Source organism: Ischnura elegans, assembly GCF_921293095.1.
Source record: "Ischnura elegans chromosome 13 unlocalized genomic scaffold, ioIscEleg1.1 SUPER_13_unloc_1, whole genome shotgun sequence".
Taxonomy (NCBI): Eukaryota; Metazoa; Arthropoda; class Insecta; order Odonata; family Coenagrionidae; genus Ischnura; species Ischnura elegans.
The window spans coordinates 6,531,254-6,603,342 of NW_025791657.1; the positions used below are offsets into that span (position 1 = coordinate 6,531,254).

Here is a 72,089-nt window from a genome sequence, read left to right on the forward strand (position 1 = left end):
GTGGATGATGTTTCTGGGAAAATATATTCATACAGAAGTAACGTACACTGAAAACAGAAACTGGTTGGAGAAAAAGACAAGAATAATGAGACCATTTTATGTGTAAAAATAATGTGTCATCGAGTTTGATATGAATAATTAAATAAAGCAAAGGATACAAAAAGACAAAATGCATTGCCTAGTTCACATTGCCTAGTTCACAATTATCCGCACTATACTTGACTCGATACTAGTTCTTTTCGAGAGACTCGTCTCGTCGGTGGAGACGGGAATTTCATTTCTCTGCATTGTCGGGACGAGACTCCCTCGGCGCGGCGAAAGTCTCGCCTGGCAGTCGAAAGTCTTGACGAGACTCGTCCCGACAATGCCGAGACATGAAATTCGCGTCTCGAGACTCGTCTTGGTGGTCTCGAGAGTCTCGCACAGCCCCACTCGATTCCCGACCCGAGATCAACGAGTGCTCCTCGCTCATCCCCGACACCTACGTCTGATTAAAGCTAAATTTCAATAGCCAAAATGGTATGAGATATATTTCCTGACATTTAAAATTGTCCCGAACTCCCTGTTTACAAGCGGGGTCACTTCCAATTCCCTCCTGAGCATATCCCTTGCTATAATACTGCACTACTGCAAAGGCCGCTCAAAGAATGTGATGGAAAAATATCCTTTGCTTGTGGTAGCAATAAAGAGGATAGGATCGGAAGAGAAAATCATTTGAAATACATTTTAAATTGAGATTAATTTCTTTGATGTTACTCAATTATTTCCACTGCTATCGGGGATGGCTATTATACTGTTATTTTTTAAAAATAAACAAAAAAGTTTATGAAAATACTAATTGTGGGATGGGAAAAAAAGGATCCCATTGTTCTGCCACTATCGCTCAAGGGAAATATGTATTTATATAGCTATTTGTCGTTAAACATTGTTCGACGGGAAAAATTTGAGCAAGACAAACTATCTCTATTTTATCTCCGTCCGAATAAGTGACTGATATACTGGTGTCTATTCTCACGAGCTGGTATCATGACGGCCGTTACTTTTTTGTGAACTATGGTGAACTATATAGGGCGATGTATGTTGGAATCGTTCCTATTCAAACTTCATCACGCCATGAAAACAGCAAACGGAATGTTTTTCAAAATACCCTACGCAATGCAAAAAAAATTGTATTCAGAGAGAAAAAGACAGCCAATTTGCAGATTGGATGGATAACTCAGAAGAATACAGTTGAGTTGGAGGACATAATATCGATATAAATCGGAGTGAAGTGCTCATCTTCAGTACATATTATTTGCATTAAAAAGGTTTTATATCCTTTCTTTGAAATGCTATTGACTGCAGAAATTTAATTACATTCATATTCAGATTGAATGAAGGAAAGTAGTTCAAATTGCCGCCAAATTGCTGTGGCTGAAATTTCTGGGAAAATAAATTCATACGGAGGTAACGTACACTGAAAACAGAAGCTGGTTAGAAAAGAGGAGAAGAGTAATGAAATAATTGTATGAGTAAAGATAATGTGTCATCGAGTTTGATATGAATAATTAAATAAAGCAAAGATTACAAAAGACAAAATGTATCAATATTTCTCTCCCAATTATAATTGAATTTGTAACTATCCATTTATTAATTTAGTATAATATTTGTGTAACTCTTCAAATAAACGCGCTAAATGTTTACTTGATAACCGTATTTGAAGATTGTGTCTCACGGCTGTGACGTTTAAAATAACTCCTTATCAGGAAATTCGAGGGAAGTTCCATTTTTTTACGCATAACTCCGACAAAATATCATTTGATTGTCATCATTGACAGTGGCAATAGCTAATCGCACAATTTTCAATAAATGACATGCATTCTGCTGAAATATTGGCATTTTTAATACGTATTTTTCGGTATTTTTCTTTCGAATGATACTTATAAAAACGTTAGGACTCATTTGGTTCCTTGAAATACACGATTTTTTACACTTTCCTGCTGTGGGATAATGTAGCGATTGGTCAATACCTAGCGTCTCAATATCTAGAGGTAGCTTTCAGAATCCTTCAGGTTCAGACATGAAGAAAAGCTATAAATTAATCTTAAAAAAAAGCTTACCGCCGGATTAACCATATATCAACGTTCATAGGAAAAAATAATATTTAGTAACGGAAAAATAACCGCTCGCGTTTGCCAAGTTAGAAATGCACCGAAAAAAATATCGAGCCCGTAGGGTCGTAATTGTATACTCATTGAGACTAAAATCCGTAATTTTTTATCCAAGCAGTGACTGTTGGAAGTATTCTTGTTCTGTGTCGTTGTAAAAAAGAGTATAAAAGAGGCTTATCCGTTATCAAATCTTGATTATGTTTGAGACGCTAATGGGACGTATCTCCTCTGAAGCAAACAGGAAGCATTACTTAAAGTTTCGATTACGTCTTTGGATCGTAAGAAGTCGTTGAGGATGATATTCTAGCCTATCTTCAAAATTCTCATCGCTCTGCAAGTATTTCAACTCTCGTGGCTAAACCCAGCGTCCAAAGATAAATGGAGAAGCATTGAGGTTGAGAATCTCTCCATTTTCGATATCTTATCTCCACCTCACATTGTCTCTGCCTTCACCTGTTTTTGTCACTTCGGAGGAAAGGACTCCCAACACCTATCCATCGCAAACGCCGCTTTGGAGAAATGATTGCAAAAAAATATCCTTCGCAAGTTGAAGCACTGAGCTATGTGTGTTCACTTTTAAACAATATGGGAAATAGATTTACAAATCGCGTACAATTTAATGAACATTATCTCCGAGAACGTCAGAGATAATTGTTGTACTAATAACTGAAGAAATCAAACCAAATTCAGATTTCAGAGGGGGATTTTAGCATTAAAATTGAATGGTTTTCATGAAATTTGTCTTTCAATATTTCATTGGATGCGGCGATGCAATCTTGGTTGGAGCTCACTTTGACTGCGCAAATATTTAAATTCCATTTTATCAATTTACTCGTATTTTATAGCATTGCAATGAGAATGAAAGTGAATCGGAGGAGTTTTCCCAACAAAATTAATTTAACGCCTTACTGTACATACTTCTTTCAACCATAGTAGTTCATTTGACATATATTCAGTACCATTTTTTTTATTTTAACGTGTCTGAGCACAGATATTCATGTATATCATTGCGAGTTTCGCATTTAAATATCATGGATGTACAGTAGGGCGGATCGCAAAAATCGATTTTTTCAAATCCATCTGGCCCAATGAAAAAAAGTTGTGGGACCGATCAAAAATAAGGCCTGAAAAATTTGAGACCTCTACGTGAACCCCTGACCCTCGCTCAAATGCAATTTAGGGGGGAAGGTCAAAATTCGAAAAATATAAAATTTTATGGTCATTCCCTATAGATTTTGCCAAGTTACTGGTCTTTTAGGACAAAAATTCCGTTCATTTTCACGTATCTGCCACCGTTTAGCCGCAAAATGCCTAATTTGAGTCCGCGCCCGCGAAGAAAATATTACAACGCCCGCGCAGCGTCGCGGATACAAGAGCAGCAAGGCGATTCCGTACCCTCCCCGCTCGCTTTCCCCCCTCCCATGCCTCGAATGCAGCAAATTTCATCTCGCGTGTGCTGCTAGGAGGGCGTTTATCTTTGATAATATAAATCGGAAGATGGTAGAAGGTAAAAAAAGGTGCGTAGTGAGACGACTTGTCCCTTATTTGGCGCCTCGTCGGCGTTAAACAAATCGATGTTACCAACTTTTAGAGAAGTGATGAAATATTTTTAGATCTGCGAACGCAGGAAAGGAGCCTGCGGTCTATGAAGAGGCCTCTCGAGTGGCTATAAGGTGTGGGAACTTAGGATATACACTTCTATTCCGGTATTGTCCGACAGCTGTGTCTAAATGGATTTTGGGTGAAGGCCGCTCGCGTCCCCTCCCCGCTCGCCTCTTCCACGCCCCAAATGCACCAAAATTCACACCAAGTGCGTCGTTCTTTGTTAGTCTTACTAATATTTGAAGTTTCAACATTGTCCGGCGAGGAACAATCACGAAAGAATTACTCAATTATCTGCTTTCCAGTCTGTATTTCTTATATCAGTGTCATTCCTCGTCTTTCGCTGCTTTCAACAAACTTTTGGTGAATTCTTTCGTGAATATCTCGTCCGCATGTATAATAAAAAGAATATTTAACTTCAAATTTGAACGTTCACTAATAGATTTTTAATTTCCACAGCGCTAATCTCAGATATAGCCGAAGGAACAGGAGTTTCTCTCCAAAATATCATCAGCGTGTAGTCCTTTACGTCGATATTAAAATCCAGCAATTAAAAAATCACGGATTTGTCGCCAAACGCATCCTTGCAGCAACGCAAATTGGCTCCCTAGATTACCCTTCCGATGTTTATGTCGCAAATCCAAATCTGCGAAGTGCAATTAGCAAATAGACCACTGTAAGGGATGAAATACGGATTTAATACTTTCCCGACGAATGATGTGGGTAAACTCTTTTCGGGATTCAACAAAATTTATCTCTTAGGATGAACCCCGAATCAGAGATTAAAATATTGGCCATTATAGAAAAATTAACCCGGTGGGAATCCGGAGATGAGTTTGCCCACACTGCAAGGGATGTTGGAATTATGCTTATAGCAAAGGGATGATGTCTCCTTTTTCAATGTTGTATCTACTTTTCACTCCGAAATGAATCGATAATCGCAGATTTTATAACTTTTGCTAATCCTCCGACGGGGGAGGCAAACCTCCAAAAGTGGGACCCTGTTTCTTCAATTAACACCATACATTCCCCTCTAAACTTGTATTGATAAGTCCTTTTGCCATTTTTTTATCAGACAAGAGTATAGTCTTTCGTTCGAATAAAATGGAGCCCTTTGATGAAACCTCTCTTTTTTTATCCACAGTAGGCAGGGCTGGGCAAAATACAGGCCGAGGAGTATTTGAAATGCAAAATACCAAATACCTTGGACTTCTGTATTTGAAATACAAAATAGTATTTTAAATACTTTTTAAAATACAAAATACACTTGTAAGGAAACTAAGACATCTTTTAAAACGTTCTAACACATAAATATACATAAAAATTCTAACATACACATATACATTTGAGATTTTTCAATATAAAAATTGTCAAATGTTGCTCTCTATGAATGAATCATTCCCCTTGAGGAATACAAGTTTTTCAAAAAGTTTGTCCGACAGAGCTCCCCTCACAGGGGAATGGATAAACCCAGCAAATGAAAATAGTCTTTCTACTGGTGAAGATGAGCATAGGCTTGCATTAAACCTGATGAACATTTTCTTAATATTCGAATAATTTTGTAAACTCGACAGCGATTTGTCAGTAGGCAGCATCTTTTCCTGTGTGCGTAAGTGATTCTGGTACACTAGCTTTGATGTATCTTACGAAGTTATGACTTTTGCGTTGGCTAAAGTTGCGGGAACGATCATTGCTGTTGCTTGGTTCTTGCATATACCTCTATCACAGTTGGCAGACACATTTTCCCCGAAGAAGTTCCAATTTGAGTTTATAGTCCTTAATGTTTATTTTATGAGGAAAGTAGAGATACAACTCGGCTAATTTCATTTTCTTCGAATGAATTGATGAAGAAAATTTTTGATACTATTTTCCCGAACAAGAATTGGCGATGTTGACAAGGCAAGAAAATAAAACCACGGTTTATGATGTTATGACCTGATAACACATATGCCTGCGATGTTGTGCGTTGGCTGTAGCTGGGCTGAACATTTATAGTGAAAAATAATATTCCACATTTGTACTGAAATATACTTAAGTATTTACCCGAATATTCCTTCTTTGAAATTCATTTCCGTCTATGGCTGGACATGTCACTTACAGGGAAAAAAATTTAATTAAATAACCTAATATTCTTCGAAAGACAACAGTACCAATCAATTTTCAATTGACTCACTGGTTTCGAAGTTAGCAGAGGTTTGCGTTGTTTACAACAACTCCGCTAATGTTTGTGGTATAAACAATTTGTTTTCGGCAAACTGCTAGTAATAGATGTAGCTTCTTTATATCAAAATTGCAAGTTATAAGAACGAAAACTACGGGAATGCCAAGCGCTCAAAGTTCGGCATCTTGATTTTACGCGCAAAAAAGGGGTACTTTTTCGAGAAAAAATTAAGTACAGAAAATATTATTGAGCCGAAGAATTTTTAAAGTACATGATATAACGTAGAACTAAATTTTCTTTCGTATGCTTTTTATTGCATTGAATTGAATTGCTTCATTTAGACTCTAGAGCTCCTCAAACTCGAGTATCTTGCTTTTTTTTACAGACAGTAGGGATGTAGCGAGTGGTTTAAAGGATAGGAGATGATGAAAACAGTGCTATAGATTGCAATATGTTACGAGGAAATATAAAGTGCTGGACATGGTGGGTTAGGAGTGGAAGCTCCAATATGAGATAAGAAGTAGTCTGAAGGTTTGGATGGAGCGAGTTTTTTTTAAAGGAGTAGGGAAGATGAAAACAGTGCTATTCATAGCATTATGTTTCGAGGAAGTATGACGTGCTGGACATGGTAGGTTAAGAGTGGCATTCACATTAACTCTGAACGAAGAAAAGTAGGTTAAATTGTCGCCGAATTGCTGTAGCTATAATTTCTGGGAAAACGAATTCATACTGAGGTAACTTACACTGCAAATAGAAACTGGTTAGAAAATGGGAGAATAGTAATGAGACCATTGTACTAGTAAAAATAATATGTCATCAAGTTTGACATGAATAATCTATTAAAGCAAAGGATACAAGAAGGCAAAATGCATCAATATTACTCTCTCATTTATTATTGTATTTGAAGCTCTCCAGTTAATAATTTATTGTATAATTTTTTGTATCTGCTCAAATAATCCCGCTAAATGTTTACTTGATAACCGTATTTGAAGACTCTGCCTCACGGTTTTGAGGTTAAAGACAACTGTAATTAATATCTGATTATAAATTATCACTAACCAAATCACGGACCTTTGGACACCACGGGGTATCGGAAGGAACGTTAGTTGAACTTAATTAAAACGACTGACGCCTCTAAACTAAATTTTAATCGTTTAATCATGCCTTATTTAAATCACTGGAATTGAATTTTGTTTGTGGATATCGTTTTACTCCCAATATTCCGCTTTAAATATGCGAGGTGGTAACGGCAGACATCTTGAAATTTGCTCACTCCATTTGAGTGGCCCCTCGGAGTGTCCAATGCAGGTCACTCGTATCCGAGGGCAGTCCGAGGGAGCAACGTCACTCGAGTGACGTCTTGGAATGCCAAAGTGGCGACCGAGAGTGCACTTGGAGTGACGAGTGGAGGGAGATCAACACTCGAGTGACGCGCTGCAATATGGCACTTAACCTCTCCCTCGTCTGCTCCAAACATTAAAAATCTCCGCTGTGCAAAAATTTACTTTGAAAAGGTGCACACCTCCCTTCACAAGATACATTCTTTCACGAATGCCCCGTCGCTTTTTATCATCTCCTTCTTCTTTATGTCTTATCTCCTTCGTATGCTCCTCCTGTACACTTCTCATATCCTTATCTTTCTTGGAAATTCGCCATCGCCTTCCATAGATGGAATTCTGCATACATTACAACTTACTCCTGTGTCCCACAGCACGTGCAAAGACATTAAAATCGGATCAAACAGATAGCATTTATGGCAAATCGAGGCATCTGGTGGTAAATGCAAGAAACGGAGATTTTATGTCATTATCATCGTGTATTAAGTCACGTACACATTCATGAAATATCTAGTCTTGAATTATTCAGAAAAAGCATTTTCTTACAGATATAGTAGTGGGACTTCCCTCTAATTTCAGCTATCACAGATTGCATGGCACGATTATTTTTGGTACGAATTTCTAGTATTTCTTAGACATATCTGATTATTAGGTAACAATTTAATTATTTCCTGTAAGTGACATGTCCAGTCACAGAAGGAAATGGATTCGGAAGAAGAAATATTCGTGTATATGCTTAAGTCTTATCTCAGCACAGATTTAAAATATTATTATTTACTGTAAATTTTAGTCCCGCAACAGCCAATGCACAACATCGCTGGCATTTGAGTTACCTGGTAAAAACATCATAAACCGTGGTTTTATTCTTTTGCCTTGAATCATATGCTCATCCACGAAATATCCTGTTTCTCCCTTTAAATGTAGACTTTAGAGATTTAAGAGAAGGTCTTACCTAATATAATCTTTCAAGTTTTGGACGAGTCCTAGCGTGGTGAAGTCATCGGGGGTACTTATTTGCTTCAGGAAAAATAAGTGCTTAATTGATACTCAACTCAGATAATAATGTGTAATATTCGGGTGACTTCATTTTTTTGTTAATGCGTTGCATATTGTCGTATTTGCCTGTAGTAACTGAGGTTCCATAATTAATAAAATTATTTCATTTCTGTTGTTTTATCTTTAACCGACAGAAGTAATTCGTGGATGCATTCATTATAAAAGTTTCTTTACACCTCAGTGTTAGGCTGATTAACCGTAAAATCGGTATGAATTTCTATTTAATTTTTTTATTTTTGTCTTTCAAATTGTTGATTATTCTGTTGAGGTTGCTGAATTTTTTGCGTTATTTTTTCCCTGAGTGTTAATGCCCTAAGGCAAGTAATAAAATATTCATTCATTCATATACTCTTTGTTAACGAAATTATATGAATAAGTCGCGTAATAAATGTATTAGTTTAAAGGTCCATGGGAACCAAAAAATAAGGGACAACAAATGGTAACTACTAAGTCTCCCGTATAGAAATAAACTAAAAATTAAATAAGATTGTCCAAATTTTCTCCATATCCTTGACAACCCGTGTCATAAATTAAATCCACCATCAATAGTAAATATAAATCGAGAGCTACATGTATGCAATCGGTTTGCCTGTATATTAGGCCGGCCCTTATTTTTCAGAATTGAGAAAAGTTATGTTTTCCTAGTCTCAAAATGGTCCAAATGAGGTTCATATTCGCGTGTTAAAATTTGGTTACTTTAAAATAACGGCAACCCGTGCCCCATAATAAATAGCATTTTTTCCAATGAACGTTGATATATGGTTAATCCGGCGTTAAGCTTACTTTAAGATTAATTAATAGCTTTTCTTCATGCCTGAACCTAAAGGATATTGAAAGCTACCGCTAGATATTGAGACGCTATGTATTGACCAATCGCTAGGAGCCACCTAGCGAAGTCTCGGAAACTAATCAACTTTTTCAACTTTTCAGATTTTTCCTCCCGATGAATATTTTTTTACTTTTACGTCCAATATTCCATATACCCACACATATCACAGTTTGGGCTACAAATTTGTATCAATCACCCAATCAATGAATTACTTTCCAACCGCAGCTAGGCGGAGTTTTTGAAACTCGACTCGATCAATCTCTCAGTTTACATTGATGTTTCGCTTCATTTGTTTACCCATTACAATATCGCAAGAGAGGATGACATAGGGTGTGCATACCTCTCTTGGTTCGACCTTTGGGTATATATTCCTCTCCGATTCAGTCTGAAAAGAACTCGTGAGGGAAGCCTACGCTAGTTCCATTTAGTGATCGCTACCTTGTGTCCAACGCCCTGTACCAGTGAACCTCGCCTAAGTAATTAAAACTGTAAGTAATTGTGAATTAACATTCGCAGAGCTGGTGAATGTCACAATTGTAGTGTCATGTCTATTGCTATGCATTCATAAATATGCCATAAATACCTCTCTTTTTCAATAAGGAATCAAAACGCAGGGCATAACACTCCCGACCATGAGTGAGCCTGATAGGCATTATATACTGGAAATGCTTGAGAGTGCGAGTGAAGAGGAATTTGCAGATTTGAGTGAGAGTGACGAAGAGGAATGCGACAGCCCCATTTACCAGTCGGACCACGAGTCATTTTCTGAGGAAAGTGAGGATGAGCAACCGCCCGCGACAAAAGATTCTTCCTTCATGGGAAAAAAACGGTGTGACGGAGTGGTCTGCTGTGAAGCCATCAAAAAAGTTCTCGGCAAATTTTTTTTCCAGATAAAATAATATCCGATATTGTATCCTTCACAAACATAAAAATTCTAAGTGTGCAGGGTAGATTTCTGCGTCAAAGGGATGCCAAGGAAACGGACCTAATGGAACTGAAGGCACTTTTTGGATTGTTGTATTTAGCTGGGGTGCAAAAGTCCAACCGTAAAAATATTTTTGATCTGTGTGTGGCTGATGGAACAGGAACAGAATATTTTAGACTTGTAATGAATGTAAATAGATTAAAATTTTTGCTGAGGATATTAAGATCTGGTAACATTGACGAAAGAAATGAATTGAAGAAAAAAGACAAGTTTTTCCCAATAAGGGACATATTCGAAACTTTTATCAGTAATTGCCGGAATAATTACAGTATGAGTGAAGCAGTTACAGTACATGAGATGCTTCCACAATTCCGGGGTAGATGCAGTTTCCGTTTTTACATGGCGAACAAACCGTCTAAGTATGGGATAAAAATATTTGCCTGCTGTGATGCGAAAACATTTTACACGGGTAATATGGAAGTGTACGTTGGAAAACAAAACCAGGGGCCAAATAAAATTGATTACAAGCCAGAGTCAGTTGTAAAAAGACTGATTCAGTGTATTTATAACAATAGAAGAAATGTCACCCTTGATAACTGGCTCATGTCCTACCCGTTGGCACATCATCTTCTAAAAAATAGTCTATCAACAGTAGGAATGATAAGAAAAAATAAGGCAGAGATTCCACCCATGTTAATCGCTAAGTCGAAAGATAGAATAGTTGGAAATGGTATTTTTTGTTTTCAAAAATAAATGACGCTAGTGTCACACAAACCTAAACCTAACAAAGTTGTATTGCTCTTGTCAACAATGCATCGAGATGGCATTGTGGATCCTCAAACAAATACACCTGAAATTGTAATGTATTACAACTCCACAAAAGGTGGTGTAGACGTATCAGACCGTTTACAGTCCAATTACAGTGTCTCTCGCATATCATGCCGATGGCCGCTAACAACATTTTTTTCCTTATTGAACATTTTTTCGCGATCAATGGCATTGTTATTTACAAAGCAAACTCTGGGAAATCGGTCAGTCGGAGGTAGCATTTGAATACTCTTGTTAAACATTTGACTAGAGATTTCATGCTGAAAAGGGAGAAACCGCAAAATATCACATTATCTGAGCGACTCCGGTTACGGGAAATATTGGGTTTACCTGAGAGAGGCGATAACGTGAGATGCCATGCTGATGGCCGATGTGCTTACTGCCCATCTAAATAAAAAATAGAAAAACAAAGACAGCATGCAATACGTGTAAAAATCTCATTTGCCGGGAGCACTGTGTTTTCAACTGCATATCATGTTCCCAAAATGCTGACGGAGTTGATGACTGATTGCGAGTTGTAACTAGCAATATTTTTCTTGTAATCAGAAAATTTTCTTTCATATTCTCTATGCTGATAACTTAAAATTCATATGATTCTTATGTTTAACAGTTTTTCAACAAAACCTGTCAAATAAATGGTTTATATAGTGCTTATTAGTGTTTATTTAGCCGCATACAACCAGTCGGTCTTTTCCCCGCCCTGCGTGCTACCGCGTCACAATTAAAGCGCGTGCTGCCGCGGGTTAATAATTAGAGGGATAATGCAAAGAAATTGAGAAGTAAGAGGATAAAGAATATGTGACAAACTGCAAAAGATACCAGCGTGTTAAGGCATCAATTTGAGGACATCCGGACAAGGTAGGTTGGCAAGATGAATACTATGAATAGAATATATTTTTAGAATATGAATAGAATATAACATTTTAAAATATAGCGGGACTAGCCGCGGTGATAACTTTTACGGGAGTCACCCGCAATGCACAATCGTGCGAAAGATCCACAGAGAAAAAAATCATCTGTCTTGACCGGGATACGAACCCGAATCTCCCGATCATCATATGCTCAGCAGTCCAGCAACACCTTGTCCGGTAGTGTCCGAAAATATCCACAGGGAAGATTGACGCCTCGGAAGCTTAACTGGCTAAAGCACTCGACCGGAAATCGGGGGATCCGGGTTCGAATTCCGGTCAAGGCGAATGATTTTTTCTCTGTGGATCTTTTGCACGATAGTAACATATTATTAATCGGGATCAATTAGTTTCAATTACTTTGAACATAAGAAATAATGTGCATGATGGAATTTTTAATAAAATATTTTATGTAACTCTCGACGGCTTTCAATGTGACTGTTGCATTTCTCATGTTGCTTTAAAGAAATAAAAAACTTTGAAAATCGCGATCAGATAATTTGAGAATCAAAGTGAATGGAAATCGTTTCATTTTCATGTAAATGATGACTGATGACGTTTCACTTAATAAACAAATAAATTGCGTGAAAAAAGTAGACAATAATAACTATTCTACTTCATTCGAAGGGATCATAATATTAAAAGACGATTCTTTTGCCAACCAAGTAGCCTCTGGCATTTCGTTTAAAATAGATAACAAAATTTTTATCATCCCTTGAGTTAGCAATAAAAGTTATCGCTGAAAGTCAAAGATCGGGCATTCATGATAGAATAGTTGAGATATCCACTTGGTGCAGACTGCTCTTAAAATTAAAATCGATTGCAAAATTCCACTGTATCAAAACAAAGAAAGTGAGAAATAATATTGAAAAATAATGCGATTTTTATAATATAATAATATTAATGCTTGCAGATCCACATGTATCAGACTTGTCTTTTAGAAAAAGCAGTATAATCTTGCATTTAAAAAAATTTCGTTTTTCATACTTTAAATGTTCTTGTAACACTTATTTCAACTTGAAAGGTTTCTTTTCTACTTGAATTTATATAAATAAAGTAAGCAGCCGTTGGATGTAATTTTCTACTTTCTTAAATGTGGCTGGAAATAGAAATAATTTTTTTACTCCTATATATCATTTTATTTCCGTTTTTTAACTCACTTTTTCATATAATTGATCATGAAATGGGAGTTAATTGTCAATTCGTTATCATAAATGTTCAGTTAATTGGTTTCAGTCAATTTTAGAAATGGAACAGCGTTCGATTCCTACAAAAATTACCACCGTATCCTATTCTATTCATTCATCTCCCTTATTCCCCAAACACAATTCCCTCCAACACTTTTTTCAACATCTCCTCCCCAAATCAGTAATCCATCCTCCCATGCCTTCCGTCTTTATCAAATCCCATCAAGAATCTGCTTCTCCTCACCCACCATACCCTGCACTTTGTCGTTCCTCCTCCTCTCCTTCTTATCTTCACCATACTTATCTGTTACACATCGACACTCACACTACTCCTTCCAGTTCATGAACGCCTCATTTTGTAACGCAATTCTTTTATTGATTTCCTAGCTGCCGTGTCCGTGCTACTCTAACTTGTTGCCCGAATAGTTGACTTGCAATAACTGTTGGTATTTTTCCCACATACTATTACCTTAAGCGTAAATATTCATCTACACCTATATCTACTTAATACCCCGCGAGCCACCTCTAGGGTGTTTGGCAGGGGGTGATCAATCACCAGCATGCAGCATGCATTTGGACTCCCACATGCACACCACATCGTCCAAAAAACGTCCCGTATAATAACAAACTATACTACTATATGCTGTTGGAAGTAGAATGTAGATTTGAAATTAAGAAACATGCATTAAGTTTTACATAGGTTAGTAGGCCACACTACAAGTCATGCAATCTATTTACGACTTCTATTGCTGCCGTTATAATCCCTTATTGATCGTGGTAAAAATGACATTCGGAATCTGTCTGTTCTGCAATCTATCTCTCTTATTTTATTTATATTATCTGATCTTCCGTAGTACGTTGGCGTCCGCAAGATATGGTTAACTTCGTCAGAAAAGACACTGCTCTTGAATTTATCTAAAAGGTTTAGTCTATTTTTCAATCTACGGTCCAACAGAGATTCCCATCCGAGTTTATGTAAGAGGTCAGTTACACTAACAAGACTATCGTAACGACCTTTCACATACCTGGCAGCTCTTCTTTGCACGCGTTCTAACTCTGTTATTAAGCCTTTTTCATGAGGGTCCCAAACACTGGCAGCGTATTCCAAATATGGTCTAACGAGGGAAAAGTAGCTAATTTCTCTCACCTTGTCGTCGCACTTTACTAAAATCCTTTTCACAAAACCCATTTTACGATTAGCTTGATTCATAGCTCTTGATGCTATACAAAACCGCAAAACCATGTTCGTCCTCTGGTTGATCCTCATTCCATACTCGTCGCATCGATTGCCCAACGCATCCCCTTTAGCATCTCGTCGCTGTCTCGCTAATCAACGTCTGATCATCCGCGAGCATCACTGATTTAAACATCATCCCTCCCAGTTTTGATTCAGTTTGCAACTAATCCCGCGCCTATCTTAAGCGTATTGGCGCAAAACTGTCAAAACCTTTCCCAGTTTTTAACGTAAGCTCTGACGCAAGTAAATCTCTTCATAAACCGCGGATTTAGCAAGGGAAAAACTGCACAAAGACAAGAACAATTCAAACGATAGAACAATCATATCAAATGTACTCTCGTTTTCAAAAGTATGCAGACACCCCACAGTCCCACTTAACTGATGGGGCCGGGTCGGTGATAGCGTGTGAGGCTGGCACATAGACCTGAATCCCTCACTCGTACGCCAAAAAGAGCCGACGAGGACGGAGGTGGACGCGACTTAGCTACCGGGGCTGAGGTCAAACTGCAGGAGCATGAGCCCTATCGGAATTAAGATTAGCGGTTGGAATGTAATTGGGTAACTCACGTCCACACCCACGTTGGGCCGTCGGAATATTTTCTTTCGGGCTCGATGGCAGGGATATCCTACCTTAAGATTCATATCTATACTCACCGTTTTTCTCTTACCAACACGTCGCTCCGTGAAGGAGTATGTCTATACTGTGCGCGGCAGTCGTGGTTAAGTTCTGGGAGGGTTCGAATCCGAAATTAAAATACTTTGTTCACTTTTTGCCTACTTCTCCTACTTTGCCTACTGTTCTATTTAATTCTTTTTTTTTACACTTAGATTCCATAAACATTATTTTTTTATATGTTTAGGAGAACACACTGTCAATGTATAATACCTGCATGACACCTGATTATCCTCCTCGACAAAATATATTAGTATTGTAAATTGTGACATCGATATGTTGAGCGAAGATAAAACATGATATATAAATAAATAAGTCCTTCGTTAAGAAAGCACGAGCGATGTTAGTAGTGGTATTTAGATTTCGGGTGCGTGGACGGATAGGTCATTTCGCACCACTTCCTTATAATTTAATTCCAATACTTCGATGTAAACAGAAAAAAACGATAGCCACTGTACATGTACAAGTCGTAAAGTGGGGGAGATTACTTGAATTTTATTAAAAAAACGTATTTCCTGCTTACTCCGACGATGGCGATATTACTCCGACGATAGGAAATACAAGAGAAGCGGGCGCCTTGCACATAGGCTAACCTGCAGTGTCCGATGGAGGGGGAACCACACCAGCAAGGAAGGGGAAGGTAGTTTAGGGGAAGAGTTGGCCAGAGTCCTCTGGATTGTCGAAAGTACACTACATAGTTGACCGCCTGAGGGAGTAGTGTAGACAACTGCCACCCAGAGGACTCTGGAGTTTGCTAACTTCAAACTCCAGACGAAGTGATGAGTTAATTGGTGGCCCCAGACACCGGTCAGCCAAGTCATTACAAAATTTCCCAGTAGCCCCCGTTTTGACGGTAACCTCCATAACCAGTGGCAGATACATTTCGGGGGGGGGGGGGCACGGGAGGCACCCCTCCCCCTTGCGTGGCTGTCCGCATTGCCGAACTCTGCGGAACCACAACTGTGAATTCCCAATGTCATTGTCAATGATAGCATTGTCTTCTACATAATCAGTTTATTCCTTATATGGATTCCCTGCGCCTGCACCTCGTGGTTTTAAAAGTGGTGTTAAAAATTTCCATTCCAATGGATCATTTTGAAATTTTCATTTGTCTATTTTTTCGGCTATTTTCGTCTACACATAAAATTTTGTTTGCATAGTGCAGATATTTTAAATTTTATTGGCGTCTAATGAAAAAAGTTACGTCGTTGGATTTTCTGCGCCGCTGCGGCGCTCAGTATTTCCTTGTCGCTATGTCGGGGACTGCACTCTCAATGTTAATGTCAAAGCAACTTGGTTTCGTATAAAATGCTATAATCTATTTATAATCATATTATTTAATTTTCTTAACTTAAAACCCAACAAAAATCCAACGACGTAACTAAATTTGTAAATCCATATGAGGGTTAAGTAAAAGTCTCTTAAAATATCCATGCCACTTCAATATTTTCCTTTACGAAAAAAGTGAAAATGGATCACATTATCTTTTGCACCCACCATTGAGTTTTTTCTTTATCCACTAATGTCCAGAACAGTACTCACAATCCAAGCATGGTTGGGGCCCATAAAACTCGGAGGTGGACACTTCCTTCCCCACAATGTTTTCAGTGATTTAAGGTAGATGTAGCGACGTGTGTCGGAGCAAAGTGTTGTACTCGAGCTCACTATTATTTACGCAAAAGAGTCAAAAAATAATAAAACAAAAGAAAACGTAATCAGGAATGAAATTTTAGTTCAATTTTGCAATTTAGTAGAAGTCCGCCTTAAAGAATGATTTTTCAAGGTATTAGCAGAAGTCGACTAGTTTCATCACTGCATCCAACATATGCAAGTGAGGAAGTAATGTCAGTCGATTGAACTCTCTTTTATCGAAGTGTCACTGTTGGTTGATAGAATATAGACACTTTTTGGTGTTTTGACACTGTTCTCACGGGTACCAGGCGATTGCATAAGGGGTCCAAAATCTTAATTTTTATCTCATCTCGTCTCCTTCATTTCAAACATTAGATATGTGTGAGTGATGCTTGATAGAGGGTTTCAAAATGTATAGACTTATTTGGTTAATCAAGTGTTCACGTTGGGTTTATCTGTTTGCTTCTTATGCCTGTTGAGACGGGGCAATTTTTTAATTACCGTAATAAGCGATAAAATTTAGGATGTGTATTACAATGATGTATAGGTGTGAAGGAGCTAGAGAGAGTGTCGTGAAAAATAAATGTAGTGAGGGATGAGTAGAGGGTGCTGAACAGTCACGGAGTGAAGGACGTTAGCCGCATTCACGGAAAGTAAGTTCTAAATGTTTTATTTTCAATGTTTAAATAAAGAACGCCAACGATGAAATCAAAGAGAAAGCTTAGGGTATCAATATCCATGGAGAAAAAAATAGTATTTTGACAACATAGCAGTGTCATAGCCGAGTCAGAGAGGGTTTGAAGAAGATTTTGGCAAATATGGAACGAACAACGACTAGACATGATCTTAAAATCAACAAAAAGAGGACTAAGATATTAAGTTGCAGGAAAAGAGGGGGGGATTGAGACAAAGTTTAACCTAGGAAAGTAGAAACTTGAAAATGTGAGAGAGTTTTCTTATCTGGGAAGCCAAATTACCAACGATGGACGAAGCAGGAAAGAAATAGTCAGGAGAATAGAAGCGCAGGCTAAGAGGGAATTCTACAAAAAGAAATATATATTCCTACAGCTGAGAATACAAGTATAGAAAGTTTAGTACTTTAAAGCTTTACAAGTATAGCAAGTAAGGAAAATTTCATCAGATGCTTCATATGGAGTATGTTTCTCTATGGAAATGAGGCTTGGACGTTGATAGCAGCAGATAAGTCTAAAGAGTGGAAGAATTCGAAATTTGGTGCTACCGAAGGATGATGAAGATAAAATGGATGGACCGTGTCAGCAACGAGGAAGTGCTAAGGAGAGTGGGAGACAGGTGAAACCTCCTAAAAGCCTTAAGCAGAAGAGAGGACAACTTAGTTGGCCACATTTTGATGCAAGAAGGCCTGATGAAGACTATCGTAGATGTACAGGTGGAAGGGAAGAAGGGCAAGGGACGGCCCCGAATAGTATAAGTTATGAAGGTGGTAAAAGAGAAGAAATACGTCACTTCGAAAAAGTTAGCGGATGGTAGAGATATGGAGAGCTGCGTCAAACCAATCTTAGGATTGTTGACTAATGATTGTGATGATGATTAGAAGCACTCCAAGCGCTACATCCCAAAAGCTGCTTAGTGATATACCGCTTGAAATCGACCGCTACTTAGCAGCTAAGTGCCAGCGCTTTTCTTCTCGAGCCTTCTCGAAGCGGTATTCTGGGCCACTATTTCACCAAACACTCTTCGCTGATTGCTGGGAATTCAAATACGGCTTGTACAGAAAAGAGAAGCGAGGTACGCGAAAACCAGTTTTAATACTTCTGTTAGAGTTACTGATGTCTTAGGAAAACCAGGATGTGAATCACTCGTAGATGGTTAATGGCAAACTAGAAGAAAAACATTTAGTAAATTAATGATCAGTTTATTTTCGACGAAATGTACCATATCTTAGGGATGCCTTAAGTGTTGCTGTGGATAAGATTTTAATAATTGAGTAAGAGAGGAAGATTTCAGAATATATTGATTGAAAACGTCTTTTTTTCGCGAACGATAAGCGACTCCTAGTGATAAAAGAGTACCTACACTAGGAATACCCGGGAAGGGTTAAAAAACGGAGATAAAGCGGATTGTGGACAGACAGGTAGAAGCACAAAGGAGGCAAACAGTGGATAAAGTTAAAAGCAAACAATGATCGTACGTTTATCGCACGTAGCGCAGCACAAGGGAAGTGATCAAGGAGCAACTTCCATGTCTTCGTCATGAAATTTTGCCGAATCCTCTTTGTTCGCTAAGCACCTCCAGCTAATCCCACTGTGGTCGTAGGGAGAATAGTATTGGAAAATCAGCAGCCGATTCAGCGTGAGCATTTTAATATGTGTCACAGTGTATTTGAAGAATCCCAGGGCTATTGTTGCGTAGTGATTGCAATTTTACTTAGAATTCCGTAAACATTAAAAAACGAACGCGAAGAACCTAATTTTTTACTCAAACTTACGCCATCAGTAAAACAATTGCCATGTTAGAATTAACAGCTTTATTTTGCAGCTTAACGTATATTTAAATTCATTTAGTAAGTATATTTCAATCAATAAAAGATTGAAGCACTTTTCTACATAATTTCATGGAAAAGTGCTACATTTTTTTATTTATATGTGTCTAACTTCCACCAATTGATACCTGGATCTGTTGAAGTCATTTATTATGTCCCCTTTTTATTCATTTGAAAACATTCTCGACATGAAAACTCCCACTCCGGGAATAAAAGACACAATATCTTTTTTCTTATAAGGTATGATGTGTCTAAAAGAGCAATGGAATAAACAGAGGAAACGTTCAACGCCATTCAACCAGCATGGAGCACACAAAATACTGCCATCGCTCGCCATTTCTTTACAAACCTCCGCGCACATACGCGCCCTCCGCGGCCGTATGAAGATCCAAATCTGATGAGAGGAGCAGTGATCTTTGCCGCATGAGTAAAGACATCCAAGTTCCTTGCGCTTTCGTTGTTTTTAGCTTCACTTCCTTGATGCCAGGTGTCACTAAGAAGCTTTCTGAGGCTACTGCGTTGCATGGCGGTTTAGAGGTATTAATAAATTGTTCCCTATTGAAAAATATAATCTTTTTTGAGAATTAACGAGAAATACACTTTCTTACAAGAAAGAAAGGGAATAGTATTCCATGGAAATATATGACGCTGAGCTAGCGATAGTTTCAAACTATGAATACTTAGACTTCTACTAATAGAAACATATTGTAATGCCAGAGCAGGTTCAAAAGAGATTTTTTACATTTCGATATTTTGTATTAACTCGTGTGTATCCGCTTTTCGAAAATTATGCTTGTTATAGCGCTTTGTTAAAAGTGTTTGCTCTCCAAACCCTGCAAAATGGAAGAATCATAAAGGATCTGCTGTTTCAATGATGTCATCAATAAGAGCCTATGTTACTAGTTACTGGAGGAAATAAGAATTGTGGTTCCAAATGTTAATAGCTGGTTGAAAAGAACATTTTACATATGAAGAGTTAAAACTAATTATTGCTCCAATACGTCAACAGGTAGGATTTATGCATCACATGACAAAAATTTCAACAATCCAGACTTTTATCAAAAGAAAGACTGCTTTGTTAAAGATGTTAAAAATATGTTTTACGAGTGCGATAGTATTTAGTTAATATTTTTCAGCATTTTTTTAATCATGATTGTTACTATTTTTGCGGCTGTGACCAATGTATTTTCAATTTGGTTTACTGTAGTTACATTCTCGGTTTGTTCACCCTACAATTATGTATTAGTTGGGCGAACATGATAGATAAATAAATAAATAAAAACTTCAAATGACCATCTGCATCTATGGTTAAGCAAGATGGGAGAACGTCATTGAATTGGAAAAAAGATACAATCAGATCTTCCTTTATTCACATCCGTCAAATAACAGCTATCGTGCCTTACCTAAGACCCTTAGATTCACCTCGTGACAAAAATTGATCTTTATTAAAAGATATACGCAAGAATATAATTGTTCTGGACTATCATTCATAGCAGTCATTTGTTAGGGCTCAAACCGGCAATTTTTATTATTAGAAATCTCGTAGTCACCTCAAACTTGAATTTCATCGAATCCATTTTCACCACTGCACCCATTTTTAGCTCCTATAAATCCTTCGGAGATAAGACGTCAATTATCTGTGTTTGCTTCGTCGGAACCTCTTCCAAGGAAAATTCCTACGGTTTGGAAATTGTGGACCTTAGACCCACTGCCACTAAAATCACCGAAAACGAATTTATCGTCTGACGCCATGCTGATAACGTGTGAATATCATGCTATCTTCGATTGCCATTATTTCGAGTACCTTTAGATAAACAGCAGATAAAACACAGTTTTGGGAACGAGTGTGAGATAATCCTGTGCTTACTTTCTAACCGAAGACGACGCCATTAAGACGTACCTTGAAGACGCATCTTGGAGACAGTCAGCTAGAAGACAACTTCTGAATAAGCCTGGATTTTCATTTGCTAGATCCAATTTTAACTGTGAGTATAATACCGATACTATGTGAACTCTGTGATACTTTAATATCCCTGCCTCTGTGATGACTATATGCCATTAATTAGGAGAATAGAAAAGTTCTCTTGGTAATATTAAAAGAAGGCGGTTCTCTGCGTTTCACAAAGTTATTGTACGAATACATAATGATATTTCAGATGATAAATTGGGCTGTAGTAAGTCATAATCTGTTTCTCCTCAATCCCAATATATTTCTATTTTTAACAGAAGATACCGATATATCCCTCTCATTTGTCCCCTTGAATATTTTCTTCCTTCGTTGCATTTGCCTTCCTGGTAAATTAAATCTTGCCCACGAATGTAGTGCTTCCAACCATGGAAGGACGACCTATCTTCCAGTAACACAGTGAATGTCCAAGCAGGATCCAGGAATCATCTTCGAAGCTTAGTAAGGAATTTGAAGGAATGCCTTTGCATCATATTTTAGACATAATGGATGAAATGTTGATTCAAATGCAATTTTATCACTATATCGATTAAATATGAATTTTTAAATGGGGACAACCATAAATATTCCCACAAAGCAGTTCACAAGAACGTTAGCAAGATCCAAACGTATTATGCATTCAATGTCTTCGTAGGAATATAATTTTCTTTTGTCTTTTATGCATACGTTATGTATATCCCGATTTCCGCTCATGAAAATCGGGGATCATCTCAACCAAGCAACTATCTTTCTCCTTTCTTTGAGATGTAGCTTATCCAACATTTCCCATAACTTTCCCGGCATTATCTGCAAGTGGAAGAATTCAGCATTTATTATTCGCATTATTCATCCACCATAACAACTTACTCACAGTACTAATAACTATGCTCTTGCATATTTTTCCTCGATTTTTAGCGGAGCGATATTGTTTAATCCGAGTTAAAAATATATAAAAATTCTCTATTTATTAACCCGAAGACTTAGGGAATCAACCGTAACAAAATAATTGCATGGTTCCGCCATTTTGAGAAACATTTGCCAACTTATTCCACGAGATGAACACGTGCCCTGAATCTCTAAGCTTTAGTCACGAGGCAATCAAGATTTTCACACGTCACGCGGCGTCAGCCAATAGAGATACGGCTCGTCGTCTGCGTGTGGCCGAAGCTCATATCGCACATTTCAGGCTGCTTATCTCGAGTAAAAATCGGATATGAGCTCTTAAAATTTTCCTCTAACTGGTTTCATTCATACCTTTTATGTTTGAAATATTTAAAACGAATTTAGAATTTTTAGTACTTTCTCCTATCGAGCATTACAGTTTAATCTGCAGATAATTTCAAGTTAAGGATAGCCTATATATACATTAAACTTCCTCGTAGTCCCTTTTTTCTTGCTGAAATCGTCGCTAGCACTATCTCTCTTCCAATGATAACCCACGACCTCTAGGGGAGATCGTAATGCCACGACATGCTTTTAATTGAAAGACAGTGCTTAATACGATTCCATTCGTCAATGAAACAGGCCAACAGCGGAAAAAACTTTTTTACTTAAAATATTTTATTCGTGTGTTTTTTAAGTTGCTGAATCCAAATAAGATGATTTTAAAGTTGTATCACCAAACATTTATTCACATGTTTCATTCAGTGAGAACTATGAAATAAAGCAATATTTTTAGAATTGAACAACTTTTTAAAGTTATGATAAAATGGATAAAGTAGGTCTAATGAACGAAGATAATGGAATGTTACTGTTTATACTTCACCGAGAAGTTCAGCAAGCAATTCACTGCAGAAAATGCTTCACAGGAAGCTTCAGGGAAAAGAAGGAAAGAAATGTAGACCAATTCCAGTTGACAAGTCAACTCTGTATTACTACGCTGTAGTAAATACAAACAATTTTATCACAATGTGGTGAACAGAAAATACAAATAATTTCACAATGTAACGCAGCGTTTCATTGATTTCCCTATATTTCTTATAGGGGTATTATACTAAATATTAAAATACATATTGCTTGGAAACTATGGGTGACACAAAAAAACTAAGGCCAGGTGTGGATTCGGCACATCAAAATCTATAAAGATCAGTTATTAAAATAAAAAGCTTTTTAAGCAAATTTTTTTGTTGGCCAGTGTTATCTGTGTTTTCTGAGGCAACGCCTCTTCCAAGAGAAATGCCTTCGTTTCGGCAATGGTGAACATTATTGCAACCGCCCCAAAAGACGCCAACAGCGAATTTATCGTCTCGTGCCACTCTGATAACGTGTCAATCTCATGCTATCTGCGATTGCCTCCACTTTGAGTACCTATTATTAAATAGCAGATGATACGAAGTATTAGGAATGAGTTTGAGATAATCCTGCTCTTTCTTTCAAACCGAAGAAGACGCTTTTAAGGCGCTCCTCTCAGACAGCAAGCAAGAAGACAACTTCTGAATAAGCCCGCCTTTTTCATTTGCGAGGTCCAATTTCACTGTGAGTATAATTTCGATACTAAGCGATTTTTGCGATACATTAATGCCCCTGACATTGAGCTCCTTTATATGCTATTAATTATGAGAATAGAAAAGTTCCCTTATTAATATTTAAAGAAGGATTTTTTCTGTGTTTTACCAAGTTTTTGGTATGGATTAAATTTCAAGATTTTTGCGAGGAGGAATTGCGCTGAAGTAAGTAAAAATCCCTCATGTTAGTCACCTGGTACCTTTTCTTGCTTTGTTGCATTTGCATTCTTGAGGTGCGGACTGTTGAGCGCAACCAATGCTTCGTAGTGCCACAGACGGTTCGTTATTCCTACGGAGCGCTACAGGTTAAGGTGTGATGTCACGGAAAACTTCACTCACCCGTTTCCCGCCTCGCTCCAGACGCTCCCCTGAAAACTTGGGTCGCGGAGGAGCGAGTCATTTTTTGACGGAAATTTATTATTCATCAATCTATTTTCCAATTAAAATATTCAATCTATGAAAATTTATTATTCATCCACAGTAACAACCTTTTCACAGTACTAATACCCGTACACTTCCTTGCAAACATTTCCCTCGACTTTCAGCAAAGCGATATAATTTGCTCCGAGGTAAAAAATGTATAGAGCATCTAAATTGATTAGGTTAACATTTAGGTTATAAACCCTCTAATAGTTAATGCCTATTTCCGCCGTTATGAGAAACGTTTGGCTACTTATTCCACGGGATGAATGCGTTTTCTGATTCTGTTAGTATTAGTCACGAGGTTCACACGTCCGCGGCATCGGCCGATGGCAATACGTTTCGTGGGCTTGGCGTGGTCGAAGCTAAAAGCGGATATTTAAGGCTGCTTATCTCGTGTGTGAATCAGACATGCGCTTTGAAAATTAATTGAGATTTTTCTCCGATTGAACATTTTAATTTAATCTGCAGATGATTTTCAAAAAAATAGCATAAATTTAGTTTCCACTTCCTCCCCGACCATTTTTCTTTCGCTGCAAGCATCTCTTACAGAGGCGCAGCGAGGGGTGGTTTTTGGGGGATAAACCCCACCCCCAAGATCAGAGAAATTTTTTACTTTAATCCATTTTACTTAATGATATTGATATTGCTAATAGAATAGTGAAAGGTTTAATATTTACTCCTCATACATCTGTAAAGCTCACCATTTTGAACTATTTATCTTAAAATTCCGACAATAATTAATCTCGCACCTACCGCTTATCCTAGTGGGTATTCCATATCCCCCAAACACCCCGGTATTAGTTGCATCTAAAACCCCTCAGCTTTAATTCCTAGCTGCGCCTGTGACCTCTTGTACCCTCTGTCATCCAGGGAGAACCCAAGGCCTCTTTGAGCCATTGTATTGTCACTCCAGGCATTTAATTGAATGAAAGTGGTGAATACGTAAAGTGACGGAGTAATCGGTTGATTAAGGAACAGTGGGAATGGACGTGTGATTTATAAAATGATGGGTCAATGAGCGATCATTCTTTTTGTCCTTGAAAACCTATCGCTTAAGCTAACCATCATTTGGGACTTATGAATTGATCGTGTGATTCTAGATTTACCAATTGATTTTCCACACACATCCCTTATTCAATCTGACCTATATTTGAATGAGGCGCATCTTGACAGTGTGACCCAATGTGGGGTTATGCTATCCTGGAGGAAATTTGCGCAATACGGTGGTGGAATGATATCCAACAGACTTGATAGCACTGCACAAAATGGCCGACCTTCCATAACTATTGCCACTGTTTGCGATGAGCAAGGATGTTTGAAATATCTGGAGACGCTGTTTCTTAGTTTTTAGGATGGTCAGAGTTCCGCCACATAAGTTTTATAATTTTTGGACTTGGCCTCCATTTGATATTTTGAAGTGGCTAAGTTTTGTGTAGTAAATTCGCTAGACTATGTGAAAAATGCTTCTATAATAACTAGTATTTCTTCGGCGATTGTCATCGCAGTTTTCCCATCCTTGGCGATACTTGTATTTATGTATAAGCTCCTTATATCCATTAGATAAAATAAAATTAAGTCTCAGTATAATGACAAGTTAACACTCGTGAAATTTTATTTTCTGTCAAGTTGGTTGTAAAATTAACCGTTTACTAATATTATGTCCTCATCGTAAATCTGGCTTTACCTAATAATTTCACCCTCACTAAAACAAGGCCAATATTACGATCTAGGTACTACTTTATTCCTCACCAATGGATTATTATCTTACCCACGTCTTGTTACTCATTAATAGCAAAGTCACATTTTCAACAATTATTTTTAGAACATTTAGATATATTCTTATTACAGACATATTTCCAGTTGTAACACAATGCTGGTACCTGCTTAGAATGCCTTTTTTAGTTACATATAAACACTAAAAGGCGCTTTGACTGTATTGATGGATTTTATACTAAAAAGTGTTCACAAATTTTGTGGAAACATTGACATAATATGGTATCTAGAGTAACTGGATTTTAAAGCCTGTTTCACATCTTCTATTTAGATATTGTAAAAAGGGTATCACTTGATTTTTTATAACATATTTGGCATTAATATTCCCATATTCATTTCCATGCAATTATCGATGTTCCCGCATGCTCTGTCGGCTGAAACAAGTATTGTAACTGCATTATACTTTGTGCACAAATTTCATATTGCAAATGCCAATCATAAAAGGTGGTCCTTTGCTTCTTCCACTCATCTTCATTGGTTGCATTCGGCTCAATTTATCCAATAAGTATATCTATCATTGAAATTAATTTATTTTTAATCAACCCATTCATTAATTAAGACTGAAGAGTCAGTAATCAGCAATTGGACAATACTTTTTCATACTAATTTGGCAAAAATTGATAATAGTGTCTCCGAGATAAAACACACGAACGAAATTGATTGCTTTGACATGCACCTTTCAGCGAGAATTCAGAACTGGCATGTCTATTGGTGATGGTTCACAAACGGATGTTGCCCTTCTCAACTACTGCTATACATCAAAGCCTCATTAAAAATGTTGTAATCCTAAATGATATTTTAGTATCAACTGTTTGAAAATATTTTAGACCCCTATTTAATGTCGGTGGAATGGAAGTTTGATTTATCAAGAAGTGTTGTTTATGAGTAAATTTGGTTTATGTTTGAACTAGATTTTTGGGTTGTGCTTTTAATTACAAGTAATCAGATAAGCGACTCTATGAAGCCTTTTTCTTTGTTAATGAGTTTGGTGTTATACAATTCTTACAAATGGTTGATTTTATTGAGAGAAATTGTTCCTAGTCTATGATAAAAAGTATGAAAGTCGTTCAGTTTGTTACCGTTCAGGACAAACAAATCACATTGCATGTGTAGTTATTCGTATGCGTTGATAAAGGATAGACATTATCGAAGATTTTTATTATTACCCTGTGATATTTTACTCGCTTTCTCTTTTGAATTTCCATCAAATTAATACCTCTCCCTGATTGGCTGGGGCACTGAAATTTTGAGAGGAGTTCAATATTGGATGACAGTACAATACTACAACCCTTTTACCATGATTGGAACAGTATATTGAATAATATAGAAAAAAATACAAATTTAATATTTGATTCTAAAAGTAGCCATTTAAATCTCACGGAGGCGCTGCAATAATTATAGGTTCAATTAAGATCATGTCTGCAATGTGTATAGTATGTTTGTATAACTTTGTTAGTTACACTTAATAGAATCCTTCGATTTACCGTTGCTTTTATCATTAACTCTAAAAATTGTATTTCTCTATGTGGAATATTTGTTTTTAAAAATAACTTCTGCCGTCCCCATGTTCAAATCAGCATTTAAAGTAAACAAATGTTTGCTGCAAAACAATTTAAATTGAAGTAAGGATTACGGAAATTGATGTTAGGAATGAGTAAAGCTTGCTTGAGTAAAGAAAAAATGAAGAAATATATATATGTTGATACTGTGTGCTTAAACATCAATATCGGGATATCAGGACAAGTTAGGTTGACAGGACAAAAAGTATGTGATACAAAATATTAGAAATGAGTGTAAGATAATTCTTCGTTTACTTTCAGGCCAGGGAAGACGCTGTTTAGACGCTCCTTGCAGACAGCAAGCCAGAAGACAACTTCCGAATAAGCCTGCCTTTTCATTTTCGAGGTCCAATTTCGCTGTGAGTATAATTCCAATACTAAATAATTTCTGTGATATTTTAATGTTCCTGCACTGGAGCTAATTTATATGCCATTTATTGAGAGAATAGAAAAGTTTCCTTAGTAATATTCAAAGAAGACTTTTCTCTGCGTTTTAGCAAGTTTTTGGAATGGACTAATACTGAATGATTTTTACGAGGAGAATATGGGCTGAAGCATATAAAAATCTCTCGTATTAGTCACCTGGATTCTTTTCTCGCTTTGTTGCATTTGCCTTCCTGGTGCAATATGTCTTGCCCACGAATTTAATGCTTCCAATCATGGAAATACGACTTTTCTCCCAGTAACACATCGAATGTGCGTATTTGTAGGAGGCTCCTGGGTTCATCTACTATGGGAATGAAAAATGGATGGTAAAATTCCAAACTATTTTATTTGAATGAATGCAATCCAGGTTTCGACACGTAGTGTCAGTACAAAGGCACAATTTGGCCTTACTTAGTTCTACGTACGTTACATATATATTACGGTCGGTTTTCCTTTAAATAAAATAAAATAGAGTGGAAGTATACCATTCGTTCTTTGTTCTCAAGAACATCAAAATTTTCAACCAAGTATCGCCGTACACTAATACTTACGTTATGTTCATCTACGAAGCTTAGTAAGGGACTCTAAGAAATGCGTTGCATCATTTTGCAGAAATAATGGATAAAATGTTGATTCAAGTGCAATTTTATAGCTATATCGATTAAAAATTAATTTACAAATGGGAAAAACTATGAATATGCCCTCAAAGAGGTGCACTCGAAAATTTGCGAGATAGCGACGTCTTCATAAACCTGCACTAGCTATGCATTCAATGCAAAAGCTGGTATATAATTTGTTTATTGGTTTATGCAGACAATATACAGTTCCTGATTTCTGCCCCTGAACATCTGGGTACACCTGCGTCTCACAACAAACTTTCTCTTTTCTTTGAGATGTAAGTAGCTTATCCCACGACTTTGTCCCATATCTTTCCCGGCATTAGCTTCAAGTAGATGAGTTGAGTATTTATCATTCGTATTATTCATCCACCGTAGCAATCTTTTTACAGGACTTATAACTGTACACTTCCATGCAAACATTTCCATTAACTTTCAGCGGAGCGATATAATTTAAAAAAGGTAAAAAATTATTGTAGCATCGTTATTGATAAGGTCGAAGATTTAGGGCATAAACCCTTAAATAATTAATGCCCATTTCCGCCATTATGAGAAAATTTTGGCTATTTATTCCCCTGGATGAATGTGTGTTCTGATTCTGTTAGCATTAGTCACGAGGTTCACACGTCCGTGACGTCGGTCAATGGCAATAAGGTTCGTGGGTTGGGCGTGGCCGAAGGTGAAAGTGAACATAAAAGGCTGCTTCTCTCTTAGTTGCTTATGTATTCCATAACCCCCAAACACCCCGGTACTAGTTGCACCAAAACCACCCCCCCCGGCCTTAATTTCTAGCTGCACCCCTAATCTTTTGTACCCTCTTCCATCCAGAAACAACCCAAGGCCTCTATGAGCCATTGTATTGTCACTCCACGCTTTTAATTGAATGAAAGTGGTGAATGCGGAAAGTGACGGAGTAATCGGTTGATAAAAGAACGGTGGGAATGATTGTGTGATTTATGTATCCCTGTTGACCTAATGCTTAAGCAATCAATCATTTGGGACTTATGAATTGATCGTATGATTCTGGATTTACTAATTGATTTTCCACGCACGTCCCTTATTCAACCTGACCTATATTGCATGAGACGCATCTTGACAGTGTGACCCAATATGGGGTTATGCTATCCTGGAGGATATTCGCGCAATACTTGGGCGGAATGAGATCCAACAGACTTGAAAGCACTACACAAAATGGCCGACCTTCCATAACTATTGCCACTGTTTGCGATGGGCAAGGAGATTCTATATATCTGGAGACGCTGTATCTTAGTTTTTAGCGTGGTCACAGTCCCGCCGAATTAGTTTGACAATTTTTGAACTTAGTCTCCGACTTTTATTTTTAAGTGGCTAATTTTTGCTCTGAGAAATTAACTACATTAACCCATTATGACCTAATGTTCAAATCAACATCAAAATCTTATGAAGTTTGAGCTCTTTTGAGAAAATATCTAAACTGCATATTATTTTGTGGTGCATATTTTGTTGACGAAATAATTATCTACCTCGATAATTATGATAGACTGCCAAATTTTCATCTTTTCACAATGAAAAATCTTGAAAATTGATTTCTCTCTTAAGCAGCTCTGGGTTATAAAGGGTTAAGTGAAAAATGCTCCCATAATCACAAGTATTTAGCCGGTAATTGCCGTTGGAGTTTTCCCATCGTCCGTGATACTTCAATTTATGTATAAGCTCTGTGTTCTGTTAGCCAATTCAATGGTAGGGATATCCTTGAAAGTATACTTTTGTACGGTAGTTGTTAATTGTCCATCGGCTGTAGTAAAATTAAATACTATTATAAGTGCAGAGAAATAACCAGTTTATTCTCGTAAAATTTTATTTTCAGCTGAGCTGTTTGTAAAATATAACCGCTGATATTTTGAATAATTTTTCCATGGAATATGCGTTTGAGGTTTCACTCCGAGAAGCTTACCGATGACGTTAGAAATAAATGTTTACGTTGTGCATTCCATAGTTTATTTTAATGCATTAACAACTTAATTATTAAATTAATTTGGAAAAATTTTTCTTCGCATAAATATCTTCCTTCTAACTTAAAAGGGCATTCTTTTATCCCGATTGCATCAACCCAACTCTACTAGACAACTAATAAATAGTATCAACCGTATAAGTCATAAATATTACAAATGTTAGGTTCGCCAACATCAACAAAGAAGCCTACATATCAGTGTTTCAGTCGATGTTACAAAAATCTCGAAAACTATAAAAATTGCGTAATGAAATTATGGACCATAACATCGTAAAAAATTGCAATCACTGGGTAAAGTATTTTTCAATATGTTTTATACATCGATTTTCTTTATTCAATTATTTGCGTTCGTACAAAGTGAACCAATGCTGGAACAAGGGATTTTCCGCTTGTTCTCTGGATTTGCTACCTTGGGTTCATTTAAATGGGTTTACAAAAGTGTCCACTCGCGTAATTGAATAGCAGTGATACAAATGAGAACGAAGAAATAAGGTAAAATTAGGGGCGCCTTATGAAAATTATTCTCACGGTGATGTGATGTATCAAACACATAAATTTTAATGCTATTTCTCATGATTGTAAATAAATAGATCTCTGCATAGTATTTCAATCCTAAGTTTAGTATGCCCACTACAGCTCATCATCATTCCCATATCTCTCAAGATTTTCAACCTCCTTGGGGCTCTTCTTGCCCGAATCCTTCTTCATCTGACTCAAATATTTGTCCTCATGTCTTAGTAATAATAATAATAACAATAATAATTTATTACTCCTACATTTGTTTTTTTACATCTTAATACAATGAAAAAGAGAAAGAGCTTTAGGTCTTCTCGAAGGCCATAGGACCAGAATTGAGCCACCATCAATTAACAAAAATGTATGCCAATAACATAATAATGCAGTACATGATACATTAGTCTGGACAATTTTCCATCAGTTTCTCTTTCCAATATGTATCCCACATATTATCCACTGTTTCTAACTACGTGGCCAATTCATCTTGTTCTTCTTCGGCATACAGCGATCTCTAGTGGTCTTTCTACTACATAATCTCCTTTCTCCTTATTCCTCGCCCCATCCGTCCAATTCGTCTTCAGCATTCATCTCCAGCACCAAGTCTCCAAGGCCACTATTCTTTTCTGGTCACTTTCTCCGATAGTCCAGTTTTCTAAACCATATAGGACCACATAAAAACATTTTTCCACTCACTCCTTCCTGATCTCAAGCACATTGGCCACGAATGCAACCTTAGCTTGAATATTTTGACGCATGACGTCATTCGAGCCTCTGCTATCCCTGGTAATGGTACTGTAACCTGTTAGTTGTGAATTAAGATTTGTCACACATGCATTTATGGCATCAATATCGTTGAATACTTGATACATGTTTTGATTTAGTGAGCAATAGACGGAACGAAGTGGTAAATGCACACTGATTACTACTTTTAATGATTCTATAGTGTCCTTCAGCTCCTGTTTGCTGACTTTTATTACTTAATTATTTATTTGTTTATTCACTTTTAATACTTTTCACTCGATCCAGGAGTTTTATCAATATGCTAAAATCCGCCGTTGCTTCCGTCGATCGAAGACATGGAGGAAGGTGGTCTCCCGTGTCCAGGAGAGACTACCCTTGACAACTTCAGACATGAATTAAATGTTTTTTAATGAAAAAAATCTCTATTTCGCGTCTCTTATCGCATTCATTGCGTAGAATGAGACTGAGTGTTGCGGGTTGCCTACCCACAAAACTATTTTCGTGATAAAATGTCATTTTCTCGATAATTGAAAGGGATAGAGCTGACGTATTCTAAAATATCAAGGAAAGACCATTGTTTTGCACCATTGGAAAAAATTAGTGTTTGATAAAACGAAATTTAAATTATTTACATTTTTTCCGTTTTTTGATAAAAATTTCGAAATTTCAAGACAAAATGGCGAACCTAAGATGTAAACCGATTCTAAAAAAATCATGTCTGTAATACCCACCCTTTTACGCAACTTTTGCCCGGTATAACGATTCGCTCCTAAAAAAGTGGCAAAACAAGGCACCCTCTAATACATTATCAATATTACAAACGTTAGTTTCGCCAACATCAACAAAGAAGCCCACACATCAGTGCGTTAGTTGTGTTACTAACTTATCGGAAACTGAAGAAACTGTGTTATTAAATTATCAATCATAAAATCTTAAAAAAGTTGCCTTCGCTGAAAAAATATTTTTTTCTGGGTTGATTGTCTTGATTAAGTAATTTGTATTCAAACACTTATGCAATAATATTGCGATAAGTGATTTCCGCATGTTCTCTGAATGTGCTACCTGGGGTTATTTAAATGGGCTTACAAATGTGTCCACTCGCGTAAATAAATAGAAGTGATACATGTGTTGCGGAGAAATAAGGTAGAATTAGGGGCGTTCTCTGAAACTTATTCTCACGGTGGTGTGATGTATCAAACGCATAAACTTTCAATGCTATTTCTCATGATTGTGAATACATAGATCTCTGCATAGTATTTCAATCCTAGGTTTAGTATACCCACTCCAGATCATCATCATTCCCATATCTCTCCAGTTTTTCAAACTCCTTGAAGCTTTTCTTCCCCGAATCCTTCTTCGCCTGACTCCAATATTTGTCCTCAAGTCTTCCTCAGGAGACTTTTCCAGTAATTTATCCATCTTATATGTTTCCCACTTATGAACTGCAGTTTCTGATTCCGTTGCCAATTCACCTTGTTCTTCTTCGGTATACAGCGATCTCTAGTGTTCTTTCTTCCACATAAACTCCTTCCTCCTTATTCCTCACCCTATCCGTCCAATTCATCTTCAGCATTATCTTTCAGCACCAAGTCTCCAAGGCCTCTGTTCTTTTCTGATTACTTCTTAAAATGGCCCAACCTTCAAAACCATATAGGATCGCACATATTTTCACTCACTCTTTCCTGATCTCAAGCCATACGATCTTTCTGCATAGTATCCATGAATACCCCCTTGGCTTACGCTATTCAACACTTGGCGTGTGTTGTGCTTAACTATCTCTTGTAGTAGTACTTTATTCTATTTTTTGACATTCAGGAATTAGCACACAAGCATTTATGGCAGCATTATAGTTATGTGCTTGATAAAATTTCTGAATTAATTGAGCACTTTGGACGGATTGAAATGGTCAAACATGATGAAACGCACAGCGATTACTACCTTTAATGATTCCACGGTGCTCTTCAGCTCCTTTTAGCTAAAACGAATACTTTTCTCTCGATCAAGGAGTTTTGCCATGCTGAAATCAGGGCTTGCTCCCCTGGCGTCCCAGGAAGACCTGGAGGATGTTGTGTCTCTAGACACGAGCCTACGTGAGCTGGATGTGCTGATTCAAGACTACCCAACCTCCTTAATGGCTGATACATCAGCATCAAAAACAAGCAGACAGGATGATCGGTACGTATGAGAGCACTTTTTACAGCTTACGCTACTTTGTATCGTTTAACACAGAGCTCGCACTGTTGCACTAGGGAATTGCTGAATCAAAAATACACCTCAGAGCACAGAGAAGGAACAAATTGTCGGCATGAGAGTTGAGCCAAGACAATGGAATGGGATAAATGAAATCTATGATAATATTTATAAGACGTTTTTTCTAACATCCTAGAGTTAATTTTTCTAATAGCTTTTATTTTTCCTTTAAATCCTCCCATCAATCGCTAACTGCAGAAAAACATGTCCAAGTTTGATAATTAATCTTTTTTAACTAATTTGTTACTACGCGCAAGACGCAACGCTTCCTACTAAAAGGAAATACGCATGCCAATAAAACCAAGTATATGTTTCCATAAAATGTTTTCTTTTCAGTAGGAAACGCTGATTCTTTCACCTGGGAACAACTTAAATAAAAAAGTAAAATCGTCCAACTTGGAAATGACGACTTTCTGCAGTAACTGATTCATATTAGGAATGAATGGCGGTTGAAATGGATGAAAGGTTTCAATCTAGTGCATATTTCGATTAATGGAAAAATCTCAGCACATTTAAAACAAATTATTCCGTCGTATTGTAATACTTCACATCAAAAGAGTATCGCATCCTACGTAGGGTTTTAAATGGTGATCTGTGAGAGTCTCGTCTCGGTGGTCCAGACGAGACTTGAATCTCTCGCCGTTGTCGACAAGACTCTCGGTGCGGCGAGAGTCACCCATGGGACTAAAGACCACTCCAGTCTCGAAAAGTCCTGCCCCTTTATCCTTACCCATGTATAATTAGATATATAATTTAATTTTATCTAAATGATTACACCAATGCTTATTTTGTCAGTAATATAATAAAATAGAAAAATTCAATTTAAAATAAAAAAGGAGCACTGAAGTACTACATATATTTTACCAATGTTTATGGATGATAACTAAGGTAACAAAAATCATAATCACCAATAAATTTTGGTTACATAAGTAATAAATAGTATTTCCTAAACTAGCTACATCAATTTTTTTAAAATATGTATTGGTTTTGAATAAATATACCATCTATTTGAATGATATTTTCATTAAATTATTCTCAGTATAAAAAAGAGATAATTAAAATGTATAATATTTTATTTTCTGAGGGGACCCGAGAATCTCGACGGGTTTTTCGAAAGGTCAAGACTTCTCGAGACCACTGAAGACTGAAAAAGAAATGTTTAACTTCAAGTCTCTAGCGGCAGTGGTTAATATTATATTTTTTAAACATTAGACCCTGAGACCCTGATTTGAATGAACAAATTTCTCGCACAGGGTGAATTTTATTCCAAACGAGTCAGTTTTCGACCTACCCAGCCGTATGTTCATTTTTGAATGTCCATTTATATAGGATTTTTATCATTTTTAAGCTGCCAACTCAAACAATCAAGGAGAAATCATCTAATGTGGAAAATGATTTTATATTTAAAGCGATCAGCACCCTTTGGAGGTAGTGGATGGAAATACACTGACAATAGGCCAAGGGTCAGAGGCTGAACACCAGGAAAGCCCTTCATCTCCTTCATCAAGCAATGGGTGAGTCTGGATGTTTATAATTCACCTTTATAAAATAAAAATAGCCTCCGAAAAAATATGAAAGAAGAAGTATGTATTCTAAACTATAGTAAAAGACAGATTTTCCTTCCATAAAATACCCCTATTTGGTACGGAGGATTCCAAGGTGATGACATGGATAAAAGCTTAGCGGGTAATCCGGGGATATTTATCCAACTTTCTTTGTTATTTTCACATATTTGTGTGCATGTTTCCCTCAGCATACCTTCTACATTTTACTTTGAAACCTTAGTATTTTAATTTGTATCCACTGGTCGGTACATAACGATCATTAACCATGGCAAATATTTTAGTTGATCAGGGAAGAGGACCTATCGTACATCCCTGATATTGTGACCTTTCAGCAGCATTAACTAGAAATGGGTCACGAATCAGAATCTGATATGTAAAATACCAATATCTTGGTTTTCTTTGCATGAAATTTGAGGCTTAAGTTGCCCACTCTCTTTTCCATATCTAATGGAAATTTCATAAGATCCCTCTCTGACTCTTCCATGGCGGGCATGTAGAGTAATACCTGCAACAAGTAATTATTTTAAGCGGCCGCATTGCATATCGACTTCATAAGGTTCTGCTTTGTCGGATAGTGGCACTTAAATCGGTGATTGCGGTGAGGATAAGCTTATCAGCATCGAATATTTGGGTCCTGGATCCTCACAATACCATTCCTTACTTTGTAGTCTTCGTGATCCTTGCTTAACCGGGCTTTCATCTTGCCGCTACCTCCGGCACATTCATCTTCACTCTGGGATATTGGTTCCATATTTTGGTGGCTATCACTATATCTTAAGTTAGAGTCCTGAGATTTTATAGGAAGCAGACATTTTACGCCACTTATGTCTCAATTCTAAACAAGGAGTTTCCATTTTCTTACGCCTATTTGTATTGAGGATATCCTCTACATCATCCAGCCACCTTTTCCCTGCACACCTCAGAAGGCACCTATCCTCTGGCGTTTGACTGAATTCCACAACGATACGCAATCCTTCATCCGGGCTGGTTCATCTCGACTGGCTGGCCCCTTTAGTATCCCAATACCTTAGCATAGTAGAAAACAAGATAACAATTCAACCGGGACACCGGCCATAGAATAAGTCGTACTTGGCAACTCGCAATCCGAAGGAACACTTGATAACCCACTTCTTCAACCTCTCGCTCCCTTCCCCCAACTCCCAGACACGGTGCCATACGTACAGAAATGAAATTGTCTTCTTCATCAGATTACCTTGAAAAAGCGACCAGCGTTGGTCGGGAAACTTTGGGTCCACCTAAAAATTGGAGCGGCGACATGGCCCAAAAGTTTTAATGCATAATGACGAGTACCTGCGGTAGTTTTATCGAGGAATTACCTTACTAAAATTCCACAATTCATTCAGAGTATACGTTATAATTCATAGCATATGTCCAAACAGGAATTGAATAACCTCTTTTCAAAGTGTCTTCTGCCTTCACCTTACATTAAAAAAAGAACTATCTCTGCAATAATACCTGCATATAGTTCCATTTGTAGTATCTCACTCTATTGATAATAGTTTGGGATGAATTTGAGACCATGAATTAAAATAATTAAGGATTTCCATGTATTCATAATCCACAGGTATTTATGTGTATCAAATGGGTTGAATTCAAGCTACCCTTGGGGCACTTATAAAATGATAGATGTCCAAAATCTTTCTATTCCGAGTCTACGGGTGGCGTGACCTATTAAAGTTTTCGTTATACAAATAATACCAATTTTATTTACCAACCTCCACATGTACTCCCACCATCACCTGCAACAGAAAGCATCGGTCATGAAAACACTCCTTCGTAAGGCCAAAGTGGTTTTTCTGGCGATGTTGCTGTAAAGGAAACAATGGGATCACGTGAAGGAAATTTTCAGGTTGAATGGATATTCGGAAGCTTTCATCCATTGCCACACATGAATTCATTCAAGAACATGAGCAACTTGCTTACTTCAGCGAAGGACCGACTCCATCCCCTCGACGTGGAAGGCGTTTATAGAATCCCGTGCTCATGCGGGATCTCTTACGTCGGGTAGGCAGGGCGTTCCGTGAATTCCCGTATTAAAGAACGCAAACGGGCGATGTTGCATCCTGACACTGAGAATTCATCCGTATGTGTGCATGCTTACTCGGGAATCGGACATCAAATTTTTATCGACGAAACGCAGGTGTTAGCTCGAGATAGTTTCTATAACAAACGACTTATTCGAGGCTATGGAAATTTAGAAATGCCCCCAGAATTTCAACCGAGTGTAATGCGTCGTAATTTAGTTATTTGAAAAAATGCGTCGTAATGAATTGATGGAAGAAGAACAACTCCCTATAACGTAGCTATATAATTCAGGGCACCCAATTAGAGACTGTTGAATGCGCGAAATATCTAGAGTTAGACTCAATAATGATCTATCGTGAAATAAACATATTCGAGAAATAACCGGTCAAACTAATCGTAAAATGTGTTTTGTGAAAAGTATATTAGGAAAGTGCAACGACAAAGTGAGAGAAGTAAGCTACTTTTCCCTCGTTAGACCACATTTGGAATACGCTGCCAGTGTTTGGGACCCTCACGAAAAAGGCTTAAAAACAGAGTTAGAACGCGTGCAAAGAAGAGCTGCCTGGTACGTGAAAGGTCGTTACGATAATCTTGTTAGTGTAACTGATCTATTAGATAAACTCGGACGGGAATCTCTGTCGGACCGTAGATTGAAAAATAGACTAAACCTTTTTGATAAATTCAAGAGCACTGTTTTCTCTAACGAAGTTAACCATATCTTTTGGACGCCAACATGCTACAGAAGATCATATCATATAAATAAAATAAGAGAGATAGATTGTAGAAGAGACAGATTCAGAATATTATTTTTTCCATGATCACTAAGAGATTATAACGGCAGCGATAGAACTCAGAAATAGATTGCAGGACTTGTAGTGTAGCCTACTTACCTATGTAAAACTTAATGCATATTTCTTAATTTTATTTTTATTTCTAACAGCATATCGTAGTATAACTTCTTAGTAAGAGTGACGTTTTTTGGACCACGTGGTGTGCATGTGGGAATCCAAATGCATGCTGCATGCTGGTGATTTATCACCCCCTGCCAAACACCCTAGAGGTGGCTCGCACGGTATTATGTAGATTTAGATGTAAGATTTTTGAGATTGTTTTCGGTGAAAATCCGTTTAAATGTCTATGAGTGCACCCCTGTATTAAAGTTTGCGTTAAAACCTCCTACTCTTATTATATGTTCATATTCCGTGGAATACTCAGATACTACCGTATCCAAGTCACCTAAATGACCTAAATTAGGTGGTCTCTAAATAAATAGTGGATAGTACTCTACATTTTAAGTGGTTACTTACGTTCACTCCTACGTCACCACAGCATTTTCCAGCACGATCATTGCGAAAAAGAGTGTAACGAGTTTAGATGTCATGGAGGGCTTTAACCATGTTTCAGCCATGGATATGATTTGTACATTTTTGTTAGAGAGAAGTGGGCGTAGCTCGTCTTATTTCGTAGGAAAACTATGTACATTTAAGTGTATCATTTCAATAGAACGTGGAAAGCATTTCACTTTGTTTCCTAATAGCTTCCCTTTGGAATATGTATACACATGTTCGATGTTAATTGGCAACAATTAGAATGTTTTTCGTTTATGCGTGAAGGAATGAATTAAGGTGCATTGAGATTTGGGTTGGTTCATCTACATCTACATAATACCCTGCGAGCCACCTCTAGGGTGTTTGGCAGGGGGTGATCAATCACCAGCATGCAGCATGCATTTGGACTCCAACATGCACACCGCACCCTCCAAAAAAACGTCCCGTATAATAACAAACTATACTACTACATTCTGTTAGAAATAGAATATAGAATAGAAATTCAGAAACATGCATTAAGTTTTACATAGGTTAGTAGGCTACACTACAAGTCATGCAATCTATTTACGAGTTCTATTGCTGCCGTTATAATCTCTTATTGGTCGTGGAAAAAATGACATTCGGAATCTGTCTGTTCTGCAATCTATCTCTCTTATTTTATTTATATGATCTGCTCTTCCGTAGTACGTTGGCGTCCGCAAGATATGGTTAACTTCGTCAGAAAAGACACTGCTCTTGAATTTATCTAAAAGGTTTAGTCTATTTTTCAATCTACGGTCCGACAGAGATTCCCATCCGAGTTTATCTAAGAGGTCAGTTACACTAACAAGACTATCGTAACGACCTTTCACATACCTGGCAGCTCTTCTTTGCACGCGTTCTAACTCTGTTATTAAGCCTTTTTCATGAGGGTCCCAAACACTGGCAGCGTATTCCAAATGTGGTCTAACGAGGGAAAAGTAGCTAATTTTTCTCACTTTGTCGTCGCACTTTCCTAATATTCTTTTAACAAAACCCATTTTACGATTAGCTTGACCGGTTATTTCTCGAATATGTTTATTCCACGATACATCATTATTGAGTCTAACGCCTAGATATTTCACGGATTCAACTGCATTTAATTGGGTGCCTTGAATGATATAGTTACCCTGTAGGGAGTTATTCTTCTTCCAGAAATTCATTACGACGCATTTTTCCAAATTTAATTCCAACTGCCAAGCATCGCACCAAGCTTGGATAGCAGCAAGGTCATTCGTTAGTTCATCCATATCTTTGCTGGAACGGATTTCTCTGTAAACTACAGCGTCGTCTGCAAATAATCGTAACTTACTGTGTACTACTTCGCCAATGTCGTTTATATAAAGAAGGAATAGGAGTGGGTCTATGACACTACCCTGAGGAACGCCAGAAGTGACTCTAACGTCATTGGAGACTGCACCGTCTAATACTACTCTTTGGACGCGGTCGCTCAGAAATTCTCTAATCCAGGAAATTACATCTTCGTCTAGACCATAAGATTTCCGTTTTATTATTAACTTTCCGTGGGGTACTTTATCAAATGCCTTTTTGAAATTAAGAAAAATCGCGTCTACTAGAATGTTGTCTTCCCCGTAGACTAAAATATCGTGGGCGAAAAGCGCTAACTTAGTTTCGCACGATCTGCTTTTCCTGAATCCATGTTGAGCTCCCATTAATAAGTTTTGCACGCCTAGGTGTTTCATTACCGATCTGACTACGATGTGTTCAAGGACTTTGCAAGAGATGGACGTTAAAGATATCGGCCTGTAATTAGATGGCTGTTCCTTGTCTCCACTTTTAAATATTGGCGTTACATTAGCGATTTTCCAGTCATTAGGTACTTCGTGTTGCTTGATGGATTTACTGAATATTAACTGCAAGTAAGGGGCAATTTCTGAGGCTAGTTCTTTATATACGCGAGAAGGGATTTCGTCTGGACCAGGTGATTTATTTGGACTAAGCGATTTCAATATATTTTCTATTTCGAGCGTACTAATGTCAATAGCTGGCATCTTATGTATACAGGGATTGTCATCGGTCTCGGGTGAGTTTTCGGAAGGCTCCGTGAACACGCTCTAGAAGTAGGAATTTAATAAATTGGCTTTATCGTAACTGCTTGTCAACACATCTCCATTGTCGTTTCTCAGCGAACATGCGGTAGATCGTTTACCTTGAACTTCCCTAACATATGACCAAAATGCTTTTGGGTTATCCTGTAACTGCTCTACAAGTGTTTTTCTTTTAAAATTCGTGAACGCATTTCTGAACGCTTCCTTCGTGGCGGCTTTAGTCATCCTATATTTTTTAATTATTAGCTCGCGTTCATTAGCGGATAAATCCGTGCTCACTTTTTTCATTTTTGCATGACACGCTCTCTGTCGCCTCAATGATCTTCTCACTTCCGCGTCGTACCATCTCGGTTCGCTGCCTTCTTTTACTGTTTTACTAGGGATGTAGCTATTTATTCCCGAAGTCACGAGCGAAAGAAAACTATTCCAAGCATTCTCTACATTTGACTTTAATACTTATTCTTGAAACTCGGGGAAAGCATTAATCAGATGACTCTTAAACCCATCAAAATCAGCCCTTTAAAAATGAAAACTTTACGCTCTTTTTTAAAGTTTACAGCGGTATTTAGAGAAAACTTTGCAGTTACTACCCTGTGGTCACTAATTCCTTCGACAGTGCCAACGTTTACTACCTGATGTGGTATATTTGTCGCTAATAAATCAAGAATATTTTCTCCTCTGTTTGGTGTGGATGCTATTTGAAACAATGAATTAGATGTAAATGTGTGTAATAAAGCCTCGCAGATCACTTTATCCCTCCCACCAGGAATGAAGCTATAAGTCTCCCAATTTATAGAAGGTATGTTGAAATCTCCACCTACAATCAAGTTTCTTTCAGGATACTTGGATGCTACGCTGTTTATTTGATTTTGAAAATCCAACATTGACGTTATATCTGAGTTAGTAGGTCTGTAATACGAACATAATAAAATAGTTTTGAATTTTGGACATTTAATTAAACACCACACAGATTCAACGCTGGTCTCAGTTACGGTTATCGCTTGGCTGACGATTGAATTCATTGCAGCTATAAAAACTCCGCCCCCAACTCGATTAATTCTATCTTTCCGATAAACAATGAACGATTTTGGGAAGATCTCATTGTCTGAATCATCATCTGTTAGCCAACTTTCTGTTCCAAAAATGACGTTACACTTCGTACTATGAATTAAATGGTGGAATTCGGGAATCTTATTTCTTAAACTACGGCAATTAACCACAGCCACGATTAATACTTCGGAAGCAGTATTATTGCGATTCGGTAATAATTCTGATTTGCTTTTGTCGAATAGACTATTCACAGGCTCTATACCGCTGATAAATGGAAATGCATGTCTTATTGTCTCACTATCAATATGAATTGAGCCTTGACTGCCTTTGAACGTATTGCTCGACTAACGCTTTTCGTGCTTAAATGTAATACCTGAAACGCCGATTTTTCTTTCTACTACTCTATTCTCATTTCTGGAAGAATTTTTGTCTGTGAAAAGTTTTGAACTTACCCCTTTATTTTTCAACCCACTACTATATCTACACTCTGCCCTGCTCTCTACTCTAAAAAAGACCTACAGTGCTCAAATATGCTACTCGCTACACGACTAGCCGACTCGGCCGTGTAATGGACATATCAGTTGTTATCAATGGACTCATCACATGGTTGTCAGTGCGTTCACGGGGATTGGGACAGGAGCAGGTAAAAATGATTGGTTAAGAGGGATTTCATGTGGTAGGGGGGAATTTCGCCGAGATAAGGAATGAGCTGTGGAATGTTACCGTAGCACAGACCGTAGCGGTTGGAGTCAGGGAAGGGACAAAAGGTTCATCTAGAGGATTGAACTGTGAGTCGCTCGGAGGTGGAATATATTGAGACCTGCATGAGATGCATTGTGGGTGTTGTAGTTGTTGAGGGAATGCTGATTATCGCAGCAGTGGCTGGAAGCGAAATCTGACCGATTACGGGAGAGGGCGAGTGAAATGTGTCACTATTGGAATTATTCAAATTCTGCAATGATAATGTAACCGTACACTGACAAAGGAAATGTTGGCATAGAAAATATACAAGTAGAGTAAAACTCGAAAATGGAATGGAAAAACACTTAGGAACACACGCACACTTATGAGTTATTTACAGTAAAGTAGATTGCCTTATTTAACACAAAGACACTTAGTAAGCCCTAACACTTACTTAGATAACACAATTTTACCCTTCGATAGGGCAAGATTACATAAGGGAAAAACTTATTGACACTTGGGGACACTAAAAATTGGGGAGCACGAGGATATTCCGATGGAAAGATGAAGCCGGGTCAGCGGTGTGGCTCGAGACGAACAACGATGAGACTGGAACAGGGCTGACTGGACATTCATGAACAGGGATGGGAGTGCAGGCCGTCAGGAACAGAGATGACTTGGAACTCACTCAATAAGATAATGCTCCAGGAATCATGTTTTAAATTGAGAAGGACTGCCGGGATAGAGAATCAGGAAAGTACCCTTTCTCTTGCCTGTTAGCTCAACCCTCACAACTTAGAGAAAAGATCCGTCATCGGTTGATGAAAAAAGTTTAACCTCCTTTTTCCATTTGAATTTTATTTGAGTTCTGAAATCTCTCGACCCGTTTTCTCGTAAGATGACTATTTTTCCATCTTGGGTCCAAACATTACGGCTCCCTACCCAGCTTTTCGCTTCGTGTAGAATCCTCTTGTGGATAGCACTGAGAGACTCCGTAATTAGGGAGCCCGTCACCTTGAGATTCCTCTTCACTCTCCACACTTAACTCTCTCCTGATATGAAAGTAATCTCACTATGATGGGCCTCGAGGAATCGTTCGAGGTACGGTGTGGGCCAATCCTGTGTGCCCGCGCAAGAAGGATTGGGTTGACAACTTTTACCCTCAGCTTAATCGAGAAGAAGTCCCCAGCCACCTTCAGTCAGTCTTCTCGGTCATCCTCCTTTATTCCATGAATCAATAGGCAGTTCCATATTGAGTACTCCTCAAAAGCGTCAGGACTATTGTCAAAGTCCTCAGACTTCTTCTCCAATTTCTCAATTTTTTCCGTGACATGCTGCAAATAGTTCAACGTCTTGAAGGCTACAAATTTCTTCTCCAGCGCAGTCAGGCTTTCCTGCTTTTTTGGCGTTTTCTCTTTATTCGCCTTCTCCAGATCTTCTTCGAAAGAAGACAGGGTCTTCATTATTCCATCGACCATGGACTTAACATCATCATGTTCTCGGTCCAAGTTCTTCTTCAGGCCGGGCCTCGGCATGGTGGCAGATATCAGGGTTGAGAGAGGGTTAACAAGAGTGAAAGTTCGACGTAGCGTTCGCTAGGCACGTCACCCTCGTGCGAGCATAAATGAACAACTATGCAGAGATCTAAGAGAGTAAGACTAGATAAAGCGTGATGAGTGGGTTAAAAAGGGACTAAATGTAGGTTAATACTAAAAATGAAGTTTATTTAGATAGGAGGTTTCGTAGTTGATTCTGAGAATACCAATGTTTAAGTCATCTAGAATGACAACATTGTTTTAGGTTGAATAATGTCTAAGTAGAACACACTCAGTCACTAAATAAACAGCATTTAGGAAGACGGTACATGATGCACTGCAATATATTATTAGCGTATAAACCTGTAACTTCAGCCATTACAAATTTAGGTTTTTAAGAGTAACGTGAAGGTTTTTTATTATCATTCGCCTGTTGGTCACAATATATGCATAAATAAATTCATAGGTCAGGAAAAAAATGCATAGGAACACATAAGAGAATAGCCGCAGTCATTATGAGTCCCAATTCAAAGGTAATCCATATAATGCTATAGATTATATATTCAAAAGTATATTTCACCTGCGGAAATGTAAAAAAAGATTTACTAAACAACTACTACTTCCTTCCAGGGACGGGGAATTCCAGAGTATAGAGATTACGGATCAATTCTCACGGACCCAGGACACCTGCGTTGACAATTATAAAGATCGTATGGAATTGGAGAAGAAACTAATAAATTCCTTCGGTCCTAGCGCGAGCAGGTGGTCCCAGCTGCCGATACACCATCTACTTTTTAAATCCGAAAGGGATGTGCTGAAGAAATTGGCGCACTCGGGAGAGGAGAATGTGCTTGAAAACTTCTACAACGAGGCTCGGAACATTTGGTATGATGAGAAGTCAGGGGAATGGAGGGACAACATTCAAACTCGAGAGGACGAAATATTGAAAAAGGCCACTATTAATGCGTCGCATACATTGACATCTACATCTACATTGGAATGCAATGTAAACAGAGAATTTTTTCGTGCTAATATGACTCAAGTAAGTATATGCTTATTGTTTTCGCCATGTTTACATCTGCATTTGCCTATATTTCATGGCTAATTTTACACATTAGTTACTATCACGGAGTTAAAATTACCTTAGAATTTCCTATTTGGGTGTCTCATTAATGCTACTTAACATTTTGATGGCTGTTTCTTATTTATCCTTAGATGCTCAAGGTGCCGATATATTGGCCTGAAATTTAATTCCACTTAAAAATGTAGGTTCAAAGATTCTCGCGGCATTGATCAGTCGATCTCTGCATTTTCTTCGGGTTTCCACCGCGTCCGTTGGATTTTGGCGACAGAAGTTTTGCTGACTACAATGTCAGTGAAAATCATCACGCAAAAATTTTGTTCACAATATTTTGAGTTAATTTCACATTTACGCTGGAGATAATAAGAATTTTTTTCACTTCTGATGAATGGTACTTCTTCTATTATATTAACTGTTCTCCATTGTGACGGTGTCGGTCCATTTAACTTCTGTAACACCGCCCATTCTCAATACCTTCCCCCTCTCCCTCTTCCTCAACCCAAGGTTGGCAGTTAGAATTAAATTTTAAAAAAATGCGTCGTAATGAATTTCTGAATAAGATAGGAGGAGAACTCCCTAAAACGTAGCCATATAATTTGGGGTACCCAATTAGAGACCGTTGATTCCGTGAGATATCTCGGAGTTAGACTCAATAATGATCTATCGTGAAATAAACATATTCGAGAAATAACCGGTCAAACTAATCGTAAAATGGGTTTTGTGAAAAGCATATTAGGAAAGTGCAACGACAAAGTGAGAGAAGTAAGCTACTTTTCCCTCGTTAGACCACATTTGGAATACGCTACCAGTGTTTGGGACCCTCACGAAAAAGGCTTAAAAACAGAGTTAGAACGCGTGCAAAGAAGAGCTGCCAGGTACGTGAAAGGTCGTTACGATAGTCTTGCTAGTGTAACTGACCTCTTATATAAACTCGGATGGGAATCTCTGTCGGACCGTAAATTGAAAACTAGACTCTACCTTATAGATAAATTCAAGAGCACTGTCTTCTCTAACGAAGTCAACCATATCTTGCGGGCGCAAACGTACTACGGAAGATCAGATCATATAAATAAAATAAGAGAGATAGATTGTAGAAGAGACAGAATCAGAATATAATTTTTCCCACGAACACTAAGAGATTATAACGGCAGCGATAGAACTCATAAATAGATTGTATGACTTTTGGTGAAGCCAACTAACCTATGTAAATGTAATGCATGTTTCTTAATTTCATTATTATTTCCAACAGCATATAGTAGTGTAATTTGTTAGTATGCGTGACGTTTTTTGTACTGTGTGGTGTGCATGTGGGAGTCCAAATGCATGCTGCATACTGGTGATTGATCACCCCCTGCCAAACACCCTAGAGGTGGCTCCCAAGGTATTATGTAGATGGAAGGTTTCGAAACCAATGGAATGAGAAAGTGTGGGTGAGATAGTGTGAATGGGTTACAATATTGAAATAGCCTAAGCCTGTGTACGATTATGTATATCTAACCGTTCTGCTGCAGCACTTGTATATGCGCTCCTAGTAGAAATCAGATTGGTTACTCAAGTACACTATTTACTTGTCAAAAACAAGAAAAAAGTCATAAGGGAAAGAGAAAGATTGCGCATTTCTGTGCAGAGGAATGTGGGAGGTGTTTAACTGCAAGCGGTTAACTTTGACGGGAGGAAACTCTTATTTCATTTAACTTATTTCAAACTCTTATTTCAGTGAAAGCGAAAAAAATTGTTCAGGAGCATGTAACTCTCGCTCAAGAGCACGGTTCAAGATACTGAACGCAAGTCACATGCTCGATGTGTCAGCAAAGCTATTGACCTCTAAGATTTTATCTTGAACTTTCTAGCGGAGGAAATGATCAATATCGATGGACTACAAGCAATTGGGTGCGACAAAACTGCGGTTAACACCGGAAGGCATCCCGGAATAATCAGGAGAATGGAAAATGAATGGCCATAAGGTGACATTTGCATTGGTTTGTTCTAGGGATGTGGGAGTACTAAAAAATTCGAGACGAGTCGAGCAGCTGGTACTCCATTCGAGTGTTTCGAGTAGTGTTACGAATGTCGAGTCGAGTAGTTTCGGTTACAGAGCTGTCGAGGCCATTGAGTTCAGAAATCTGCCGACAGAAGGTGCAATCATGAAACCCATGTAATAATATCGTTGTTAAAGTCAATTAATGCCTTGACTCAGAAGTTTCAGCTTGCTGTATACGTAGTCCGCAGTACGTTGGCGCCGAAAACCAGTCAGCCGCTGCGGCTTACCGTCTTCCGACCTGGCGGCGTATTCGGAATAATCGGAGTGAACCTCTGCATCGCTCACTCTCGCTTTTCTGTGCGATACTTTTATACCCTATCCGACTTTCACAACTCAAACGTTGGTAGAATCCTTAAAAATAGTTAAGATTTCTGGGAATAAACATGCTACTTTTCGGCTTTTGCGGACTATGCGGTTTTTCCCTGTTTGACGTCACAGATAGTGCCGTTATTTTGCCTTTTTGAATATTATTAAAGTCCGATGTTTATTTTCGTTTATTCCTTTGGTGGATTTTATTTCCTTCTTGAACAAACGAAACAAGAGTTGCTATGGTTGATTAAACAAAGTGAAAATTTTAGAAAAAAATGTGTGGTTCTAAATTTAAAGGTAATTACTTTAGTTCGTTCGCATTGCCCAATTAGATTCCATGAGGATTCAAGATCCTAATAAAATCGTTGACATAATTTTAAATAAAAATTCCTGTAAGTCTAAAATATAGCCATTTTGTCAAGAAAGTACTTGTCCAGCCACACGAGGTGCGAAAGACGATTTTCTGCATTCATTACTACTGTAACATGGAGACATCAAAACCTGCTACCTTATCATGTGAAACAATTGACTTTACTGCATGAGAATTCAAAAGGATCAAATATTACATGTGGTTTTCAATAAAACTCAGACCCCATTGCAAGAAAGGCCCGAAGAATATTATGAACATGATACTTCTAATGAAATATATGGATAGTGACTTCAAATTACGCCTCTATAATTCAGGGATTCATGTTTTGCTCAACCAGAGAATATTCTGCTTGTAATGTTAGCCAATAAACGCAGACAAATTCGTGAAATGGCCATTACAATTATATTGAAATCGAGGGGAACTAAGCGGGAGGAATCGAGGAAATTCAAAATTCCAGAGCTAAACTTCGATGCACAAAATTATATTGACTTGGTTGATTAGGAAGCAATTGAGGTAACTCAACCACCATTTGCAGCTGGGATGGCAAACAAAGACTTGGAAGGCGTTGTTATGAAAAGAGCTGTATTAGAAAAACTTACTATTCCCTGCCACACAGGAACAGCTAAAAGGATGGTACTAATAATCACGGTAGCATCAATATCCGAGTGCAGTGCAGAACGCAGGCGTGGATGAGCATTATCGTGCGTCAGAGAGAGAGAGAGAAATTCAGCCAAAATCGAAAATAAATCACAATATAATTTTGCCAGAGTAATTTATGTGCTTACACAAACGTGTCCTTTGGAAGGGTTGTTGGGGGGGGGGGTCACGGGCGGGAGTCGATGGTAGCCAATTCGTCGTGGTGAGCTCTGGGTAGTTTCTTCACGAAACTAGCAGAGAGCTACTTAGTGACGTGCTTGACGTTCAGGTTTTGCTCTTTCTCAGCCTTTGCTGAATTTCTTAGTGAAAAGGGTTCCGCAGGTACGTTATTTGTAATGATGATCGATGTTGATTTAAATAATTAAGCTTATTATTACTTTTTGCGGGAATATTTAGAATCATTTGATGGATTATGTTCTAGAGCACAAACTAAAATCGAAAAATATTATTTAATCTTCATTTTAGTCCCCAAAATGGAATTATCTTAACTATACTTTTCGCAGGCAAAAATGCCTAGTTCTTTGCAAGTAGTCTATACCATAATTTTGTTGTTTATTCCGTTTTAGTCCTAGATTATGTCAAATAAACTTCAAATTTTTTTTTGTAAATTACAAACATGTATCCAGTCTTTAATATTATTCATTATCCCATATTTGCATAAAACTAGTCTTAATTATCGTTTGATTCTGAAATCAGCCTGCTTTTTCGCAAAATTTTGAACTTTTGAGTTTGGGCGGGGGTGATTAATGTCATCCGATTTGAAAAACATTTTGTTTGCAAGATCATGATATTTTTTGGCAACTTTCCCGCACTGGGAAAATTTGATCAGGGAAAAAAAACTTTTCTCGGCCAACCCTAATGTTTACACGATACATACACGAGTTCATGTCTCTTTGCATAGGAGACGTTTTTAGAATGGACGGAACATGTAATAATGCTAAAAATTTGTTTGCGATTCCTTCCCTTTTTTGTTTTCTTATGTGTCATTGCCAGCTCCGTTGAAATTTATTCCTAGCATATCACTCCCTTTGTATTTTTCTGGTCTTGGATTCATGGCTTTCATTTCGTCGACGCCAGAAGAGTGCCTTCCCTTTTGATCCGATTAGTCCTCTCACGCAACTCTGTTCAAAGTCTTTCTTCTCGTCCGTTGGACAAAAACGGAATGTCTCGTTTTCCATTTGCCTTCCATGTGGGGACGAATTTTAAGATATATGGGAGCATACTTTAATTTTGAAAGCGGAAATTTTATTTTTTGTCCATTTGTCTGTTTAAGCAATTCAAAAATGTTTCCGCTTCAACATTATATTCTGTGAGCTATTTCGTGGGTTTTTGGAGGGGATGACTCTGGCACGCAAGAGATATTCTACGTTCCCAGATGAAGATGTCTAATCCTGGGTAAGAGATCTTTTAAGCAAATGCGAGCACAGGGTGGTATTACACAATGCAGTCTCGAACGAGGTTAGAGTAAATTATGGCGACCCTCAGAGTAGTGCCATAGGCCTAATCCTGTCCTATCTTTTTATCAATGACAGAGGTGAAATAGTACGAAGTGAACTGACTATTATTTACTGATGACGCTACAGTTCAGAGGGAAATCCCTGCCAGTAAAGATAGGGATGAACTAACGACCAACCTTGCTGCTATCTTAGCGTGGTGCAATGCGTGGCAGTTAGGATTAAATATGAATGAATGAATAGTAATGCATTTTTAGAAAAGCAAATACTCCCTACAACATAGCTATGTCAATCAGGGTTCCCAATAAGAGACTGTAGGTTCCTTTTAATATCTCAAGTTAGACTCAATTACGATATATCTTGGAATACTTATTCGGAAAGTAACAGGTCAAGCTAATCGTAAATTGGGTATTGTTAAGAGTGTTAGGAAAGTGCGACGACAAACAGATAAATTAGCTTCTTCTCCGTGTTAATGAATCTTGTAACCACGGCTTTACAGATAAGCCAGAGCCCAGTCCGAACCGCAGCACAAAAGAGTGGATTCTAGTTTAACCCTCATATGGATTCGCTGCGCCTTAGCGGCGCTCGGGGTTTTAAAAGTGGTGTAAAAATTTTCCATTCCAATGGATCATTTTGAAATTTTCAGTAGTTTATTTTTTCTGCTTTCTACGTCTATGTACAAAATTTTGTTTGCATAATGTTGATAGTTTACATTTTATTGGCCTCTAATGAAAAAAGTTACGTCGTTGGATTTTCGGCGCCGCTGCGGCGCTCAGTATTTCCTCGTCGCTACGTCGGGGACAGCACTCTCAATGTTAATGTAAGAGCAATTATGTTTCGTATGAAATGCTATAATCTATTTATAATCATATTATTTAATTTTCTCAACTTTATAAACAAAATTTAATTGTTAAACAAAAGGAAAATATAACTATACTAATTTTGCTTTATATTTTCGCTAAGAATTATAGTGTTTGCCTCGATATAATGTTCATTCACAAAACTTCATATTTTTACAAGAATTATTCGTACAAACTCATGGCTAAAGTTGTTTTTTCCTGGGCCTCCGACTTAGTTTTCCTAGGACCGATTATTTCCTCGTCGCTACGTTAGGGACTGCACTCTGAACGCTAATGTCAAAGCAATTATGTTTCGTATGAAATGCTATAATCTATTTATAATCCTATTATTAATTATTTATAACTTATCAAACAAGTGAAATTGTTTAACAAAAGGAAAATATTACAATACCAATTGTGCTTTTTCTTTTAGCTAAGAATCATTATGCTTGCCTCGTCATAATATTCATTGACAAAACTTCATCGTTTTTCAAGAATTATTCATAGAAACCCATGGCTAAGTTAGGTTGTTTTTTCCATGGCTTCCGTCTTAGTTTTGCTTGGGCACCTTCTCCGCTCCGTGTCCACATACCTGCAGTGGTGATAGTCACCTTTGAGTAAATCCCAGTGTTACTCTGTTTAGAATTACACCAATCAGCAATTCTAAAAAATGTTTAACACAATGCATTATCCGAAATCATAGAATAATGCTTTCTCACCGTTGTGTGAATATTTCTCGTTGAATGAGCAACTGTACTTGCCAGGATATTCAGAGGTTTCACCGACTACCGTGAAGAGCACATCGCACGGCTACTGTTATATGTCTTGTACCTCTCATTCGAAAATATTCCTTTGCGGCTACGATGGTCTATACAAAATTGCTGGCGTTTATATAATTACCGATGATGTGACAGTTTACCATTGGGGTGAAATGAAGATAATTACCCAACTAATTGTGTGATAGAAAATAATTTATTTTTCCTGACCATTAGTTTAGTATTTACATGGTAAAAATCGTTTCATGATGAATAGGAGAATAGACAATTTCCGTGAAGTGAAAATTTGTGAATATAATTCTCGTTTCTTTTTGTACTCAAATGCACAGATATTTTATTCATAGGGGGTTTTACTAAAGTGAAGGGGTGAGTTAGTAGGAGTAAGGAGAAGGAATGCCAGGTAAGTTGTTTAGAGGAGAAGGGGTGGTAGTGTGTCGACTGCCAAGGATCAGGGAATACCCAGATCGTTAGGCAAGGTAAGAGTAGAAAACCCTTATCGCGAAAAAGGTTGGGAGTGCAAGGAGACAATTAGATACAATAGCCTTCTTTTTCTTTATCCTTCCATCGCTGCATGAGGGACAGGGAACAATAGCCTTGTCAAAACGCCTCGCAGTGACCCTCCCTTCATTCCAAGAAGGTCCAGCTCGGGTGGGTCATTACGGTGGAGAGGAGTTCAATCAAGTTTTGTAGGATGGGGGAAGAAGGCGGTGAATGACGAATAAGGAAGCTTAGTGGGAAGGTATGGATAGTCTCAATGTTTGGGTCAGTGAAACTCTACGGAAAGAAAAGATGAGGGAAGTCCTCCCAACTTGAGGGTATTTTTGTCACCTCGGAACATTCTTCCATCCGTCCCTCACGCAGAGCTGGACGAAAGAAAATAGGCGCCTGTTCCTTCTTCCCTACCACCTATAACCCATACTTCTAAGAAGTTATTTTCTTGGATTTCCCACCTATCCAGGAGTAAAACCTCAGCTGGTGCACTCCCACATTTACTCGTTCATGTCTAAGGAAACGTCCTCAGTGAGGGAATGGGACTCCGCGGTCGGAAAAAAATAACGGCTCTTCTAGCTCCACCTCCGAAGTGGCGTTGGGTTGTTGGACACATCGCTAATTATACCATATTCGTTATATTTCAAAACACATAGGACTTTATTTTTTTAACTGCAGGTTATAAGCTCCCAGAGTATTCGCGAGATTTGCCTTTATCGCCAGAATCCTGTAAAAATCACGAAAGTAACACTCGTTTCTTCTCACTTCACCTACAGCTGTTTCATTATTAACGTTTAATAACTTATCCTTCTGTATATACTGCAAAGACAAAACATATGGGTGGACACAGGGAAGGTAAATTATGTCATATGGGCATAAACGAATTTTATTCGGTCCTCATTTTTAGTATTTAGATACATAAAAATATAAACAATATATACATTAAAAAGCGGAGTTTGTCCAGCACAGCGTATCAGAAAAAATATTTCAAACAACCATTACATACGAAATTAAAACTTTCATTCGAAAAAAACAGACAAAGGGAACAGAAATAGAGAGCAATACGGCAACAAATGGAAAAGAATGCAGCGTTCAAGATTTTTTGCTATAACTTCCACAATAATGGGTCAAATCTAGCAAAACACGGTGAGAAATAAAGCTAATAGATGTATTTACCATTATCAATCAGAAACCTTGTAAATTCATGCTGACTTTGAAAGATAATAACAAAAAATGACGCGGCGCCGCTGCGGCGCCGAAAATCCAACGACGTAACTAAATTTGTAAATCCATATGAGGGTTAAATGAATATGTTAAAATATAGTTATAACTCTTAGGTTGCAGTGTGATCGATAGATGACGCTGCGAAGCCAGGCTTCTTACGATATTTTTTGTAGTTATGTATGTAACTAAGCAGTCAATAAAAGGGAACCTAAAATACAGTACCCAAATGAGACTAACCAAAATGTTTCCTTAATAAATTAATGCCGTGAAAAGGGTTTTCACTACAATAAATCCATCGACGATCCACCGAGTTGAGCAATGATGCTTTATTCAGACTATGGTGTGGTACCACCGTGAATTAGCCCGAGCAATTAGCAATTAGTGACACGATTCGTCAAGTCAACAGCATTCTTTTACCGAGAACTGGAAGAAAACCTTTTCAAGAAGAAGCCTCAAGGATTTGAAGCGGAATTAGCAAATTTTGTCAGATGAAGAGAACTATTAATGGAACTTAGCAAGCACCTAGTTGCTGGAATAAACGACTTGGACCCTTCCTTCCTGACATTATGGGTCCTACGCCAATGATGCAGTTCCATGTTTGTAAATTCTGGATAGAAATGGAAGGCAGCTCATACTTGCCATTAACATATGTGATGGCTCTATTGCAGCCACCGATCTATGAGAAATAAAGATTTCATTGAGGAGTTGAAGAAGGAGTTAAAAACTCACGCAAAGCAAGCAAGCTATTTTGTGAGCCTTTAAGTACTGCGAGAAGAGAGGTTCAAGTCAGAGAGCTGGCGAAAATAGAACGCTTTAATGTTCAGAATGTAGACTGGTTTAAACTCCAATGTTCAAAGGTGCAGAAATTTCCACACTAAGGAAAGATGACGGGGCACCAAGGTTTTCCAACAGAAATTGATTTATGTGATGCTTGGTACAAGGCCATACGTGGCTTATATGGTTGGATTCCTTTAGAGGACACTCAAAAAGGCAAGTGACGGAGAATATGGTACGAGTCAGGAGAGTTTTCAGACACAAAGTAGGGACGATGTCTCCATGTTTCTGGGTTTCATCGAGTGGATTTTCTTTGTAACGACAGTTTATTCGGTATTCCAACCGGCGTCTTTAGGTCATCGACCTGAAGGCGCCGGTTGGAATAGCGGTCGATGACGCCGGTTGGAATACCGGAGAAACTGTCGTCACAAAGAACATCCACGCGGTGAAATTCAGGAACATGGAGACATCATCCAGATAACGCCGCGGAAAACTACGCATCAACTACAAAGAAGGGACATTGGAACTGGGGATAGTCTATTAAAGCAATGTTGTTCAGGGTTTTCTGGATGTCTACAGCAATGCGTATTTTGGAGGATGCACTTTGACGGCTCGTCTATCCTTGGAGTTCATCATTAGGTATGCAGGAAGAGTGATTTCATGAATGAGCCAACTAAGAGTTGTCGTAGCAGCTTACACAACTGAAGCAGAAATCATTGCAGCAAATGAAGGGACCAAACAGGCATTTTGGTTTGTCAGACTTATCATAGAAAATATACTACTTAAAAGTGTTCCAGTCAATCAACTTGACATCAGCGGTGAGACTAGAACAATTCAGAGTTTCATCGCACGAAAAGAAAGAAAATGATAGAAGGCAAGCTTGATGTTCAAAATATCTCCACAAAACATCAAATGGCTCATATTATGACGAGGCCGCTGCCGAAGAAACGCCTGAATATCTTATCCGTGAAAGCAGAACTAATGAAAAATAGAAAATCCATAGAGAAATTACAGGTGGGCTAACGTTATGCAAGACCGTAAATTTATTCATTGTCGTGTTTCTTGCTAAATGTAAATCATGTTGTTAAATTTAACTTATAATAATACGGGAAAATTTTGTAGTTATAACGTTAACATCAAGTCGTATTTCCTAGATTGTAGTTCCATCGCTGCAACGCCACATTTTGCATGAATATTTGTAGTTTTGAGTGTAACTAACGAGAAGACATCGCAGGAGTGTTTTATTGGGATCTGGATGCCAATACCATTTTCTGAGACTGTATAGGTAAGGTAGAAAAAGTGTCGCGGCTTTCTTTCTCATAGGCTTCGAGGGATATTTGTCTGTAAATATTTCTACACCATGCTTTTCTTCCAATATTTCCATGGTGGTGTCGCGGTTTATGGCACAGGTGCAATGACTAAAGACTAGTGCGATTTCGAGTTCGAGTCCCGGTGAAGGCTAATTTTTTTCTCTTACACAGGAAAATCACTGTTACAACTCATCCTAATTCGTTTAATTAGTTTCTTCGCGAATTTTTTATTTTCATATTACTTTATGGATTTCAAATGGAACTCTGGCATGTTACTTACCATGCGAATTTGAGGACGCATACAATTACTTACACGTGAATTTCCAGGAAGTGTGCTCATCTTCGCTGAAGTAGTATAATTTTTATTTTGCAATTTGTATCCCGTGCGACATTTGTGAAACATTCGTTGCACCAATTTTCTACCCTTCCCTCCAATCCACTAACAGTGAAAAAATTGTGTCATCCACATAAGGTTTTAGAACCACTTGGAAGAAAACTCCATAAAATTCAGCTGTGAGTTTTCCAGATTAAGAGAACACCACATTCATATTTTGATAATCTTCCTCCATTGTTCTCACAGTGTCCTTCACACGAAGACCAAATTTATTAGCTGTCTCTCTCATACACAAAAACACGCTTGGAGTTTTTTCCGGGATGCAGTTATTGCATATTGCGCCGTGTAGGAGTGTGTGAGTTTTCTTATACTCCCAACTACAGTATGCACAGAATTTTGCCCCTATGAGGTTAGCGTTCTCGTCATATTTACTCTATATGAGCACCTAGTTCGATCAGTGATGATTAAATCGCTATTAAATTTCGTCATTATATATATAGTTTGCATTCAAAAGTCCCCGCAGATTTTAATATATTCTTTAGTGAGTAATGCCATTTTTTAAATTTAAAGTAGTTTTTATTACCAAAATTCGAAATTTGTTTTTTAAAGAGATAACCTACGTAGAGCTCGTTATGAAAAAAGAGTCGGAAAAATATGCTGATTGTCCTCCGATAGTGCCCGCTCCTTCGAAGTCCTCATCGGCACTGATTCACACCTCTGCCTCGCATCAATTAACCGAACATAACCTATTCATTAATCATTCCCAGTTCTTTAAGGCGTATGCCTCCACTTTCAATGTCTTACTTCCAGTTGTGAAACACACGTCTTTTTTTGTTTCAAAGTGTTCTTTTCATAACATCATTTCCACTGGGCTTTCCAACCAATACATATTTTCCACTTCCGTCCCATAATGTGTTGATCCTTACTGCAGAATATCCTTTCATTCACCATATCCCCCATATAATCTGCCTATTACCTTCCTCTAAAGATTAGTGAAATTGGATATTGCAATAATTATACTGAGTGTTATTCTGACTCTACGCGTTTCGTTGTTGCAAACCTCATCATCGAGTGTAAAAAGTCTTAATAGTTCTTCCTCATATATTTCTTGGTGCTTGAAAGGAGATGGTAAGGTGGAGGATTGGGTTTGGGTGTTAAAAAGTGGGGATATTGGAGGTTGTGGGATAAACAGTCGTTTTTTCGGCTCTCGGAAGAGGAGCAGGTCAGGGGGGGAGAGAAAGTTTCCAGGGTTGGTGAGGGTACCAAGCAAGCCTTCACAGTCTTCCTCCGCAGTACCCTCACCCACCTTGACACCTTCTTCTTCATCCCCTTCCGTGCTAATCTACCGAGACTCTAAAAAACGACTCTTTCTTCCACAACCTTCATATCCCAAATTTTGACACCCAAACCCCACCTGGTTCCTGCTGCCACAACTGAGGTGACCTTGGGGTGAGGCTCTGAGCGCTGATACGGCGCCAATCTGGCCTTTTTCAAATGAGGATAAAATTGACGATTGCCATTCGTCTAAACCGGTATTTCTACAACCAGATAATTTTTATATTATGAATACACTAATGGTGGGTTACGAATCGCAGTCAATGCCTTTCGTTTTCTTTGATGATGGAAATTACCCTATTGTGAAAAAAGCGGACGCAAGGGTTCGTTTATGCGTAAACGCCCGGAAGTTAAACGGTCTAACTGATGCGGAATGCTACAAACCTCCTTGAATAGATAAATAACTAAGAAAATTCTGAGGAAAAAAAGTTTTTTCTGCCACAGAAATCACTGCGGCATATTTGAAAATGAGACTTAATCCTTTTGATCAGAAATACGCCGCATTTTTATACGAATTATATCTTATGTGTTTCAGCGAGTGGCTTATGGGCTTAACAATAGCGGGGAAGCGATGGTGAGGTGTTTTGATGCTATCTTAGGTCCCGATATTACTGATTTTGTCACTATTTATGTGGATGTGTTAGTATCGACAGATACTTCTGATTCCCACTGAGAACATTCGGAACTATTATCAAGAAGTTTCGAAGCTAGTAATGTTACATTAAATTTATCAAAAACTGGTTTCTGCCGTTTGCCGGTTCCTTTCGTAGGACAGATTATTACTCCTGAAGGTGTTGTAGCGGAAGAAGAATATATAAGTGCGGTGCAGCACGCACCTCCGCAAAACTTTTGAAGCATTCACGTATCTTTCTTGGTCAATGCCACTATTATGCACGCTTTTGTGAAGGCTATGCGCATTTAATCATTTCTTTTCTTCCCCTATTGAAAAAAGGGAGAAAGGTGGAAATGGATGCACCCTAAGTTTGAAAACATAGGCCAAGTAATGACCATTGATGGATTACGGTGAACGGGTTGAGGCAATTGTTCGAACGTCAGAGGCGGGGAGAGCCAATGATGGGGAAGGGTCGGGTTTTGCGAGGGGAGGCGGGGGATTTGAAGCGGGGGTGCGGAAAGACTTTTTCCCCGTTTACACAACGATCGTCGCGACGTTGATCCTTACGATCGTAACCTCAAAACGTCGTGTAAACGCGCAGAGTTACCATCGTAGGCTTTAGTACCTAACACTGCCGAACTTACGATGGTTAGCGCTAGTGTGCTAAGAAAAAAGAGTTAGGAAATGAAGATCGATGCATGCACGATTCTTTCGCGCCGTTGCAATCTTGATAAAATAACTGATATTTCATAAATAACTCTAATATATCAAAGATATATGGCAACGATTGAAGACATCATTCAGCAGGTAACGGAAGGACGTTAGGGGAAAGTTTTTTTTCTGATGTTCTATTTACCAATTGATATAGGATATTCTGTACTATACCAGTTTTATGCATTTCTTTATTTACAGGTTAACCCATAACCATGTATCCTTACATTATACTTCACAGATGATGGAAAATAACAAACATGCACAAAAATTTAACCAATTAAATCATTGTATACAGGATTTCACAAAAAAATTCGCCAGAAATAACCATAACATTTAGATGAGGACATGGAGATATCAATACTTGTGCCGAATCAAGCCGAAATCTAAGCCTTTTCTAGTTAAATTATAACAGCAATATGTACTGTCTTTAATGCGTGAATATTCTTGAATGTTTTGACATATTCTCTCGAAGAATCTAGTTTCTTAAAGACTTCACGGACTGTTGTGACTAGTTTTATCTCATCATAGCTGGGAGTTGAAGACATAATTTGCTCTATGGTAATTAAAAACAAGCAGGTGAGGATTTATATAGCTATGACGGGATCCATTAAAAGTTACTAATAAAGGAGATAGGAACAATCTAAATATTAATTGATAATTTTGTAGAGAAATATGCCATTGTTGGAGGATCCTTGGCCGTGCAAGAGTTTTCAAATTAACTAGAGAAAGAATATATGAAGTGTTGTAATCAGACAAAGAGATTAATAAATCGAAATTATTTAATTTGAAAAAAATTTTTGGACACGTTCAATCCGGATAGAGTCGATATTATAATAAAGTGACCAGTTAGCAAAATATTCCAATTTGGAACGTAGCAAGGAGACATATCTACTGTCTTTACCGCATGAATATTGCTAAACTTTGGACAGATTCCCATAAAGAAACCTACATTCTTTAACTTTTTACCGACAGTTCGGCCTAGCTTCAGTTTTAGCACATGAAAACATTAATATTCTTTTGCTTCTTAATTTCCAGGATTTCAATTTTCTCACGCAGTGTGGTCGTCAGCTGTTATCTGACACAATTCCACAACGAGGGTAGCTCTGAGTTACGATGGTAACTTTTAGACGTGTAAACGTGCAGTAGTCGCGATCAACGTCGGTACGATCGTGGTGTAAACGGGGCATTTGGGATGTGTAGGGGTATGTGGAGGGGGAAGGAAAGTTATTGAGTGGGTGGAATAGAGCCGGGAGGGAGCTGCGACTCAATGAATAAGACTCTCGCCTCACAGCTCTATCTACTGAGTCGCACATTTGAACTGACTCACTCACACAGTGCCCATAACTAAAATATATTGATAACGTGAAGACACAGGAGAGAAATAATTTGAGTAGTTGTGCAGAGTTTATTTGGAAATATGCATGCGAAATTTCAACCTTCTGCCTCAAAAAAATGTTTTTGAGGTTTAAGCCAGATTTTTTCGATTCTAGCCCACTATGCAGCGGTATGTTTTATGTATTCGAGTTACTTTTCAAAATTTGTTTAGCTCATCGGTACTTTGAGTAGTCGGTGAGTAAGGGCATAGAAAGCTGCGTGTTTGTGGCTGCTTTGGCCGAAGGAGGTGTTGTGGATATATGGTGAGGATATAAATGGTATTTGCTTTAGGGAATTTGGTTTTCTTTGTTTCGGAAAACTCCAATGTCTATAAAGGAAGAGAGAGATTATTTTCAATCTTACACGTAAAGTTAATGGATGGGTACTGGTCGTTGAGCTGTGCAAGGAACAACTCGATAGGGCAAGCTTCAGAGTCATAAAAAGCAAATATATCAGAAAGTACCTATGCCATACCCGTGGGAAGTAGGAAAATATTTCCTGGAAGTGTTCTTCAAAGAAGGACATGAACACGTTAGCCAGGAAGGGGATATGAATCACCCAATGTGGAACCGAAGTCTTGTTTGTAACAGTTATGGTTATAAATGAAATAGTTTTCACTTTAAACGAGGTTGGTTAGACTGATATATTCGTTAACTATGTCATCTGTGAGATATTAAGATTTTAACCATAGTTTTAGGAATTTCAAGGTATCTGGAATGGGAACACCCGGAAAGAGAGATTCTACACAAAGAAAACTAGTATATCGGATCTTTTTAAGGTCGTGTTTTGACATGAAATCGTATGTGCTTTTTAAGTTGGAATTACTGTGAAGTTGAAGTCGTGTAAACTCCGAAGAAAGCCATTTTGATCAATAGTGTGTTTGAGAGTAACTGGCTTTAACAATAGGTCTCATGGGACAATTTTTTTGCTATTTCGGAAAGACCCTATAGTCGCGGAAGGCGGAGATAGGAGACGTAAAGTTTGAACTTGGCTCGTTTCAGGCGGACATTTTAGCCTTAGCGGCCTGGATCAAGCGGGACTTTTTGGAAGTTTAGTGGAAGGACCGCATTCCAGTAGGGATGTTATTTTCTGCTGATATGCATTTTTGTCTGGAATTACACAGCTATTGCCTTCATCAGGTTTCAGGTTAAGCATTCTTTGGATTTCAGCTATTTATTTTGTGGTAGATGCTTATTTGGGTGTGACATCACGTGTTTGGGTTTTGAATCATTAGCTTTGAATATTTTTTGGCAGCCTTTTTGGATGTCGTTCTTTGTCTCCATGTCAAGAAATTGGATTGATGATTCAATGTTGGCCATTAAGTCCTCAAGGAAGCTTTTTTTTGGGAACGACACCAAAGTTAAGACCGAGAAGAGCAATTGCTCTTTGTCAGAGAAATTAGTGTTGGAGAGGTTTTGCACGGACGGAAATGATGTGCAAACACCCACTGCTACTGGCTGGAAACGGTGAATGAGTCGCAATTTGCACAGAGTATTTTTCAATGCCACTTTACATAAGTCTTCTACTATGGGCCATATGGAACAATTCGATGGACCTTGCGGATGTATAACCTGCATATAACAAACCTTTTTTTTAGCTCTGCATGATATGTCAATTGTATGTTCGGTTGAAACTGGAAAAGCAGCCATATTATGTTGTTAAGATTAACTTGTGGAAAAGAATGATAAAAGTTGACTCATAGACATTTCAATCTCGCTTTTTCAAATGCTGCTGAGACATTATTTTCCCATGAAGTACATTTTTGACATTTATCACTTTCTTTAAGTAAGTAAATTCTTGCCTGCTATGAAATTTTCAATTACCACATGCTAATTAGTTCAATTTAGACAAAAAAATAATTAGGTGAAAGGAGCACCTCTTTATTGCATCAACAGTTTCATGTCTTGGTAGTTAACAGACACGGGACAACTATAGCTCTCTCTATAATTCACACAATCAAACAGGCTGTGACACTAACAAAATCCATAGACATACAGTATATACATAGATATATAGACATACAGTCCTCAAAATCTCACCATGAATGACTTCCTCGTGTGCTTCCGAAAAACCTGGTGATTTCCTAAAATCACTGCAGTGTGTTTAGAAGAGAATGACATTAGTATCTCGTTCATTCATCCGCAAGGTCCATCGAATTGCTCCACATGGCCCAAAGTAGAAGACTTATGTGAAGTGCAATTGAAAAATACTCTGTGCAAATTGCGACTCATTCACCGTTTCCAGTCAGTAACAGTGGGTGTTTGCACACATTGGATGCCATGGAAGTAAACAACATTGAACTTGATTTAGCTCAATAGATGAAACCAATCATTCAGATATGAACTTTTCTCTGTTATGAATGCTAAGTAGAATGAAACTTATTTTTTGTCCCCGTGAAGGTATGCAATCTTGGTGTAAAAGAGTCGAAAACATGCCTAACTTTGACATGCCTTTAAACAAAAAGTAAAAAAATACTGCCTTTTTTATGTTTGTAATTGAAAGAAGAACATTTAAGCTATCCTCTGAGAAATTTAAAAGAAAATAAAAGGTGGCCTTTTTTAGTAATAAATTGTTAAATAATGACTAATTTTTATTGTTTAAACAAGTCCTATTTGTTTATTATTGCTTCAGATGACTTGAAAGTTATTCTATTATGTGCATAAATGAATTCTCTTTAAAATGAAACTATTACAACTGCTTTGCGGGCCATCGTTCCTTAGTAATCAGTATTTATGTGATTTTTCATTTTTTACTCTGAGGCCTGACACTGCAATGTTCAAAGGACGGTAACTTTATGACGGTTCAGTTCTGAGCTGAGATAAAGTCATCACTATTCATCATAAGGATACTGCTTTCACATATCTAAAGTTTTAGAGAAATCCTCGATGGTCACCTGACACCCCTCCGCCTGATTTGAGATGAAATCCCCCACCAATCAATTATCAATTCACCCATTGCTTTCGAAGTAAGCAGATATTTCCGTTCTTTACCAAAAACCGATCAAGTTCAGTGGTATAAGCTATTTTTTTCTGCACATTGCTGATAATACATATGGATTCATTATATCAAATTCCAAGTTATTGAAACGAAAACTAGGGGAATACTAAGCGCTTAAATTTGGGCAACTTGATGTTACGCGCAAAAACGGGTAGTTTTTAGTAAAACTTAAGTGAAGGAAATATTACGAAGGGGTAATTTTTAAATGCATTTTATCTATCGCGGGAACAAATTCTCTATTTTAATGCATTTGTTGCATTGAATTTTTTTGCTTCAATTACACACTAGAGTTCCTCTAAATGGGGTGTATTGCTTTTTTATAGATAGTAACTGTTAGCAATACTTTTTGAGTTAATGGCATTGTAATATCAACGATGTTCACATTTTTCTGTTATATTGAATGACTCGATATCCGGTTCTTTTAATATGTTGTTGTATCTGTAATACTAGTCGTTCCCAGCATTGGATATGGTTAAGTTTTTTTGCCCCGTGGTTGAGTTTAATGATACCTAGATAGATGGATCAGTTTGTTTATTGAGCTTCCTTGCCTCACTGTCCATTCCGTCATCGAAAATTCCAATTCACTGGCATGTTTTCTTGACGCAGAATAAAGTAGGATATAGCAGGGGAAATATGACTGGCTACCGATTAAATTTCAGTGACAAATGCAATTTTCAATTGATACTTTCTTGGTTTTTTTCCATGAGCTTCACGTCTACATGTATTTCGCAGATGTGAGTATAATATGTCACAAGCAAGCTTAGGCCTTTTTTTGGGGTGTTAGGAGTCCAGTCGGTTACATATAAAAAGGAAATGCTCAAAAGTACCGCATAGCACCTTTTTAAGTACTTTACGTAAGGGAAAAACAAATTTCCATGCCTGTTCGTCATGTAAAATACCTCTCTTAATTTATGATTTCAGTTGATGCCTGGAAAAAAGGTGGGAGTCTGATATATATTCCCCTTTATTTATCTGTAAGATATCATTTTAATATTGCCTCCGAGTACCTAGCGGCTCCCGACCTTCGTTTTACGCTCGTAACAGCTTATAAAGAATACAGCTTTCTTTTGTAAAATTACTTTGGGTCCGTGGAGTCACTCCATTTTCAGGGAATTTTTTCACCAATTAAATATTTAGAGATATTAATTTCAATTCAGCCATCACGTCCTCGGCCCTTTCCCCAGATCCCAACAACTAAACCAACCAAGATTATATGCGCACTCATAAAAGGCCACCTCTCCCCTTTTCTTTAGCCATGAATTCTATTGCATTTAGTAATTATACTTGTAATGATAACTTTTATTGACCCCTGGTCTTTACAATGTACACTTCAGGACTAGTTTAATACACACTAAATGCACCTACCTTGAAACAATCCTCTGAAAGAAGGGTTCTTCAAGGGTTCTTCTCAGTAATGCTAATAGTTTCTATTTACACGGAAAATTTTAAAATTTGACTCAAGTTATACTCTATTGGTGGCATTTTTAATGATTGAGTGAAAAGATTATTATGTCATTGTTGCCATGTGAAACGGGTTTTTATTTTGCATGACAGTGGAATGGCATATCTGTGTACATTTCCGCTACGTTGATTGGCACATTCATAGACTTGAGAATTGGTGGTCAAATTTTTCGTATTATCTCTTACTTACATGAACAAGTGATATATGTGCAAAGAAAGTATTCTAAGAAGTTTAAACTCCTTTATAATAGCTATAAAATTTTAAATTATCTACAATTTAACTCAAATTAAAAGAAATTAGTTGGGAACTCAAATAATTTCTTTATATTTTTAACTCAACCATACACATATATTGAACCAGGTGTTTTAGTACTCGTGCATGAAATAGATGTTTGATATAGACAAGCTTGCATGTAAAGAGCATGAAAGGTATTTCTAATTTCTCGATGTTTTTGTTCCAACAGGTTTTCCTTCTGATAATCTTCCCTGTTCTCTACCTTCAGGACGTACTGTCAGATTGTTACGTGGCATTTAGGCACTTCAGCCAATCCAACTACATCCCTTTTGCCCTGACAATCCTGTTCATCCTCGGCCCAATGGTGACTGAGATCATTGCAAATATTTTCCGGCAAGTATAATCATAATCACTGCTAGGATGAACGGTTAAAAAAGTTATAATGACTATTCTCCTAAAGAGGTGGTTTACCTTTAAATCAAGCATTTAATTATTATAAATGTCAACTTTTAATTTTATTTGATAAATTTTGGCAAATGAACTTAATTTGTGTAGAAATATTGAAGGACTAAAACAATAACAATAATAATTGCCTGGGTAAACTTAATGGAGTGACCGAATCGTTCATGCTTGCAATGCAGGACCAGGTTTTTCACACTAAAAATTAAGCAAAGTACTTCCTAGGTGATAAAAGCACAACATATGACAGATTTAGGAGATATTTTCAAGTTCTAGAAACAATCCAACACATTATATTTGGCTGTAAGATGTTTATTAATACAGAATATTTAAATAGACCTAATCAAGTTGCAAAAACTATCCACCGAAAAATGGCCTACCAGCACAAGTTAAAAAATACCTAGACACCATACTTTGAATACCACCCCGAAACAGTGCTTGAAAACAATGCATTCAAAATTTACTATGATTTGCCTATCCAAGCAGATAAAACTATATTTACTAATAGACCAGATATAATCTTGATTGACAAGAAATATAGAAATTGTTACATAGTTGATATTGCTTTGCCACTTTCGCATAACATTGAAAAGATAATAGCCGGAAAAATAAATAAGTAACAAGAATTGGCAATACAAATAAAAAGAATATGGAATATGAAACAGCTTTATATAGCTCCAATTGTCATCTCAGCTACCGGTTTCATCCCAAAACATATATAAAGACGTTTCAAAATACTCAACCTTCACCGAAATGCATACATCAAATTGCAAAAGGCTGCAATAATTTCAACCTGTCATATCACGAGAAAATTTCTCGACGCAATTCAATATTAGAGAGATATTTCGGTGAGAACCCGTGCTCCTTACACTAAAACAACTCAGTGAAAACTGAATAAAATTTAAAGGAAAATTAATAATAATACTATATGATTTATTTCCGCGAGTCCCTGGCTCGGTAGAAAATGACTGCGAATCACTTACAACAAATCACAATTGATCCATAAATGAAAAATGAAAACAAATCCAAACAAATGCACCTTTTATGATTTTTTTAATCAATGATTCACGATTGAAAACATTTTATACTCAATCAACAGAAAATAATGCATGCCTTAGGCAACGGTCACACTAGTACCGCTACTGAAAGGTTCTATTTATGTATATCGCATCGTAAGGATATCACTCGACACATTTTGGACACTTATATATAGGAATAAGCAAAGTAAATCTCCGTTAAACCAGGATATTCGGCACACTTCACAATACAAAAAGTGCCATCGACCTCAAGGAAACCCAATTAAAATAAAAGCGAAATAATGCTTACTAACCTCAAATATCTATTCCACAAAATATCGCAATGGACTATTTCACGCACAGAAGTAATCTCATGCCCAATTTACAAATGGCTTGCATACCAATGTTGTTAAATTGAAATAATAATCAAAATTATTTAACAGGGGTTGTTCCTTGAAGTACAAGGCTTAAAATATGCTGAATAAAAACCGACAAGAACTGCGGGTTGCAGTAAAAATTTAAAGCTCACGAATAAATCATCGAAATCTACATAAGTCAATGAGTGAAAGATAAATATGCAATAACACGTATATACTAATCTCTTGCCTTCAAAAACAATATGTATTTACAAGCAAAATAAATCTTTGTTGCACATAACCATGTACAACAATATCAATTATTGAAGTTCAATTTCTCAGAGGGGATGCCGCTCAGTTTGTGAAGAAACTTGCAAACCACTAGGGAGCGTTCCGAGTTACGCATAATGCGCATAGTCTCGATGCCACCCCTAAGAAATGTATCAAGGCATTGGATGGGCTGACACATTCGTGCGATTCGAAACGGCTTCATCTACATCCACATCTACATAATACCCCACGAGCCGCCTAAAAGGCGTGTGGCAGGGGGTGTTACGACACAAGCCGTTTAAAACAAAAAATGAAGAGCTCTCACGAGGTTGGGACTAGCGTTTAATAAAGTCCTTTATGATTCGGGGGAAAAACGAATTCCCGTATCTATCTGTTCGGAAAAACATCTCTCTTAATTTATCACTTCTATCGGACCTGGAGATATAGTGTGGCTCTAATATTATGTTCTCCTTGTCACTATTAAAGATATCCATTCTCAATTGTTCAAGCAATCTAAGCCTAACGTGCAGCCTCCGAGTCTCAAGCGGCTCCCAGCCTAATTCGCTTAATATCTGAGTAACACTGTCCGTGCGCCCAAAGCAGTTTCTGACGAAACGCGAAGCCTTCTATGTATTTTATTAAGTTCGTGGATTGAGTCTTTCTGCACCGGATCCCATACGCTCGCTGCATATTCAAGGTGCGGTCGGACGAGAGCGAAATAGCACCTTTATTTTACTTTCTCATTCGAAAATCTTCCCACAATACGCTTGACGAATCCTAATTTCTTCAGGGCTATGCCGCAAATATTCTTTAAATGTGTTCCCCACGTGAGGTTCTAGGTTATCGTAACTCCCAGGTACTTCACTTCGTCTGTTGTCTTTATGTAAATACAATCCACTGCATAAACATGGTTACAGTTGGACGAATTCCTCAAGAAATTTACCGCCATGAATTTGCTCAGATTAAGTTCGAGTCCCCACTCTTGGCTCCACAAATAAACGTTGTTTAAGTCAGATGATAGAATTTCGTAGTCAGAGTGATCACTAATTTCGCGGTAGATGACAGCGTCGTCAGCAAATAAACGTATTTTACTACTAATGCGGGAGCAGAGATCATTAATGTATGCGCATGATGCAATGCGAGCGAGAAATATTTGGCCGTTCAAAATATCCGCAATGACCTATGCTGGAAGATAGTTATAGTGAAGCGATAACACATTGAGTCATTTCTTCGGGTAATAAAAGACAGGAATGGCTATAAGCAGGTTCATTGCTCCCAAGAAGGACATTGGTAAGCGAGCGTTTTACCCGTAAGAGTTGAATGTTCACTGTGTGTACACGGCTGCAACATTCCATTGAAGGCTTCTAGATTTTTTCAGGCCACTCTCGACCTTCTGACGGAATCGGCGGATTGCCTAGTTGGCCTACGGACGGTTTTCTCAAAGTTAATGATTATAACTGATAATTTCAGGCCTTACATGGGAAACCTTTCCATATTAGAAATAAAGAAATAAAATTTTCTAAGGGTCACTATTATTTTAATATGGGAACGACCCAGGTTTCGTAACGTGACCTGACCATGTAACCAATTTACGAAATTCGAATCGTGCCCATATTAAAAAAATACCAATACATTTTTAGCTCCACAGATCGCACCTTACTGAGAGATAACATTCAAGAACTCACTTTCCGAAGGAAAGGTACCGCTGGACTGGAGAATCGCAAGCGTTACAACCATATTTAAAAAGGAAAAAAGACATGACCCAGACAACGACCGCCCGATTTCATTAACATTAATTATAGGCAAGATACTTGAGCATATCAACGTTAGCAATATCATGACTTTCTTGAACATTTGTAACTTCCTCCAAGACTGTCACCATGGATTCCGAAAAGGTAGATCATGCGAAACACAGCTCGCGCTCTTTATTCACGATTTTCTAAAATCTTGTGAATCGAAAAGACAAGTTGACGCATTATTTCTAGATTTGAAGAAAGCTTTCGACACTGTACCTCACAACGAACTTTTATACAAATTTAAGTCATGCGGATTAAACGCAACAGCGATAAGCTGGATACGCGGCTTTCTCAGAGATCGTAAACAAAAAGTAGTTCTCGATAGAGTTAGCTCTGATGTAGTAAAAGTAACATCAGATGTTCCACAAGGAAGCGTAATCGGTCCTCTTTTGTTAATTATGTACAATAATTCTCTGCTCCCGCATTACCACTAAAAATGCTTTATTTTCTGACGACGCTGTCATCCATCGTGAAATAAGTCATCACTCTGAGCGTGAAATTCTATCATCGGACTTAAACAACGTTCTTTTGTGGAGCCAAGAGTGGGGGCTCGAACTTAATCTCAGCAAATGCATGACGGTACATTTCTTGCGGAATTCTTCCAACTATAACCATGTTTATGCAAGGGATGGTATTAACATAAAGGCAAATGACGATATGAAGTACCTGGAAGTTACGATAACCTTAATCCTTTCGTAGGGAACACATTTGAGGAATATTTGTGGAATAGCTCTCAAGAAATGAGGATTCGTCAAGCGTATTATGGGAAAATTTTCGGATGGGAAAGTAAAAGAAAGGTGCTATTTCACACTCGTCCGACCGCACCTTGAATATGCAGCGAGCGTATAGGATACGGTGCAGAATGACACAATCCGCGAACTGAGCAAAATACAAAGGAAGGCTGCGCGGTTCGTCAAAAACCTTCACGGTCGTACAGACAGCGTCACTCAGATATTAAACGAATTAGGCTGGGAGACTCGGAGGCTGCACGCTAGGCTTAGATTGCTTAAAAAAATGAAAATGGATACCTTTAAGAGCAACACGGAGAATATAATATTAGAGCCACACTATATTTCCAGGTCCGATAGAGGCGATCAATTAAGAGAGATGTTTTCCCGAACGGATAGATATGAGAATTCGTTTTTTCCCTGAGCCATAAACGCCTGTCCCAAGTTCGTCAGAGCACTTCATTTTTTAATTTCTATATGGCTGGTGTCCTAACACCCTCTGCCACACGCCTTTTAGGTGGCTTGCGGGGAATTATTTAGGTAAATAGTGAGCCTTAGAAAGTTTTATTTCTTTATTTTCAATTAATGAATATACTGAAATTTAATGTTCATGGTCACTATGTTGACGAAAATCGTTTAATCTCTATTATATACAGCCCTTGAGGTAACTGACTCACTGATGGATACAAATTCCCGACCACTTCCAGAAGTGCTGGAGAGCTGAAATTCGGCACGCGTGCGGGGAACCCGAAATGATCCGGAGGAAAAATCCGAAAACCGGAGGTTTCCGCCACGTGTCGTCGCCAGGACGACAAAATGGCCGAAATCGGGCTTTTTCCGGGGACCGTCTTTCGGTTTTTATTTTACTGCGCGTGAACCGTTCGTGCCACATGGATGTTTAATGCATTTTTTGAAAGCTGATTAACGTAGGCACGTAAATATGTAATTTTGTTAGTTTCAATTTAAGAAAATTGCAGCCAAAATGGCGCCCAAAAATTGGTTTTTCGAAAATAATTTCATCCCTTCTGCTCCCCTCGACTTAATTTCAAGGGTATGATAACAAAAATGATTATTATATATGCTCACTTGATTCTCCATTTAATTTAGGCAGCAATATTTTTTGTCACCATTGGCTGCCGAGGAAAAAATTAAAATATGCCGAAAATCGCCAAAAAGTACAATTTCCAAAAGATTAACACGACATTTCGTCCAGTTTTGCACGACCGATATTTGGATAGACTTAGTATATGCATAAAAATATTCAATTTGTATTAGAAAATTTAAACATTTTTACAATTTTGCCATCGATAAACCAGCAAAAAATTAAAAATGGCGGACACTTCCCATTTTTTCCCGGGAGTCCGTTTACTATTTATCGTTATACAGGCGATACATTTCTGTTACACGAACCGTTGATGCATATTATGAAAGCCAATAAATGTTGCCTCCTACTTATGTAATTTTTTAAGTTAATTTCCAAGTTAAACGCTTTCAAAATGGCGTCAAAAAATTGATTTCTCGGAAAATATTTCATACTTTCCACTGCCGTCGGCCTTATTTTGTGAGTTGGGCAACGAAAATGATTATTATATATGTTCATTACATCCTATACGAAATATAGGTAACAATTTTCTTTCGTCGTTCTTGGTTACTCGGAAAAAAATTCAAAGATTCCGAAAATCACCAAAAATTACGATTTCCAAAAGATGAACACAGGATTTGTCAACTTTTACATCTCCGATTTCTTTGAAATTTAATAGTTAGATACACCTATGCATTATCTTTTAGAAAGCATAAATATTTAATAAATGATTTAATTAATATAACCGCGAAAAGATAGAAATGGCGGGCACTACTAATTTTTTCCGGGGAGAGATTTACTTTTTATTGTATTACTCTCGAAGTATGGATGTCATAGGGGCAACTTCTCTTAGATATGATAGTAAATGAATGTGACCATATAATGTTGTCATCTTTAAACCCCATGAAAACCCCTAAAAAATTAAAATTTGCATATATGTAGCCTTTTCGGGTACTTTTCGTCAGAATTCCGCCGCATTTCCAAGCCTTACCACTCATCGCTACGGAATTCATGTAGACGATTGATGACCCCTGGCTGTACAAACCTATAAACCCCCGGTAAACCCACATACACCCCCCAAAAATTAAAATCTTTCATATAAGTCTACTTTTTGTGTACTTTCCGTGACTATTCCACCGCTGGTTCTTACCCCAACGACTAATACCTTCGGAATTTATGTGAACGGATGGTGACCGCCAGGAGTACACTCATATAAACCCCCGTAATCCCCCTAAAATCCCCCCAAATGTAAAATGTGCCATTAAATCTCCTATTTGGGAACTTCTCGCAAAGATTACGTCGCACTACCCGTCCCCTCTGAGCTCTAGATCCAGAATGTTTGGTGAAGGCGGGTCACCGTAAACCATACGGGAAAAAATACCAGAAAACCCCCGATCACCTCCTGGAACCTCGCCGAAAAAAATAAAATTTTTAAAGTCGCCATTCCGAATAGTTTTCCTCCCATTTTAGCCGGTGCCACTACTACTTATTAGAACCCCCGATAACCCCGTGAAACCTCCCAAAATTTTAATATCCCCTCTCCAAGTAAAAGAATCGTCAGAATTCCGCCTCTATTTTAGACCCCTAGGACTTATCGGCACAGAATTTATGAGAACAATTTGTGACCATTGGTTTAACACCAGTATAAAACCCCCGGTATTCCGTTGGAACCCCCCGCAAAAAAATGAAAAAGTTGCCATTAAGTCTTCATTTATGGGTACTTGTCACCAATATTACGCCGCATTGCCCTACCCTTTACAATCATCTTTACCTTCATAATCACTGTGGAGGATTGGTGACCGCATGCATAACACATTAAAACCCCGAATCCCCCGGGGCACCCCTCTCGGTGGAGAAGAACATTTATGAGGACTAAGCGGAGCAGCCGCGGGGGGCTCTTCATCCCCAAGGCGG

The 72,089-nt window shown here is 37.8% G+C and overlaps 1 long non-coding RNA gene across 1 annotated transcript; it reads left to right on the plus strand.

Annotated features, from left to right (window-relative positions):
• The first annotated feature begins 20,936 nt into the window (after positions 1-20,936).
• Positions 20,937-33,617, plus strand: LOC124172422. Its single transcript, XR_006868162.1, has 3 exons — positions 20,937-21,031; positions 27,512-27,609; positions 33,545-33,617. It is a non-coding gene; the product is annotated as an uncharacterized LOC124172422 (long non-coding RNA).
• The last annotated feature ends 38,472 nt before the right edge of the window (positions 33,618-72,089 follow it).